The following is a 64,992-nucleotide window of genomic DNA, read 5'->3' as shown; positions in this document are numbered from 1 at the left end:
GTGAAGTTGCAAAACAATGCTGTGTAGGGTTCTGGAGAGCAGAATTTTCTTGAACATTAGCAGACAGGCATATTTGAGGCTTATTCTGGGGGAGGGGCATCAATTTCATCTCACTTTCTTTTGTGGCAATCGGACACAAATCATCACATTTCTCCCTAAAAGACAAATTTCAAATCGGATTAATGGGGGGGGGCAGTTCCAAGATTGGAGGGGTGCCCTCCTCATGCCCCCAGATTTGCGCCAGTGAGCATTTGCTATATTGTGCGAGGCTATATGCCGAGCAAATTGGGGGTCTCAGGGCAAAGCCCCACCTGGGCGAAGGCTAGTATAATATAATTTTATTGTTGTAGGGATAGCTATTATTATACTATGTTTCGTGGACTCCACAAATATACAAATAGATGAATTTTGTATCATTATTGATGCATGTATACTTTTGTTATCTACTTTTGCGTAGATCGAGCCTGTCTCTTTTTCCAACTGTTGTCCCGCAATTGTTATTCAAAATATAAAGTATTAGAGCAAATTGTACACTCTTTCGTTAAAATGAAGGCCATCGTCAATACAGTATTTTCTTTTATGCAAGTGCTCTGCGAGACAGTGCATCTGATATATTGCAGTGACTATGTGTGAAGTAATTCATGTCACCGCCTCGCTTCCAAAACGGAAGTGCGTACTTAATTTAAATTTACAGAAAGCATATACTTTCATATAAAAAACAATACAAGTTCGGGTCCCAATATGGAATCTGGGAATCAGGTTTACACCCCCTCCAGCCCCGGATTCATATGCGTCCCTTTCTTGCAAATTAGAATTTTGGTCATCTTGAGGCTAAGTTCATCTTCCAGGAAGCGAACCGCCCCTCCCAAACGATCCTTCTGGATCCGCTAGTGGTACTGAGTGTCTCTCTTGTCTCTAATGATACACCAGGAATAGTCTGCCAGTATGGTGGGCATCCACTTCCCTTCATAGCGTTTTTCAATGGTGGATATATCTTTATGAAATCTTTCTCAGTGTTCATCGGAAATGTCACAGCGATTATTTGGGAAGTAATCCAAATGTGAGTCCATGATATGCACCTTCAAAGACATTTTGCACCCTAAATCCTGATAAGCTGCAAGCATTTCATCCACCATCTCCTTGTATGTAGGGTCCCGTCTTCTCCCAAGGACGTTTTGGGTTACTTTCGTAAAACTCATCCATGCGCTCTTCTCTTTCTCTGAGACATGCCTGAAAACCTCTATCTTTCTGCAGTTCTCGTATCTGCGGACCTACAAACACGCCTTCTCTTATTTTTGCAGCTGACAGTCGAGGAAATTTGTCAGCAAGATATTCAAAAGCTGGTCCATTGGGATCCATTGCCTTCACAAGCTGTTTAATAAGTCCAAGTTTTATATGTAGGGGTGGAACAAGAACATTTCTAGGATCTACAAGACTGTCCCATTGCACATTCTTTTCACCAACTGTCCAATTGCGTTTAGGCCACTCCTTTTTCACATAGTGGGAAGTTCTTTCCCGACTATCCCATTCACACAAAAAGCGTGCATACTTCCTGTAACCTTATGCATCCCTAATAATCATGCTATTACCTTGAAGTCACAACACAACTTCCACTTATGTTCACTGTACTTAATTAAGGTCAATATCTTTCTGAAAATTTCATAACTCTCTTTGGTAAAAGTGGCATATGCAACTGGGATTGAAGGCAGTTTATGCCCGATATGCAGCAATTTACCATTTAAGCTATTCTTCGAAGCACCCAAAAATAATCTCCATTCACCAGGTTCGTATGTTATGTGCAAGTGTAAATACGCTCTTTTCCCGGAAGGAGAAAATCTTGAAAATAAATCAAAATTCCTGAATTGGACTACCACTTCGTTAAAGATTCTTAAAATCCAATAAAACAGAGTGATGAGTATTTCTAAATATTATACACTATGAAAATTTATAAATTTTCAATAGGTAATAAAGAAAGAAAAAACTAAGTTCTGTAATACTGGTTTGTTCCAACGAAATAACGCACAACTGACTCGGTTCTAGAACATGACATTTAGGTTCTTGCTTAAGCAGTAAACCAGCAGTAAGATTCCGTATTATTACAACCTCTATATGTATCACTGTTCACATTGCTATTTAATAAATTAGTTTATTCGAAATCATAAGCTCAGTTAGGATAACAATTTTATTATTTTAGGTCGGTTTATCATTACAAAACGGAGACAAGTTTGAAAAAAAATCCAGTTTGATTAATAACTTAAGACAATTGTATCTCATAACAGTTTCATAAAGTTGCATATCGATACTTCAATTGATATATTTAATAATCACAAGACAGTTTCAGCGAATCGGTACATTAGTTACAATATATCAGACAAGGATTGCTCTTGAATAGCCAACTACGGAACTTTACAATAATTGCTCTTCGACTAAATTCGTATCATGACTGGTTTTACAGACAAGAAAAGAAAAAAAAATCTAACAAATACTGATCCATCCCCTTTTTAATTATCTATGAAAAAAACTGAACGTTCCATTTCTGAAGACATAATTATCTAACTGTCACTCATATTCTACAATGTCCTCCAATCTGTGTTGCTACTGTATAACTCCAACTGAGTTCTAAAACTGTAGCATATATCAGATATGGCTTAAGCATTTAGCTCGCCCTCGGACAACACATTAAATATTTTATTTATGCACTACAAAGTAAAAAAAATAATGAACAGCGAATTATGTACATATGGTATGATTGATGATAAGAAACGTAACTACGTGACAGGATATTCTCAATACTAATATGGAACGTTTTATTTATTTACTTTTTTTTTTTTACAACATGCAAGAAAATTCATACTAATGTGGTGGATCAATTCATTAGTTTGTCAGTCATATAAATCTAAGAGCCACAAGGTGAAATCAACCTTCATAAAATATTCCGGAGCTAAGCTAATCATACTGTGAGTTTACAGTAAACTAAGAAAATGTACCGAATACGCAATAAGGGTAAATCCGCTTATATTTAAAAGCATTCCGACTTAAGATTCATTCTATCATGCAAAATTTTGAAGTGGTTGTAAAGATTAATAGTAACGTGGAGACATTTATGGCAGATAAGCGAGATGAGTAACGCAAATGAAATTTAGCTATCCATAGTACTTATATTGATCATTTTTCGCAAGATTACTTCCAAGAGTTATTAGTTTTTATAAAAATTTTCAAACTGTTGAATTTCACAATACACTTCTACGTCACCGACGCCATCTTGGAAGACGAACCTTTATCTCCATAAAGATGTTATTGTTCAAAATAAGAAAAATCAGGTTACCTGGAAGCCAGGTACAATTACTTACAGTCTTAAGGAGCCCGATAACAGCCCACTTTCCCTTCTCCAAAAGCCGGGAATCTCGGCCGTCACCCGTCTTCTTATACTGATTTTATATGCTTGCTTCCGTCATGGCGGTTTACAAACATTAATGACCAGCGGGGGTGGATCAGAAAAGGTTAAATAAAAATTTTGTGAGAACTCGGCAACCGAAAGAGATTATTAAGGTTATTCCCAGATCACTTTTTGTATATAGGTTAATGGCACAAATCCAATAATTTCGTAATATACTAAATTTTTGACATCGAGTTCTCTCACCCCCTTTTCCTGCTGGTGTGTTACTTTCTTCTTCTTCTTCTTCTATACCTAACTACTCGTGCACATCCTATTTTATGTATAATTATTAATTCACACTATTGTTAATTGCATTAATTTAGAAAAATCAGTATATCAACAACTATCATTAGAATTATGTTTGCTTTATCCCAATTTAGTGATTTTACTGTTTATAAATATAATCCTAATACGTCTAATATTATTAATCAGTTGAGTTTGGTAGTACCCAGCAGAAAACTTCACTAAAGATTCACTGAATTGTCATTATTATTAGGCCTAACACTAGGCCTAATGCTCTATTGATAATTAAGTATAAAAATACAAGAATTTTGGATTGAAAATCTTGGTGAGTAATAATAATACCATTTTCAAATTAATAAAGTGTGTAATACAAATCCCCCTTCTTCTATTCAACTATTTAATATGATTTTGAAGTGCATTGGTAATGTTTCGTTATTATTATCGTAATTATATTTGTATTACCGTAATGCAGTTCTTCCTCAGCACAATGCACATTGTGACACCGGTTAATTTATTTATACATAATTATATTCCGCCTAACAATATAGGTTTTACAAGTCAAACGTGTGCTCAGATATAGAATAATAGCCTAAATCTATATAATTACGAAATATCAGAGAAAGCAAAGGTTTGCCAAGGTGTGCCAAACCGACCTAACAACAACTAACCTATGTAATTAACACAAACACACGAACATAACAATAATAAAATAAAATTGGCACAGATACACAATACGGGAGCCATCAAACATGTAACGAGTAAACGAGTATCAACATGCATACCGGTATTAATATAATGTAATCGCTACCGGTAAACCGGTACGTTACATTTTTCCCAGTGGCCTGTAAAAAAAAAATTCAACAATTTTTTTTATAACTATTTATAATCTTTTAACAGCTCCTCCCGTTTTTCATTAGAACAATTGAAAAGTTTCACATTTTGTAAATTTTGTGTAGGTACTTCTCTCCCCTTTAAATCTTTTAACGAAACAGAGTTATGATGCACTTTTGTAGCAACATAAGGCCCGGTATAAACAGGCATGTACTTATGAGTAATTCTTTTGAACGCATCAGATAGAAAATGTGTTCGAACCATTACTAAATTTCCTTCTTTAATTTCTACCACGTTATTTTGTAATTTTCTTTTTCTTTTCGAAAACAATCTTGGTTCAACCTGAATATGACGTCTTGAATTCTCCATATTCTGCAATTCCGGAGGCCAAGGAAATTTTTCCCTAAATCTGTCAACAGCCGAAAAAGAAATAAATAATTCAGCAGGCGTACAATCAATGGCACTATTATATGAATAATTAAGTAAGTCTTGTGCAGTCTTCAACACCGTTTTCCATTTTGAATGATTATTGCTGCACAACAATCTTACTATTCGGTTCAATTCTCGATGCGAACGTTCCAGAATCCCGTTAGCCCACCGGTTGTATAGAGAAATCAAGATATGACGTATTTGATATTTTCCGAAACAGGAACGGAGTTGTTCATGAACGTAGAAATATTATTACTATTCATCGACTCGGCAGTAACAGAAGGATACGGCGGGTGTATTGCTGAAGTAACCGAAGTTACCACCGGCATGTTAGAAGAGAAAGGAGAACTAAATATAGGAACCGGAGGACATTGGCCATATGGTGGTTTCAAATTATACATTCCAGGTGCAGCATAAGGGACTGGTCCATTTCCATACACTAAAGGGTAAGGTTGGACTCCATTCATAGGTCTAAATTTGTTAACTCCATTCGTCCCCCAGCTTGATTTCAAATTCCGATTCCTCCTCCAATTTTGACGTTGTCGTCCATTATTGTTTCTAAAATTTTGACTAGTTAAAGTTCGAAAATGGTTTTCGTTTCCTGAAGTTTCGTTTTTCATCGGTTCTGTTTGAACAGCATTATCAATTCGAGTCGAGTTAGACTGCGAAATAAAAGTCTTCCTTATTTGTGGTTTCCTATTCTGAAATTTTACACCACTGAAATCTGAACAAGAATTGGGATTACATTCTAATTCCGCTATCCTTAGTATTAGATCCTGCACGGTAGTGACCGATCCTAACTTTAAAATTTTCGATTCTTCGCTTGGAAGACAATCTAATATTAGATCCTTTAATTCCTGATCAGAAGGCGATGTCACAATGGAGTTATACTTCTCTACAATATGCCGAACGAATCCCAACAAAGAAGAGTGTTTACTTTTGTCATACCGCAACGAATAGAGATGGCGCTTTTGTGCTCTCTCCATTCGCTCCGATATGTACTGTAATTTGAATAATCTGACAGAATCTTGAAATGTTTTAATTTGATTTACCACGCTTCTATACCAAATCTTAGCTGACTTTTCTAAACATCTTGCAATTATATATAGGCGGTCCCTATCGGTTAGTACATACATATTCATTGTCTGCATCAAATCATCTAAAAAAAATTCTGCCACTCCCTGAGTTAGCTGTCCGTCAAACCGTGGAAAGTGATGTAATTCGCGCAGGTAAGATCCCGCACCCATTTTGTATGAGGGACTGTTTTCTCATTGTTTACTTGTCTTATCTAGATCTGAAGTTTCCATTTCTACATTATCATTTACAACTATGTCTGCCCTTTTACATTGCATGACGCACGGTTCGCGACACGACGTCCTCTTTCTACCGGTTTTATTCCTAAGCCGTTTATTTTTATTTTTATATTTATTTCTCTCTTCATCCGAGTCAGATGATGAAGATAGATTTATGTGTACGACGTTTTCTTCTCGGTTAATTCGCGTCCCATCTAACTTGAATACCGGAGTCTCATTGTTTTCATTAGACATGTTATTCTCGGTTCTAACAGGCTTCGATGTTTTTCCAATTAAATTCTGGTCAATGGGGCTCGACTGATCTGAATTATTTTTATTTAGGTGATCATATACTAAGGTCTTTAAACTTTCAGTGTTTTGTTTGCATAAATCGCGCCCATGTCGATATGCATCAACTACGTCCCTTTCTAATACTTTCACCATGTTCGTTGTTCTCTCATTTAATTCATACAACTTCCGGGTTTCTTCAGCTTGTTGCTCTTTTACAAATTTTTAATTTTCAGGTTAGATAAAGCTACCATAAAAGATTTTTTTTTTAAATATAAGTTTCTAAACTCTCTTATTATCGCATATATATAATCCTTTACACTTTACAGTAACTATAGAACCACAAAACGTAACTTAATGAACTAGTAGAACCATAACAAGAACAAAACAAGCGAAAATCCACGTTTACAATTTCACATTGGGGGAGCTAATACAGGCGGTGAGATTCTAGCCTGTCTAATCCTATGAAGTGCTTCTAGCCACTTCCAGCAGTTGTTTTTAGTTATCATATGTCTTCGACCCTGGCTAGAGCAGTTTCCTATCAACCATATAAACACTTTCAATCTCTTTAAGTTGAAATCCCTACTCGTTATTCGGTTAGGTTTCTCTATTCCTTTTCTCTGGTTCCTAAATTCAATCATTCTTCTTTTATCACAAATACAGGAGAAAATCTCAAGATCATCATTTCTTATACGAAATTTTACAGTATCTATTCGACTAACATTCGCCACCTTATTATATAGATCTTTTTCATAATAAGCATACATTAAAGAGCTATACAAACTTTGGGGTTCTTTTAACAAATATTTATTAACACCTACCAACTTACATCTACTACTACAAACTAAATCTATCACTACTTCTACATCATTGTAATCAGCCTCATCCGTTAAATTATTATTATTAACAACATAGATATGAGACCTAAACTCAGGCGCTTCTAACGCAGCCATGTCATTTGTTTGTAAACTACTATTTGTTTCATCTAAGACACCACAGAAATTTTTGACTACCTGGATATCTGTGTGTCCAATACTATCAGTTAATTGTGACCCCATAGCTCTTATTTCTGTTCCGTTAGTAGCGAACTCAGTTACAACTTCATTCTTTAATTCGATTTTCATAGAAGAAAACGATTCTTTCAGAAATACAATGTCATTACTCATCCTTGACATTTCTGTTTTTAATTCACCTATATTAGTTGTCATTTCATTACTAATTTCCGTTCTGATAGATGACATTTCTGTTTTTAAGTCACTTATATTTGTCGCTATTTCTGCTCTAAATGAAGACATATCTAATCTCAACCCTGCAATAATCGTTGTTAACTTATCTAAAAGAGGACCACCCCCTATTTCGATTTCTGGGACAGATTTCTTTGGCTTTTCTTTTCTACCAGTAACAACAATGTCATCCTGACCTACAACAGCATTGATTTCAACCTGTACATTCATTTCAGTATTTACTTCTCTATTTCCTTGCACTTTACATGTAACACAATACCATTTGTCCTCCGATTGTCTTAGAATCTCTAATTCAGCTGATGACATATTCAAACATTTTATATGGAACCATTGGTCACAGCTTTCACATCGAATAGCTACATTGTCTTTAGCACTACTGCTATCACAACAACTGTACTTTTCTGGTTCATGTCGCCTCACTGATACTTCACTCATTTTTTTTTACATAGTAATTGAGTCACGCATCTCCAATATCTACCATAATTATCCCCACTGTAATTACAGAATCTCACACCAGTATTACATACTACAGCGAAGTTAATAATCATCCTGGCTTTGGGTCGCCACTTTGTAACATACGCTCTTTTCCCGGAAGGAGAAAATCTTGAAAATAAATCAAAATTCCTGAATTGGACTACCACTTCGTTAAAGATTCTTAAAATCCAATAAAACAGAGTGATGAGTATTTCTAAATATTATACACTATGAAAATTTATAAATTTTCAATAGGTAATAAAGAAAGAAAAAAACTAAGTTCTGTAATACTGGTTTGTTCCAACGAAATAACGCACAACTGACTCGGTTCTAGAACATGACATTTAGGTTCTTGCTTAAGCAGTAAACCAGCAGTAAGATTCCGTATTATTACAACCTCTATATGTATCACTGTTCACATTGCTATTTAATAAATTAGTTTATTCGAAATCATAAGCTCAGTTAGGATAACAATTTTATTATTTTAGGTCGGTTTATCATTACAAAACGGAGACAAGTTTGAAAAAAAAAAATCCAGTTTGATTAATAACTTAAGACAATTGTATCTCATAACAGTTTCATAAAGTTGCATATCGATACTTCAATTGATATATTTAATAATCACAAGACAGTTTCAGCGAATCGGTACATTAGTTACAATATATCAGACAAGGATTGCTCTTGAATAGCCAACTACGGAACTTTACAATAATTGCTCTTCGACTAAATTCGTATCATGACTGGTTTTACAGACAAGAAAAGAAAAAAAAAATCTAACAAATACTGATCCATCCCCTTTTTAATTATCTATGAAAAAAACTGAACGTTCCATTTCTGAAGACATAATTATCTAACTGTCACTCATATTCTACAATGTCCTCCAATCTGTGTTGCTACTGTATAACTCCAACTGAGTTCTAAAACTGTAGCATATATCAGATATGGCTTAAGCATTTAGCTCGCCCTCGGACAACACATTAAATATTTTATTTATGCACTACAAAGTAAAAAAAAATAATGAACAGCGAATTATGTACATATGGTATGATTGATGATAAGAAACGTAACTACGTGACAGGATATTCTCAATACTAATATGGAACGTTTTATTTATTTACTTTTTTTTTACAACATGCAAGAAAATTCATACTAATGTGGTGGATCAATTCATTAGTTTGTCAGTCATATAAATCTAAGAGCCACAAGGTGAAATCAACCTTCATAAAATATTCCGGAGCTAAGCTAATCATACTGTGAGTTTACAGTAAACTAAGAAAATGTACCGAATACGCAATAAGGGTAAATCCGCTTATATTTAAAAGCATTCCGACTTAAGATTCATTCTATCATGCAAAATTTTGAAGTGGTTGTAAAGATTAATAGTAACGTGGAGACATTTATGGCAGATAAGCGAGATGAGTAACGCAAATGAAATTTAGCTATCCATAGTACTTATATTGATCATTTTTCGCAAGATTACTTCCAAGAGTTATTAGTTTTTATAAAAATTTTCAAACTGTTGAATTTCACAATACACTTCTACGTCACCGACGCCATCTTGGAAGACGAACCTTTATCTCCATAAAGATGTTATTGTTCAAAATAAGAAAAATCAGGTTACCTGGAAGCCAGGTACAATTACTTACAGTCTTAAGGAGCCCGATAACAGCCCACTTTCCCTTCTCCAAAAGCCGGGAATCTCGGCCGTCACCCGTCTTCTTATACTGATTTTATATGCTTGCTTCCGTCATGGCGGTTTACAAACATTAATGACCAGCGGGGGTGGATCAGAAAAGGTTAAATAAAAATTTTGTGAGAACTCGGCAACCGAAAGAGATTATTAAGGTTATTCCCAGATCACTTTTTGTATATAGGTTAATGGCACAAATCCAATAATTTCGTAATATACTAAATTTTTGACATCGAGTTCTCTCACCCCCTTTTCCTGCTGGTGTGTTACTTTCTTCTTCTTCTTCTTCTATACCTAACTACTCGTGCATATCCTATTTTATGTATAATTATTAATTCACACTATTGTTAATTGCATTAATTTAGAAAAATCAGTATATCAACAACTATCATTAGAATTATGTTTGCTTTATCCCAATTTAGTGATTTTACTGTTTATAAATATAATCCTAATACGTCTAATATTATTAATCAGTTGAGTTTGGTAGTACCCAGCAGAAAACTTCACTAAAGATTCACTGAATTGTCATTATTATTAGGCCTAACACTAGGCCTAATGCTCTATTGATAATTAAGTATAAAAATACAAGAATTTTGGATTGAAAATCTTGGTGAGTAATAATAATACCATTTTCAAATTAATAAAGTGTGTAATACAAATCCCCCTTCTTCTATTCAACTATTTAATATGATTTTGAAGTGCATTGGTAATGTTTCGTTATTATTATCGTAATTATATTTGTATTACCGTAATGCAGTTCTTCCTCAGCACAATGCACATTGTGACACCGGTTAATTTATTTATACATAATTATATTCCGCCTAACAATATAGGTTTTACAAGTCAAACGTGTGCTCAGATATAGAATAATAGCCTAAATCTATATAATTACGAAATATCAGAGAAAGCAAAGGTTTGCCAAGGTGTGCCAAACCGACCTAACAACAACTAACCTATGTAATTAACACAAACACACGAACATAACAATAATAAAATAAAATTGGCACAGATACACAATACGGGAGCCATCAAACATGTAACGAGTAAACGAGTATCAACATGCATACCGGTATTAATATAATGTAATCGCTACCGGTAAACCGGTACGTTACATAAGGCTGTCATTAATCCATGAACATCATTGCATAATGTCACAAAACTATCACTGGCAAAATAAGACACAAAAGCACGTTCTCTGTTCCTGAAGGTTATGTTGGTAGTTTCGTGGAGGTTATATTCCTGTAACCTGGAGCCTTACAATTCTGCTTTCTGTTTACTGAGTCCTAAGTCTCGCACTAAATCATTTAAATCATCCTGCTGCAATACACGTGGCGTGGGCGTACTCGTGCCTTGATACAGGGGATCCCTTTTTTCTTCCGGTAGTGCTACTTTCTTCACTATCACTAATCTCTTCTATATCTGTGTGCCTTGAAGGAACTGGTAAAGCTTCAGAATGTGCATTGGTCGTCTTGCTGACGACAGATCCGGATAAACAATATGTTTCTTTGATTTGCTGTTCGTGAATCCCTGAATTTTGGTTAAGCAGAAATAACAGTCTGTCAAATGATCCCTTGGTTCCCTCCAAACCATTGGTACAACAAATAATGAAACATTTTTTCCTTTCCACCACTTAATTAGTTTACAATAACATGTAGCACAACACATATTAGGTGACCACTTCTTATCAAAATCACCAGCTCCGACGCCAAAGTACTGCTTATATGCTCTCTTGGTGATGGGTGTGATTTCCTTCCTGTTCCTCACGAAGACGAACTCGCCACAAACATAATAGAAGTTGTTAGCTGAGTACTTACAACTACGAGAGCGAAGTATTTTTTTTTTACTTCACTTAAAGACAAACAAATGAATCCACGGCATTCAGTTTACTAGGGATGCGCACGAGACGAGTCGAGACAGGATTTTCCTGACAAAATTCGAGTCGAGACACAGCTCTTCCAATAGTAAAATATATTTTTTTCGAGTCGAAACATCACTTTTACAGCACACTTTCGAGTCGAGACAGCCAGAAATCTTGTCTTGTGCGCATCCCTACAGTTTACATCCAGTAAGTAGTACTAACGCCCGATAAAACACCAGATTCACACGCTCAGTTTAACTCACAAACTACTCTACTCGCTTTTTCACAAACCTTTGCACTCTTCAAAAACAAACCGCGTAACTCAATTTGTATCACTCCGCGCACGAGTATTCAGCGATTGGTGCAGGAGAAAATGCTTCGTCTGTTTCCCGCAATATTTCTGCTTCTGCACGTGCATGTAATCCTTCACTGGTAACCTTCCTGCCTGCATGGCCATCATCAAATATAGCGCGCGCTCTGCGTATTTGTCAGTGGGTGTAGCTGTTTTCCTGTTAAATTTAAATTTTTGTGTAAGATGTCAATCCACATATAGAGATGTGCTTTTAATTGAAACTAAAATGTTCTTAGTGTGATTTAAAAATACAATAATTGCTACTTAGGTTGAACAAGTGGAATTTCTTGGGGACTATTTTCTTATGGAAGAATAATGGTCATTTGGCTCATTGCAAGTGTTGCTCACTTCTGATTATATTTCGTTTTTTTTTTTTTTTTTTCGTGAAGAATCGTAGTCAGACTGTTTAGTCAGTTTCAGAGAACTGGGATGCAAATGCTCATGTTACCCAGAAGAAAAACTGAGGCCTTGTACTAAATTTCTATTTAATATATTAAATGCATTATACTTCAGATAATTGGAGAGCCTTTCATTGGATATAAAAAGTTGTAGGCCTATTATTTTAAAGATAAGTAAGAAATAAAGATAAAACCAATTTCACCGATTCGAAGTAGCGTAACGTTTGATGTTAATTCTGTATGTTAGAATCAGGGGTAAAAGTGGATCTGAAAAGGTAGGGGTACGGTAGCAAGCGGCATAACGTCACGCCGTCCCCCCGCCTATCCTTGCCCATTATAATTTCTTAGGAACTGAGGGACGTAGCACATATTTTTCCGAGGTCGGGAATGGCGTTCTCCAGCGTTCCCCCACTTTTACCCCTGGTTATAATTCGCATATCGATTAAAAGAAACGATCGGGTTTAACTCTTAACATACCCAGCGGGTTCCTCTAGGAACCCCAGAGGGCGATATTTGGTGATACTCCTGCAACTATAATACTCAATTTATTCTGGATTTTTATGTGTGTCCTGCATCCGTTTGGGATATACCATCTATTACATAATTAGATCAACGATGCATTCGTTAAAAAAAAATACAAAAAATAAAAACACACTTGAAATTGTAAAAGCTCCATTGTTAAACTTGTATTTCAGATTTACGACCACAAAAGTATAAAATTTTACGAAAAACTGAATATTGCTCAAGTAAACATAATATTTGATGTCAACAATGCTCATTTAACTTAGGTATGCTTTTAGACATCCAAAAAATAATAATTTGAGCTGCAATACTATGTTGAGATATTAAAATAATACTTGGGGTTCCCAGAAGACCCCAGCTTAGTAAACAACGTTGACGAGTTAGGCTTGGTACATTAAGGGTTAAATGAACATTTAAGAGTCGTAAGAATGATTGTCCGTTCTCAGGAGTAACAAAATATCTGAAAAAATCTTCAAGAGATACTAAAATTGTAATCCATTCAATAAATAAACTCTTTCGCTTTTTTTTTTTTTATATATATATAATGAACAATTATCCACATGTTCTCTTGCATCTACTTGAGAGTCACGTAGTGATCCGAAACACAGTTTTGAAATGGATGGGGGTAAAAGAGCATATGTTTTAGTACATCTGCTAGTCAAGCTAATAAATATAGTAAGACAACAAAGACTAAAGAACATAGTAAGATCCAATAGCTCTGATTCTAATTTTCCATGTTATCCCTTGACGCTATGGGCAGGCTAAATAAAATTTAGTAGTGATAGATTGAATATTTTGAACCATTAATGCGAACTCCCTGATATACAGAGGACGAAGATTTATGGTCAACCACGATTAGCCATGATTTGCAGTTACAGGGAAAATTTAAGAGATTGTTCAGCCTGGCTTCCAGGCATGGACGTCCGCAGGACTTTTTCAAGGAGGTAAAATACTGATTCCACGAGGGGGGGGGGACAAAAGACCGACACACAAACTCAGTCGCAAATACACAATATTTTGATACACGAGGGCACATAATACATCAAGTAAAACAACAGTTATTTACGCGCGTATGCTTATTAATTACAGTAAATAATCTATAATACCAGATACTATATTATTTAATATGAATATATTAAGTGTTATAACATTTAAGTAAGCAAATTAGTATGTCTTGACATGCACTTCCAAAAACCTTTCAAAACCCAGGGTGGCAACATCCCCTTTTCCCCTTCCCCGCTGCGGGCAGCCATGCTTCCTAGTGTTCTGTGTCTATATTTATATGCTGCTTCAAAGATCCAGGAGAGAGAAAATGCATCTTGGTAATCTATCAGAAGTCCATGCCATTTCATTTTCAATCTCCCGCTCTTCGGTTTGTTTCTTAATTTGTTAGCTCGAGATTTTCTATAAACTTTTTAGTCTGTTAGTTGGCAACATTTACACACTGCCGTCTGCGTTGTTTACAAGAGCTGCAAAGCTTCGTGAAAAAACGAGTAACATCACATTGCAACAACAAAACACTGTCGGACAAGTTTTGCCAACCTCTGAAAAATGAAAGCTGTGAATGTTGCAAGGTCTTACTTTCCAAATTCCCTTTTGTCACCATATACTGTATTTGGCATGTATATGTATATATGTAGTACATGAATGCTTGAATTACTCGTAAACTATACCTGACGGATCAAATCGGATGTCTCATTTGAACTTCCATGTCACATTCCTTTCATAGTACAAAATTTCATTTCAGAAATACAACCCTTGTATAACAGTGTAATTGAATTTGGCGAAGTAAGTTAACTCACAGCCATGTCACTATAACCACAGAGAAAATAACAAGACTGAGATGTAACGTAAACAGCCAGACGTCTACGCGATTTAGCAAGGGATCACAGTAATCGAGCTCCAGATGGCTCTGGTAGACTCATTTACGACATTAAATACTACAGAAGTTTTTATATTTCAGCGCTCGATCGCAAAGCTTGCAGCTTTATTTCCTCATAAGGAAAACAATTAAACGAAAGTTAAGCTCCACAAAACTGAAATTCCTGAAATAATGAATCATTTCGAAAGACTGCCAGAGCCATCTGGTGCTCGATTAGCGCGATCCCCTGGTAAATGGTTTAGACGTTTGGCTGTTTACGTTACACCTCTGTCTTGTTATTTTCTCTGTGCTATAACTACACAGATACTTCAAACAAGTATACTAATAAAGGTGCATACCAAGTATGAAGTACAGTTGATGTGAAAAGTATCTATAAAAAATGTGATGAAAACACAAGACCTATTCACAGTGTCTTCACTTGAAAAAAACAGGGATTATTGGCTGATGCTGCTGACAATCCGATGATGTTTCATAACCAAAACAAAAGTCCATTGGAGTCTGGAATTTTACTGGATGCTCTTCAAAATATCCAGTCATGTAGAAGGCATGTGTTGTTGAAACTAGTGACCGGGGAGCACTAAACTGGAAGTAAGTAAAGGCTTGGAGAAGGATGAAGTTGTCACGATGCCATACATGAAACCCATCCATATGTTACGCAGCATCTGTGATAAACCTCATGTACTGTTTGTATGTGCAAAAGGATCAAACGTCGAGAGGTTGAATAGTCCAGGAATCAGGCCCGTAGCCAGTCCAGAAATGTAGGGGGTGGCGATCCTACCATATTATAGTTCATTTACAAGCTTACCATGAAACTTTTAGGGGGTCAGCAAAAATTTAGGTAAGACCCGGACCCGTGCCCCCTGTGGATACGGGCCTGGGGATATCAGTTTCTTGCGAAAGTCTATATTATCCGGAACAGTGGAATGTATCATCTTTGTTACGAGACAACGAATTAACCAGCAGCAAGATGCGATTCTCCTGTACATGTGGCCAAAACACTTCCCGAAGAAGTCACTTTTGCACATATTTGCTGATTTTCTAGCAAGTGCCTTGATATTCGAAGGGATGTCAGGCATCGTTGCAGCGAATTGACAATCTTTCCCTAAGGCCGTGTCCAAAAGTGCATAGTGCACACTTCGAATATGCACACTCGAAGCTTCGAATATGCACGCGAAATTAGCTTTTGATCCACACTTGCTTACAGCTCCACATCATGGTAGAATATGGAACTGTGGTAACAAAAGAAGGGAAAATTTCGCGTACTAGAAAAAAATAAACATGCTTTTTTTTTCAATGAATGACTTTTCACATAATAATAATAATAATAATAATAATAATAATAATAATAATAATAATAAAGAATTTTATTGTCGTTAAGCTATACATAGCAATAGACAACGTCAAAATGTGATACAATATTGATAGACTACGTAAGTATAAATAAATAATGATCTATAACTAAATTAATGATGAAATGACATTACAAAATAAATTACAATAACAATAAACATTTTAAATACAAGCTCAACACGAGATTACAAAATAAGTTACACTTCTATTGAACAATTAAAATACTCCTGTAAAGAATAAAAGGGCATTGCAACTAACCAATTGTATAACTTACTTTTAAATCTATCTATATGTTCATCTTTTAGTGATGCAGGCAACTTGTTATACAGTTTTATTCCAATTGTCTCATAACTATTTAATGATTTGGACAGTCGTTGATATGGGACATTTATGAATTTACGGCTTCTAGCATTATACGAGTGGATGTCTTCCCTGAGTTGTAAATTTTGGTGATTACTTTTTACATAGAGGAGTACTGTGTTATATTAAAGATAAGTATACAGTACAGATTGACAATATGAGGTAACCATGAAATGACTTCAGAGCTTGTTTCATGTATGCCAACAGCTTCAGCTTTGCTGTACCTGCAAATATTTGTCATTTCGGATCTTTTACGCGCAGATTAACAAGAGCGAAGCGTAGAGGCAATTGGCAAGAGGAATTTGTGAAATATTTGATAAATGTGGAGAAAAAAATTCTTGATCTGTATTTCACTTTTGGGCAGCTGTCAAAAAGAAAAATGTACTGTAGTTGCATATAACAGTCTCTCTCAAGTGCAAGGAAATATGGTAGCTTTGAAAGGAATTTGTTTAGAATAAAAACTAGAAAATTATGCCTATCTACCTATAGCTGTAGCTATAGAGAAATGAATAATCTAGTTATTCATTATTCTATGCTTGAGCTTATTATTTTAATTCATACGTCATTAAAATTTGTCATTTACGTGCAAATAGCTGCATTACCGATAGTCTAACTATCTCAATTAAGCTACATACATAAACCATGTAATATTTAAGCACAAATGTCTTTATAGTATTATTAAAGAAACAATTTGGTTGCTTTCCCTACATTATTTTAAATTCCATTGCATACTCAAAGAACATAACGTAAATACGTTTGTTATTTGCGTAACATTTTTATATTCCAGTTGTAAAATCACTAATTTGTATATTTATCAAGTAAATTATTTTTAGATCAGGCCACAAATATATTCACTTGAATAAAAATATTAAGATTATGTCTTTTAAAATTTTATTAGGTCATTTTACGGGAAACCGCCATGTTACGCACAAAGTATACTAATGTAGTATACATCCTCGCACACTACGCACTATGCACTCACAGACTTGTGAACTTGGACCTTTCGACGCACACTAGGTGACGTCAGCTTCGGAAAGAAGCGAACTTCGAATGTGCACTTGTAACTTTTGGACACGGCCTTACTCTCAACTATTCTGCATATTAACACTTTTCCTTTGATCTGTATGCAAACCAGAGTCTTACAAGCTCTAGATTTTGCGTCACACTAGTGAGACTCATAGAGTTTCTATGCGTGCTTTCTGCTAGTCACTTCTCAACTCACAATAGAGTTACTACAGAATGGCTAACACCAATGAACTCTTGGTAAAATTTCAGTGCTATTTGATATGCCACATTGCAAGTCACTTCTCAACTCACAATAGAGTTACTACAGAATGGCTAACACCAATGAACTCCTGGTAAAATTTCAGTGCTATTTGATATGCCACATAATCCATTTTCTCTTTTACATTGTGAATCCAAATTCAATATGGCGGTCATGATGTTCATATTTCCCAACATATAGCAGACCTTATCATGTATCTACTACTAAACATTTGACCTTCTTTTCTGTGGCCATTCAGAAGTTCCCCAGCTTTCTTTGTTGTTGATCCCTACGGTCGGCCATATTTCTTCCGGCTCTCATGCTTCTCCATGTTGCTCTCAGCCGCTTTAAATTTGCAAATGTACATAGTTTCACATCCACTTTCATATCTGATACATGTCGTTCGGCAACTCAAGTGTCCCATTCGGACCCTTCCCTGGTGAGTTCTCACAAACAGGCAAGGCAACAATGGTAATTGTCCCTTGATATCGTGTATGGCCACCTCAAACAGCCAATAGTGAATCGATCCTGTTCTAAACAATCCAATTCAAGAGCATTGAATAGTCAATCAGTACAATAAACATAAGAATAACAATAAAGCATAAATAACAATAATACAACAAACCTTTGACATCGTATTCACTCATTTGCACTCAACTATAGCTCTTGTAATGATTTGATGCTAGTAAAATTAAACTTCTAAACATAAAATACTGGTTTCCTACATTTACAGGCATGTTCCGACAGTAGAAATTATCTCAGACAGTCCTCTTTCATACGCACTCACTATTTTAAGAGTAAAATTACTATTTGTTTGATGGGCTATTCATAACCAGTACTAAATATGGAAAAGGTTTGTGAAGAAAGTCTGATGCAGATGGGCGGTAAGTAAAAGTAGCTGAAAAAAATATTATCATTGCTTCGTTTGGTTTCCTGTCTTTTGAGCCTTTTTAAAAAAGTCTCCGATGTCATAGCATAAACATCAAAACGAAATCATTGCCTATTGATACACCCAATTTTAGGAAGCAGTTCTATTTTTGTTTTATTTTTGAGTGTGATTCTGTTATCAGTACGCCATTTGAAGAAGCAGATTTTTCAAAAGCTTCGTAGAGGGAACGATATTATATCTAAGCAGCTCTTCCTCTTTTAACGTAAGCTAATCTAACCCGCATTTAATGTAAAAGGGACAAAATACTTAGTGAAAATTCGATGGGCTTACTGCGAAATCAATTGACCTGTGTTCTATATAATTTAATATAATCTATTAAATTCCAAATGCCTGCAGAAAGTTAAGAAAAAGATGGTAATATTATAGCTATTTATGCGCAGATCTGAACTGTATCAGTGCGTAGTTTCACTTTCATTTGTTTTCATAGTTTGGGACTGCCACCCTTCAACAAGTATATAAAACATGATTCAATACCTATATGATCGTGTAAAACTTGTTTTAAGTTCATTCAAGACTTTTGTAAAAGTGTCTTGAACAATGCTCCTTTGGACGTGTAAATTTGATGTATTGAATGGTCTTGTTCAAGCTTTCTTTGATCGTCCACAATAATCATTAAGAAAGTATTGGATCCGTCCTGTCAGTGACACAAAATTTGTATTTTGAAATCATCTGTCCTCCTTAATTTTTTCACAGATCTTTTGGCTTCCCCGGTATATTTTTTCTAATAATACCAATACCAAATAGATCAAAATTCTCAAAATTTGCGAATCACAACTCAATACAAAAAAAAAAAAAGTGCAGGTCCATGTTCCGTTAAGGGGATCCAAAACTACACTGGACTCTCTTAAGCTAAGCTAACCTAATCTAACCTGACCTGACCTAACGTAACCTAACCTAATCTAATATAACGTTATATTATGTATTCAAACGAAAATCAATAGAAAGAAGTGGTGTCAAAGACACTGGACCCCCTTGACGGAACATTGACCAAAGTGCAATTATAGCAGCTATGACGATTTATGTAAACTTAAACGTGTATCAAACCAATAATGAATATGTCTCCTTTGGGTTAAGTATTAGTTTGTCATAGAGAATAGGGGAATTTTAGGTACGATTTAGGTGAATCTTCTTTTCCGTGTTGGCTCACTGAGTAGAACAGAATTATTGGTGGAATGGAAAACACGAAAGTGTTAGAGGAAACGCTAAGGGAAGCATCGTGTATGGGAGATGTTGAAGCAGTAGAAACATTGATAGCAAAAGGAGTGAATTTAAATTCCAAAAATGATGTCAATGGCTGGTAAGTGTAATACCAAAAACTAATGAATATTACATACTGTAGAAATTGTTGATGGTAGGGACAAAGGAGACAAAAATTTTGTTGAATTTCTTCTTCCTGATATTGATTAACCACATACATGTCAAAAGATGCCAACTGAGTTTACATTTGACACACATATGACAGTTCCTAATGAAGCCCATGTATAATTGGCAGGAGGTAAATTAGGTAGAGTATGAGGCGTCGCTTGAGCACTTTCAACCCAAACACGTGTTCAATTTAGTGTAAAGCACTTGCGATTCACTTTTCAAGTATTGCAAACATTACTCGGAAGCTTTGTATTTGGGTCAAACCAATATAATGTGCTGACCACATTGAGAATATAAAAGTAAAGTAGTCCTTTGTGCCACAGAGTAGTTGCAGTATTTTCAGGCTGGAAGACGAAATTTTTGCCATGTAAGAAGAAATCTATTGCGTTTACCCTAGAAAGGTTTAAGAATTCCTCGGGGTACATTCACTTTAAAAGGACTTTACCGTTTTGAGTGTAAATACTGAGTCCGGACATATGGCATAAAGACTACAGTGTAAAAACAACCAACCTGTGTTAGAAAACCACGAATGCTGCCTAACCAAATCAGAGCAGAAGTGCAGCAGGGAGGCCCGAGCGGTTAAGGAGGTGGTACTTCTGAAGTTGCGTTATTGATGGTGAGCATGTGCGTAAACGAAGATGTCGATAGAAACACTAGGTTTATTTTTTTAATTTTTCTATATCAATAACTTCGTGTCCTCGAAAAAAAAAATACCTTTCACTTCTGACCTTTGGAGTGACATTTCACATCATGATGTTTATATTTGAAAATAGGGTAGGTTTTACTTTCTCTAATCTTGCAAATATAAGGTCTCCAGTGTTACTTACTTCACAAAATATAGCTGAGCGAGTGAAGGGTGTTAGAAGCCGCGCAGATCTCGTTTTCTACCTTTATCACAGACGAAAACAAGGTACTCGATTCTGGAGCCATGAAACAAGTTGGGGGAGATTCTAAATGCCATCCTGAAAATGTAACTGTTTCTTTATTTTCATTGTGTTCCTACATTTGCCATACTTCTACTCAGTTTCATTAATCTATGTAGCTCCTCAAAACGTAATAATTTTCTCTTCGCCAACACAGGTTGTTATAAAACTCACAATCGCAGTATCTTCTGACGTCACCATGCCTCCATTCAAAATAGTACGTGCCAAAAACGCACAGCTTCTAACACTTAAAACTATCACTTACACTTTTATTAGCACGAATTTCATGAAAAATAACCAAGTCATCTTCTCTTTTCTGTAAATTTTACGTCTTTCACATTTCTGGACGTACGTTCCGGTACTTAACCCTCCCCCCCTCCCCAAAAAGTAATAACTAACGAACTTAGAGATGCCAAAACAAACAACAGTTGCAATTATTTTTCATATTAGCGATGTGTCCAGACTTCTTATTAAAGTATTTTGAAGGTACAGATTAAAAATATAAGAATCACTGTTTGAAAATTTTATGGCTAAATTAGCAACTTTACTTGTCATTTGATTCAATGAATCGATTCCTAAGGAAGTGTTTTTTTTAAAAAAAAAAAAACATCAGGACAACACTGATAAACATAGGACGACAATGCCAACTCCCTGTCATAACAAAATTCTAAATTTATCAAAACTTGAAATATGCAGTCTATAAAATAATAATAGGTAAATCTATAGCGTTAAACACCACATTTCCCGACTGCTAAAAATAACACACGTTAAACAATGAAAAAACAGAAGCAAATTATCAAAACACGGAAGCCAAAGTAGAAAAATAAACAGAAAATAATGAATGAAAACTTGAAATAACGTTAAACTACACAAATGATAGCAGGGCAAGTGCACTAACCCTCCGAACAACAATTTTAAAAGAATACTAAAATTTTTTATACATATTTCTGTGCATTTTAAGCTCGTTGCGTGTGGGGTTCGGGGAACTCCGGGAAGGGGGATGAAGCGGCGTAGGGCCAGTATGTTAGTTATGATCCTGTCATTTCAGTGGCGTGAATGAAGAAAACTAAGGAGAAACCTCAGCCAGGATGGCTTGCCTGAGTAAGCTGTTATGTACATATTTTCGACCGAGTGTTCCCGCCAGGAATCGAACCCGGGACCGCTTGCTTCAAAGGCAATATTAAAATTAATGTGAAGTACGAATAACTTGTAAAATTATATACTTGAGGAGGAACAAACCGCCATATCTTAAAATCAAGCGAAAAACAACAAGAAATAAAGGGTTAATGTCGGAGAGTAGGTCCAGAAATACGTAAAATTTACAGGAAAGATTGTGAGTCGTGAAATCCATACAAATTCAGTAGTTTAATGTGTTATTTTGACATGATAAAAGCTGCGTATTGTTAGTACTATTTTAAGACATGCTGACGTCAGGCATTAAGAGTGTAATGAGGCAATTAGTTAAAAGATGGCAGTTGTACGTGACTGATGTGACATTTCGATTTTCAGTTTTCTAACAACGTATGTTGGTAAGTAACAGGAGTTATTATGTTTTGTGAAGAGGTATAAATTATTGAAATTGGGTGGAAAGCGCGATAAATGTAGGACAACCATAAAAAATAAAGAAATGGAGAAACATTTACATATTTAAATGTGAATATCGTAGTGATAATGTGAATGTAATTGCAGTTTGTTGTGATAATACATTGTGAAAGCAATCTATTGGCCAAGCGTTCCGTGTGTAACATTCTGACACTAGAAAGCTAAATATTTTAAAAATCAAGGATATATATATGTTATATGTATATATGATATATACGAGGGTCATTGCAAAAGTCATGGCAGCTATTTTTTTTCTCGAAAATTGTAAAAAAAAAAAAAAAAAAAAGTATTGAAATATGCAAATGGAAGGTTAGTTCATTTATAAACATTACATGTAGGGAAATGGATGAACACATACACACCACCATAAAGATACAGCATGAGAAAAGAGACGAAAGGAAATTGTCGTTTCAAACGTGTTTTACTGTCAGTTACAACATCACACAATAGTACAGGGCAGGAACACGTACCTGTGACATCTTAGAGCCCCTCGAAGTAGTCCCTCAAGGAATCCATCACACACTGCCAACGCTGTGGAAGGCGCCGAATACCCGTGGCCTCACCATGAACGAATCTTCGGATCTCACGCGAAGCGACAAAAATTTTTTCGTCTTTTTTCTCGTTCACTCATCTCCTTACATGTAATGTTTACATATAAACTAACCTTCAATTTCAAAATTTTATTATTCGTTACCATTCTCGAGGAAAAAAATAGTTTCCATGATTCTTGCAATGGCCCTCGTAAATATTTTTTCGAGAAAGCATGCGTACATTTTCCTATTTAAAAAATAGAAGGTTCCAGGTGTGATCTCTGAGAAGACCTTACAAGTTAACTCTATTTAATACAAACATACGAGTTTGAGCAAACAGTTTAAAAGGAGGTTTAAAAACCGCCTTCTTTTAATACCGAGTTAAAAATTACCTGGTACAGAAAACAACCCTTCAATAAACTGAAGCTACTTTTCAGTGAATTTGACTTACATATTATTTAAAAAATACATTTTAAATAGTAACTAATTAAGCACCTTAAATATAACTAGTTTATTCCTAGAAAATGACTAAATATTAAACCGGGAAGGGGGATGAAGCGGCGTAGGGCCAGTATGTTAGTTATGATCCTATACTAACTGTACTAACTGTACTGTTAAATCGTTGTCATACACGTATACTAGTATCACAAAAATGACAGTTTCTTTGTTAGTTTTGTAACACAATATTTTACACAGGAACCTCTGTAAAAGTATACACCACTTTGTGTAAGTCTTGAATTCCAATTTGCGGAGAAGAAATTATTTTTCTAATTTCATTTAAAGAAACCACCCACTCTTTATTACCAGTTGTGTTGGAGTCGAATGCGATGCTCCAAAAGGTGCAGGAAATATCACTTTCATCATTTTCGTTTTGGGGGCCGCGGTGGCTCAGTGGTAGAGCGTTCATCTCTGGTGCTTGGGGTCCCGGTTCGATCCCAGCTCCCGCCAAGTGAACTTTGTGGTGGACAAACACCGTGTGCGTGAGTTTTCTCGGGAGTCTCCCGTTTCCTCCCACTTTCTTCATTCCACCATTTCATTCATTACTCATCATCACCGTCTCCTTTAGCCTAACCGGCATACCGTGGGACGTAAAACTCAAAGATTTCATTTCATTTTCGTTTCAGACGCCCGACTAGCAAGTGCAAACGTATTTTTTCTTTGTGTTAGTTTTGTCACTAAACAATTCCACCATCACGAATTTCTCTGCCTGCAAATCCTCTTCACTTATTTCAGTACCTGAAGGAATGGAACAGGATTCAACTTCATCGCTTGATTCGTCGTTAGAATCTGAGTAGACATTGCGAGATCCAAAGACGAAACACTTTTGATGGAAGAACAAGAGGAAACGATAAGAGTTTTGGGTGGGGAACTAATAGTTCTTCCTACAGTAAGAGAGGTTTTGTCATTGCTGTAAAACAAGTGGAGCGACTTCAAACCTTCGCTTGGTGCAGATTCTTTCAGCGTTCTTTGAGTACCGGCTTGCAGGCTTGAACTTTTTCCTTCGCAACCAGCATGTAGCAAACATATCTCATTACTTCATTGGCATATGCCATAAAGGAATTTGCTTTATCAACATTGTACTTTTTTGAACGAACAGCATTCCAAACTGATATTTTAACAGTCCTGCCAACTCCGTCAACTGATCCTGTGCCGAGGGATGCTGCGAAGAAGGACCAAGTTGCTGTGATGTACAAGTTATAAGAAAAATTACTCTCAGTAAGCCTATCGTACAGAACTGACCCCGGCGTCTAACCTATTTCACGTTAATAATGCTCTGAAACTTATTAATAATTTAATTCCGAAGGAGACATGAAATGCTCACCCATCTCTAGCTAATCCGTATGACACTTATAATGAGTACCCTCAAAAACCGCGGTTGGGTTTACTTCTAATGTTCATGTCGTTCAGACTTAAAATTATTTTCCAATCTTATGAATTAACAAAGAGAAAACGCATAAAACAAAGATGTCACACCCGGAACCCTTATTTTACAATTAATAGTATCGTCAGAGAAAAAAAACAGACGTTGACGTAGGTTGACGTCATAAAACACATTCTCACGTATTATGCTGTTAAAGTAATTACTTGTTTTCGAATAAACAAAACTTCTAGCAAAATTTGGTTCCGGGTGTGACACGGACAGATAGATCACTAAAAGGCGTAAATTTTACAATAACTCGTCTCAATTTTCTAAAACTTCAAGGAGAAGCAACCATTAACACAAAGACTTGCCACCATACTGTTTTGAAGGGAAACAAATAAATATCTGTTCCACCCAGCGTTCCCGAATCAACCTTATTTTTCTTCGATAACGCTGACCTTCCACTATTGTCATACAAACATGATTAAATCTTGAGAAAATTATTCGAAGTTTTAAATTTTTAGGTTGGTTCTTCAAACGAGGGACATAAACCTTCTGTATTTTGCTGCTTAAATATTATTTGGACTAATTTGAATTTTTAGTGTGACAGGATTACTTTTTGCTGGATTGGTCGTTATCAGAGTACTTATTCACACAATGTTTAGGTAAATAATCTCAGTCAATATGTTAAGAAAGCAACTACCGTAACGTAACCTAGTGCTGTTAGTGACATCGTCGTTTACGCGCATACTCAGTATCGCTGACACGCCTGCTACCTACGGGCGCACCCCCTCGTTCCTGCTCGGGGGGCCTCCTACTGCGCTCCAGCCCTTACTCGGTCAGATAGCGTTCGTGCTTTTTAGTGGCTACCTAGCACACGTTACATTAGTTTTTATGTGGTATTTCCGACGCAGTATTTATACACAAAACGGTGGAGTCTTCTTAAGGTGAATATACATAAAGGAATTCTTGAGAAACACTTTCTAAGATAGCGACAGCGAATTTCCTGATTACAAAATTTTAAGAAATACTGGATCTACTCTGCGGCACAAAGACCGAAATGAAATGTAATTTGGTTAATCTGGTTCAGCAAGCATGAAACGCTGAAAGTGAACACTGATGAATAAAGTTTCCGAACATATATTAGAATAATTTTCCACCTGCAATCTAAGTTGATTAGTGAAGCTTCCATTCCTAACAAATAATTACCCTAAATATAGTAAACTTTTGCGATTATAAAAAACATGGTTCACTTTGATACAATCCGCCAACTATTTAACGAAAGATCGTATCTCAAAATCTCACTTTTTCAGACATAAAGAATAAATAATAATTACGTAGACAGGAAAGCCGTTGAATATGTAATAACTCGTCACCTATTTCATATAATACAGTAGTTCCCAATAAATTCTTTTTGAGGACCTGTTCATTCCTTCACCAACATGTCGCGAACCCCGTAAAATCCCAAATCGATTTCGTCATAAATTAAAATTCTAAGAAGCACTTACTGAGTTGAACATTGTTATTTACTTACCTAAACATGATCTTTTTTTATTTTTATTAATTTAGTCTGGTGTTTTGTAAGGTGATGGCCGATCACCAAATAAAACAGTCATTCAGTAAAAGCCGACATTACCAGTGATGATGTTTTATTATGCATACAATATTTAAAGTAGAATGCTAGGAATACATTTGGGAGGTACATACAGTAAAACCTGTCAACTTAGCCGTCTGGTTTGTTTTGAACCTGTATTTTCCGAAAATACATAAGTTACTTATTAGTCTGTAAGTTGGCCACCTGTCTATCTTGGAAGTTGGCCGCATTGAAGCAGTGTTTATTCTTTGATGATAATGGTAAATTTATCTTCGTATCTTGGCTACGCAAATTACCGTTTCGTTTTCTTGACTCTTTCGTATTCCAATATGAGAGGCGGATGTTCTGTATTTGTGACTGGAGACAAAGAAACATGTATTCTCATGATTTGTTCTTGGAGGTCAATGGCTAGAACACTACCCTGATAAAGGGGTAGTGAAGGAAAATGTGAGTAAGTAAAAGTACGTACAAGAATTCAGGAAATGGTTGTACATATTTGTTTACCTTGGTAAAACCATTAGCTATATCGGCTCCTTTAATTAGTGGGGAGCTTCAGTAATTCCGGAAAATTCTCAAGGTTCAAGTTATCCATCTCAATTGTGAACTATTAGCACCTGACGGCTTGTCGAAAGGTAGCGGAGGTTTAGAGACATGAATCCCCTTAAGATTTTCTCAAAACCTCTTTTGCTCCGAGGGAAACTTGTAACTCATTAACAAGAGGTAGTTAACTACAAAATTAGAATGTACATATATGCCAATAAGAATGAAAGAAATACGTCTAGAATGAACCACCATGTATAAATTTGTTATTAATAACTGATTCGCTATTTTTTGAAAGATACAGTATCTGCACGAAATATTTGTCACTGTTTAATCAGTTCAGATGAACGTTTCTTACTCTACAGTCAGCAAAAGAGCGATTTCCGATTTCGGTGTGTATGTGTTCAGTGGAATGAGACGTGTTGAGTTGATGAATTCATAATGGATTCAAAACGTAGAAAGTTGAACGAATTGTGCGTAAAGAAGAAAAGGAAGCGTTAGATTTGATACATAAAGATGTGAGTCAACGCTCAATATCTGTGCAATTGGGGTATCAAAATCTACGGTAGGGAACATTAATAAAAACGGGACTCAATTATTAAGACCTGGGAAGAAAACCGCGATAATAACGGGAAAAGAATTACGATTGCTTATTAAAATTTTACAATCAAATAATATTAGGAACTCTGTTCTAAAAATACACCAATCACACTTATTTTCTGTAAGTTGGTCACTTTTCAATGAAGCCGATAGTGGCAAACATAGACAAGTTTCATTGCATTTATTTTATGAAAAAGGCATGTTGAGTAGCTTTAATTCTTAGTGCGATAAATGGAGTCTGTCCTTAGAGTTCATTATTTCTGAAAAATTAGGTTCGATACTGACACTTTTACTGTAAAGCCGATTTCTTGTTTTTCATATAAAACAAGGTTGAGAAAGTTTGTTCACACCGATATGTGGTTTCTAAAGGAAGAAGATATTTTAGTTCCTTTCGCCAAGTTTTCTGAAGTCCTTACGAATAGTTAACCAAAAGTTGGCTAGTTATACATCGCTAAAAACACTTTTCATGTTACTACAGCACGATAAGACCACTAGTTGATCCTGTTCCTCTTTTGAGAGGCTACGGATTTTGTCTATTTCGACACAGTTAAATGGATTTCGAATCCACCAGTCATTGGGTATGGGATCGGGAAAATATTCCCTAAAAGTGGTTCCTAAACTATGAAGATGATTGACCATTTTTTCCTTTACCCGGTGAGGCAAAGTTGCACCAGAAGATTCCAAGAACTGTTTCAAAGTAGGAAAGATCGTAAAAGATCCTTTATCGATCGTTACTGACCAGATTTCACAATTTACCATAGCACTGACTTTGTCTTTAACTTAGAAAATGTGTATATCGTTTCCTTATAAACTAAAGTTCAAAAGATTCAATTGTTCAAATATATCAGCTAGGTAGGCGCTCATGTACAGCCAAGAAAAGTCATTGAGAAAATCAACGTAATTGCTGTCGAGAAGGAAGATTCGGACCTCGTCTCTAAGCTCAAAAAACCTTGTCAAGATTTTACCTCGAGAGAGCCAACGCACTTCAGTATGAATAAGAAGCTGCTCATGTTCACTATCCATCTCTTTGCGTGCTGGATTGAAGAGGTTGAGTTTTTATGTAGTTTATAATTTGTACAACCTCATTAGCGTCTTCTGCAACATTTCAAAAAACTTTTGGCTACTAAGGCTTCACGATGAATGCAACAGAGTGTCTATTTCATGTTAGGAGCTACTGCTTGGATATGTGCTCGAAGTTCTGTTTTCTTCCCAGACATGGATTTTCTACCATCTGTTGATAAATCCATTTTGTTCATGAAATATCGTGTTTATTAAAATAATCGGTTACCGCAGAGAAAATATCATTTGCTATTGTGTGAGGGACTTCACAAGGAAAGAAAGTTTTCAAATAACTGGTCTTTCTATACATAACGAACAAAAACTGACATTATTGCTGTTTTTGATGTCTTTGCTCTCATCCAATTGCAGAGCAAACATGTCATACATACTAAGCCTGATCACCAATGTTTCTTCATTATTATTTGATATTTCAGTTATTCCCCTTTGTACAGTATTGTTGGAGAGCGGGACTCTACTGACCAATTGAGCGGCTGCACCACACATTCTTTTGCACAATATTATAGCTGCCAGGAGAATTAGCTCTTCAGTAACAGTACGAGCTCTGCCACATTTTGCTGCAAGCTGAGAAACTTCATAAGAGGCAAGAGTTGTATTTTCATTCACATTTGCACCACTATGCACAGCCATCGCCTTTTCGAAATATTTTTAGTTCTAATTTTATTGTAAAAAAATCTAGTGACTTTGTACTCAGGGTACTTTGTCTCGAGATGTCTACGAAGCTTTGGAGGTTTCATGCATTCATTGGAGAGGACTTCAAAGCAAACAACACTGAGGTTTTGGGCTATCCTCTGTCCTAGCATAAGAGAAACCAATCTCCAAATAGTCTGAGTTGTACTTTCTAATTTTGATTGCAGGCCTAACGTTGCTTGTATAAGGGTTAGGTTCACACAAACTCACCTGAATTTTACTTGGACCAGCTGCTTCGTCCTTTTCCTCTTGGTCTGCAGGCGTAGACCTATCTCGTTTTAAGAAGACACTTTTTAATCAACGGTCCATTTTTTAGTACAGCCTTTAATTTTAATACGGTGTCCGACAAAATAAATCTTTATAAACTATTGTAAAACACACGGCACACATTTGAGAGAATTCCCAATGCCACGAACGAAATTGTGTTTTGTACATCAGACCAATTTTACACTACTTTGAACATGAAGCAAGATGTAAAGTAATTGGAGGCCTGGAGTAACTGCGATGGTACCTTTCTTGTGTCTACTACATGTGTGAGGATACCGCACTGCCCAGGAATACTAACAATTGATATTTTCTTGTCATAGATGTAATAATAATTACTAATATTATGTTGAATGTCATTAATAAATATTATTATTAATAATAATTAAATTGCGTTGAAACAAAAACACATTTAATAGTGGCGATAAACATCAGTATTAATAGCAGTAATAATAATAATAATAATAAGAATAAGAATAAATACCTATTTATATAATAAAAATCCGGGAATTCTAAATTTTAGTTGACTAAAGTGCATTAGCAGTATAATGTCACGCGTTAACTCTGTGCAGTGGCGGACTTGGGAAAATATTCTGGGGGAATATTTCTTAGGAATTCACTGGTATGAAGATTTTGAACATAGACATGAACATTACATATGATTGCATATTTTGTTTTAGAAATCCTGCTATTGTGGCGATTCCTTTAATTCGAAAGTTCTCCGTAAATCTGCTACTCAACTACTGACTGTGTCACTGACCTTGTGAAAATTATGCTAGCCTTAAATTTGCCATTCGTCCCGGAAAATCCGGGACCGTAACAGAATCGAGATCTGAGTCCCGGCGACCCGAAACTATTTCTCGGGACGCTTAAATGTCCCGGATTTCAGTGAAAAAGAAAAGGAATATTATAGTTGGCTTTTTCACAGGATTATATATATAAATATTCTCTTCAACTTCTGAATATGGCAGTTCAAAAGTTAAAAAAAAAAAAAAAAAAAAAATCATGCTGATGTAAGCATAGATGCGAGTTTTTGAGAAGCCGTTAGTTTGTTAAAAATAACAGAAATAAAGTAAAAATTCAACGAAAGAAGTTCTTTGAAGATAACAAAACGTATGAAAGGAAACATCATACATTGAATAAGCTAGAACAGACTCTGAAAGCCACGAAACGTGACAGATCCTGAGAAATAATAATAATAATAATAATAATAATAATAATAATAATAATAATAATAATTATTATTATTATTATTATTATTATTATTATTATTATTATTATTATTATTATTATTATTATTTTGCTTACCGGGGAGGGGGAAATTATCAGCTTACATTTGCTTTACTAGGGAGGAGAAGGTCTACTGAAACGACTAAAAATGTGATTACGTAATACTTGATCAACTCTTATCTAATGCAAGAAAGAAAATTAGTATATAACACTTCTTTTCATTTTAAGCATTTCAAAGATTCTAGTAATTTAGTAGCGTTCAGGATTTTCATTTTTGAAATATGGCAACCCTAATATATGTCAGTGGGCAAATGTAAACAGACACATAGAAACAAGTGAAACTGTTTTCGAAAACTGTACAAATAAGTTTTTCATTTGAAAAAGAGGAAGTATACAAGTTGATACCTGAGGAGGAGGAGTAGGCCCTACATCTACTGTTAAAAGGTACGTCTGGTGCCCTAAGAATTAATATCGATTTGATTAGTTTTACTAATACACTAATGTTTACTGAAGGCTAGCTTAAGATAAAAGCTAATTTCCCAACAATAAGTTGCGGACCACCTTTTGGGAACTACTGATATAATAATTATGTGGAATACATGATCAATTATTGCATATTTAACTTTTTCCACCTCTGTGGAATTATATTCCTTTCTTTGTCTGAAAAAGTGAGATTTTGAGATACGATCCTTTATCAAATAGTTGATGAATCATATCGTACTGTACATGATTGTTTATACACTTTTCCACATACATTGCAGCTTGTGTTGAGCTGTAATAAATTGATACTGAAAACAAAACGTATATAAAAATTTACTTCATTGACATGGACTTATGTTCGGAACCTATACAAATTCAAAAGTAAATCCAGCCTATTAGACATGTACCGCCAGGGAAATACACTAACGTACAGTAGAAACCATCAAGCGCGAAACGCACAAGTAGCAGCGACAAGCCAACCCGCGCAAACAGAGGAACAAAGCAGTGTGATAACCACGTGATTACACATCTGTAGCAATCACAGTAACGAACCTAGTAGAACTGATAGTTTCTCAAGACCGGAACTAAATCGCTGAATCGAATGAAATGAACAAATTAAAAACTTGCTGCCAAACTCTAGCAATTTACAGAGAAAGTAATTTAAAGATTTTTTTTTCAGGTGCTATAATTCTAAGTAATAACGTAATAATAACAAGATTAATGTATGCGTCATTATCATTTAATCGATCGCAAGAAGAAGCAATTACATAATATAAACCATCTTTAATATCATACCCAAGGTAATGTAGAACTGTACTGTTGCGGTGTTTCCGTACACCTTCCTCAGCAGATCAGGCAGCTCACTGACATTCCATCTCATTTTCCAGTAAATGGAAGAGTTTGTTTACAAATTATCTCCGCATCATTAATTTAATTCTCTTGTCTTTCTTTTCACAACACGTGGTTGTATTTTGTCAATTCTCATTCTCTTTTTCCAAGCGTAGCTGCCATGTAATGCAAGTGCCTCCTTTTGCACTATTTTGTTAATATGATAATGTAAATTCATTGCACTAGAATCTTTCTTCGAAATTATTAATTACTGTGAAAAACTTCTGCAAGAGTTCGATGAAGTCTTACGTAATTTTGCTCACTTGTGTCAGACTCTTTGTAAAGATGCTGTTATAATCCGAAATCTGTGTTAAACGTTAACTACTGTATAAATTGAATTTCGATTAGTCTCTTGTAAACGGCGTGGCACAAGTGATAGTCATTAACAGTTTGATCTCAGGCCATGTAAGTATGTCGTGGACAGCAATCGTGTTCGTGGGTATTCTCTGGATTCTCCCGATTCTTACTTTCTCGTTCTTCCAATTCTTCCATAATAACTCGTCTGCTTTGCTGTATAGAGTATAAACGTGAAACATAGAACTGCAGATTTCATTTTTCAGTAATATCGAATTCTTCCTGTATCGCTTAAGTTCGTTACTTCACCTATTTTACTATTTACCTTTTAATTGGCAATATGATCAATACATATACTGGCTCAATAAAAATTCACTGACTATATTTTGTTTACTAGGGTGATTGACTTGAAAGTAATCTTTTTATTTCTTCAATATTTGTCTTCTAGGACTGCATTGCATTGGGCGGCGAAACGCAACAAGAAAGAAATAGTGAAAGTGCTCTTAGCGAATGGTGCTGACAAAGACGCCAAAACAAATAAAGGTGAAGTTCCAGGTTCTCTTTGTACGGACATAGAAATTAGCAAACTTCTTGGAGTAGAGAGTAACGCATCGACGCCAGCTGACAGTCCTCCCCTGCCAATAATTCCAAATTATTTAGCTCACCCACCTTTAACAGTTGATTTGAACCAGAAAGTTACTTCATCTTCCTCATACAATACTGCAGCCACAGTTGGGAAAACAATCATGCAGCACAATAATATGAACCATAATGATGGTAAGTAAGAACTTGATGTAAGTAAAGATGTTTTTTTTTAAAGTACAGGAATACCTTGATTAATTTGCTTCAAGGAACTTCCACGTTATGCAAAAACACGTTGTTCGAAGCCAATTTACAATGGATTTGAATTGAATTAAAAAGAAAAACCAATTCTACCTTTGTGCCCGGTGCTTCTTTTACTTTATGGGTTTATTTTCCTCTGTAGGGTCAGTGAGGGTAATTGAGCCACTGCCTATGGAGGGTATTATGCGACACCTCACTGATCTTCAGTCACTGTAGGTAAATACAAATTAAGAGCACAGGCATTTAGTAACATCCTTCACAATGCTCTGTCTACATTAAGTTTCAGTTTACAAAAGTTCGGATGTACGAACTTCTTTTTAACAAACTCATTCAAAAAAAAAATCCTATCATTAACTTTTATATTTACTCGTGCAGTAATATCACTGTTGTAAAATCAATGGGTGTTGGTGGAAGTATGGTAGGTCAGCAGTTATAGGTTAAGTTGAATTTGTCCCTTTTGCTTTCGTTTCAGTTACTTTTTTTTTTTTTTTTTTTTTTTGTATCTCACTTTACTTATATGGGGGGTAATTATGAGACGCATCTTAGATTAATGTATTTGATAAATAACTGCAGACCTACCTTATTTTGTTGAAGATAGCCTAGGCTGCATATCATATCAATATACTAAAACGTAAAGAAGTAGAAGTAGCTTAAGTTGTTTTTAGTGAACAGCCTAGAACGTAGTCTAAATTTTTGTAACCCGAAACTATCTAATATAGGCTATTGGCCTATAGACCTATTATAGTCAACTCACAAAAATGTTAGAATAACATCAGTAACTATTTCCACTTCCTTTCTTAGTTATTTTCTTGTAACTCAGCCAAATATTTGTATATCTTTATATAATAAACAGAAAATAATGAAGACCTCTTTGTCTCACAATTAGACTCCTTCATATCCCAATATCACAAAGCTGGGGACAACTAGTGTCTCATAATTACCCTTTTGGAGGGAAATTGAGACAGAACAAATTTGACATTTACTCATGAAGTTTTGAGATAACGGGAAATTTCTTGGCAGCAAATTGTTAAACTGCTGCCTAGGTCAACTGCTTTCAAAATTAAAGTAAGCTGAATAACGTGGAAAAGTTGTGAAATCAGTCTCATAATTACCCTCACTGACCCTGTTTCAACGCACTCGGGGAACTTGGATACGGACTTCTTTTCTGCTAGCGGGGAAGTACTAATTTGGCACTTGTACTGTTTATTGCCCTGTAAAAATTGAAATGGCGCCAGTATTGCAAACAAATACTTTATATGGGACAGTTTTATTTTTTACAGGACAAAAAAACACTATAGGATGCCAAGTTAGTATTTCCCAACGAGCGTCCAATACTCTCGAGATGGTTTAAATGTAAAGGAAAATGAATTCACAAAAGAAAAGTAGTACCGCGTACAAAAGATAGATTTAGTTTTTCTTGTATTAAAATGTACCCTACAGCATCTATTAGTAATTAAATTGAATTTGTTCATCACAAAGGTTTAGGATAAGAAATAAGTTTTAAAAAAATAATAAATAAAATAAATTATGAACTAAACAATAAATATTTTCAAATGTGTAGAACTTGTTTTAAAGAAGTAGTGTTTCTTCGATCGTAAGTGAAAACTTTCGGTTGTACAGTCAGCGACAAAAGGTCTTTCCGTTTGATGAAATTATTTTCGTAAATAACTTCAGAATGGAAGGATAATTTGAGTACAGTTTTCAGTAAATTAAAAAGAGTATCATTTTCTGTACGTTCCAGCCATACCATCGTTATTCCCAAAATAAATTTTACCAAACGGAAAGAACTTTTGTCGGTATCTGTACATCTCAGAAAAACAAAATCTCTAATTTATTTTAGATTAAAGCTAATGGACCATGAATTTTTAACCATTTCGTATTGTACAGAGGACTTGAGAAGAAGGCTTCAACCCATTCAACATTCAAAACTCATAATTTTTAGTTCAAAATTTTATATATCGTTGTAATACGTATCATAGCTTTTTTACCGTAAATTGAAACTTCTACTATATATAACGGGCTGAACAGTTTGAAATGAATTTTAGAGCATAGTTAGCACCTATCTTAAGCTGGATTTTTATCTTACCACTTTTTTAAAAATGCGTAACCTAAGCAGGTTGGGGGGGGGGGGTAAAACTTATGTCAAAAATAGACGGTCTCAGGAGCTGCTCAGATAAGATGAAATTCAGTATACAGGTTCAACATTACAAATATTTGACACTGTGTCCCATCCCTTTCGAAAATTCCGCTTGTAAGGGATGAAGGGGGAAAAGTTCTCTATATTATTTTTCTTTCAAATTGAAATCGACATTGTCTTGTCGTCACGAGAAAACGGCTGAATCATTTGAAATGATTTTTTGAACTAAGCACTTGAGTCGGGGTTTTAACATGTCAGTTTCATAAATGCACATCCTAAGTAGGGAGGGGTGGTTAAAAGATGTGTCAACAGTAGAACCCCTAATATTCGGAAGATGAAACTTCATATATAAACTGTTTATGAGAAATAAGTGGACACGTACCCCAGTGGTTTAGAAAATTCCCGCTTTTCTTTCGTATGTGTGTGTGTGTGATTGGGGGGAAGAAGGGGTTCTACTTTAAATAATATTACAATTTTAAGATGAAAGTAACTGTTATTCATTACGAGAAAGTTACGACAAAAGGAGAAAAAATGTATTCAATTAACTTCTTTAAAAAGATAAATACTCGCTATGTAGCTCAATACAAACTTTTTGCAGTTAGCAAACCAGTAATATACTCAACACGTGCATATTTTTATTTAGGTTTGCAGAAACATAACATAAGCAAAAGTGATTTAAATTTAAAAAAATCGACTAAATTATTTTTTAACCATATTTTTTTCAACTCTTCAGGTGAGTCTATTTTTGCAAGTATGTTCCATACACTCAATAAGTAAACAAAATACCTCGTTTTTTTAGATTTAAATTTGATTTAATCACTTCATATTGTACAGGGGACTTGACGAAAAAGCTTGAATCCATTTAACGTTTACTACGATCAGTTTACTAGTTTATACTAATACTTAACACAGCCTTTTGACTGTAACTGGAGCGTCTATAGATAACAGGCTAAAGCGTTTGAAATGTATTTTTTAACATACTACCTATCTCAGACTGGAAAGTCTTCATTAAAATTATTTGAACACGTATCAAAATTGACGTTGTCTGTCTTATCACCGGAAAACTACTAAAGCGCTTAAATGAATTCCTTGGCTGGACCCCCCCCCCTTTTTTTTTTTTTTTATAGAAAACTTCTTATAGAAAATAACACCTGTCCCAGCGTTTTCGAAAATCCCACCTCTAAAGAAGAAGCATTTCTGTAATATTTTACTTTCCTGTTTTGTATTCATAAAATGATAAAAATGAGAATGGTTGAACCTTCAAAATTGATTTTTCAACAGAATTAGCACTTGAAATAACCTGTGACCTGGATATTTATCATTAGTCTTGAACTGATTAAAACGTAAGCAATATACCCTAACGGAAAGAAGAGGGTCTAGCCATAAAACTGGGACACCTTATAAAAATTTACAGTATATTCAGTTACGCATATGTTTTTTTGTTAAAATATCCCAATTAATTAATAAGTCAACACCGACCCAAAGTTCCTACCAATTGAATATTGATAACTAAAGGGGGATTTTTGTTGGTATTATTACACAAATGATATTAATTAATGTTTTGGAGGGAAACCGGAATATTCAGCGTTCCGAACAATTCTTTTGGGATAGGGGGACAGATTATGTAAATCTGGGACGCCTGGGAACCCTAGACGTAAGACTATTTAATATTTTTTCTTTGTTTTAGAATTGGTATTGAAAGTGCGAGTGGCGAACTCAGGTGATCCTGATTTTATAGAGGTGGAGTTGCCAAGACAGGAACTGACATATTCTCGGTTGCTTCGAACGTGCTGTGAAGAGTTAGGAGTCAATGTTCAACATGTGGTGCGAGTGAGGAAGTTGCCTGATACCATCGTGCGCAAAGACAAAGATGTGCAGCGATTTCAGAATTTTCAAGAAGTAGAACTAGTGGTAGCTAGTACTGTGTCAAAACCAAATGGTCTCTTAACTATGATGGGCAGTAAACTGGCTGGACAAACAAGCAATGTCAATGGTTATCAGCCAATTTCGTTGTATAAAAACCAAACTATACTCTATTGATTGTGACCAATGTTTGTTACTTAGAGATCCGAATAGTTAGTTATATATAAGACTCAATTTTCCCATCTACGAGGTGTGAAAAGTAATATTTGTTAAATCGGACTCCTGTAGAGAGTCCATGTAAGGAATACTTAATTTAGATTTGTTAAGAAAACACTAAAGACTTACGTTTCTATTCTTACAATATCTGTTTTCAACCTAGAGGGTAAGAACAGTTGTGAATGTATGTAGTGAATGCATATGTGAGAAGGTACCAGTAAACTTGAAAAATGTGTATTAATTTGGAAATTGAAAAAAAAAAAAAAAAAAAAAAAAAAAAGTAAAAGAGTGAAGGCTACGTCTACAAAAGTAACTGTAACAATTAAGTGGTATGGGCAGCGTAAATTTGCCTCTTTTTCTTCTTAACGCTCGCGAAGAAATAAATGCTGAAGTAGATTTCGCTAAGAGCAGTTTTCTTGAAAACTCGTTTGTTTAACTCAAGGCTATTTTCAAATAACGTAACACCCTCTTCTGTGTAGAAGGGGAAAGTTTAACGTTCTTGTATCTTCATCTAGGGGTACGGTGGCTCAGTGGTAGAGCGCTTACCTCTGGTGCAATGGAATCCCTGGTTTTATCTCCAGCCAAGTAAGTTTGTGGTGGACAACATCGTGTCTGTGAATTTTCTCGGGATACTCCCATTTCCTCCCATTCTAATTCCGCCAATTCTTCCATCATCATCATTCACTTGCCGTAATCATTCGTCTCCCTTAGCCTAAAGGATATAATCGTAGGACGTTAAACAAAGCTTTCATTTCGTTTCATTTGCATCTTCATCTGTTGCTGCAGAATCGTTTAGAGAATAGCGAATATTTGTAAGGTTAAAAGAATGAAGTAGAACTTTCGTTAAAATGTTACGTTCGTTCATGATACTCCAATATTATGACCAAGGTGGCGTAAGTGTGAGTGTGTTAGATTTTGTCAATATCTTGAATTGATTGGTAACTCTACCGGGCGTACAACTCTGCCGTTTGACATTATTTGCGTACTTTCAGGAAAGACAAAGCTTCAAAGCAGATGGAATATGTTAGTTAATGTGAGGGGAAACTTGTAGTCGTTTGGGAAGATACTCTGGTACACGAAACTCGGAGTGAAAATCGTAGTTCTTAAATAACTTACTACTTCAATAATGAGATGCATTCGGTGGAATCTGGACCATTGTCAGCTCGAAAAAGAATAAGTGAATGTATTACAAGGATTAGTAATCATGTAGGTATCCAATCATGTTTTCGCTGTACGTACTGAATATGTAGAAATTCGTCCTTATGCTCATCCACTGTCTTTCGAATTAAATCCTTGAAAACTTAGGCAAATCATAAATTATCTTCTCCCCATCTTGGTTGAGGTTATCGTCGTCCAAATTTAAAGATGTTTATTGTGTGAAATTATTCAAAGGTATATCTGTTTATTTATTATTATTATTATTATTATTATTATTATTATTATTATTATTATTATTATTATGTGTGTGTAGCGACCGAATGCATCTTTTGTGTTTAAGTCGCAGTAAGTGAAGTGGTAAGTATAACAGTGTATTTGGTCGAATAAAGTAATAAACTCGAATAATAACCCATGCTACAAAGGTTCGTCTAATGGACGTCCTTGTGTTCTGTGGATGTGAAACGCGAACCAGCAAGACTGTAAGGAAAAGGATCTATTGTTAAAAAAAAAAAAAAAAAAAAAATGATGGCGTAGAAATGCTACGTGTATCATGGGACGGCCAGTCAAACAAAGGATTCTACTCGAGGAGCTGAAAATACCTGAATGCCTCTCTTCTTACATACAGAAGAGAATATTACTGTTTTTTGGACACATTGTAAAGCGACCTGAAAAAAAATCTAGAAAAGACCATCGTCGAGAAGAATATTGAAGACAACAGACTTCGAAAGAGGACCATAGCCCGTTGGATTGGGCAAGTGAAGATAAATCATTGGTATACCATTGCAGAATGCTCTGAAAATCATTGGTATACCATTGCAGAATGCTCTGAGGATAGGCAAGGACCGTACAGGATGGAGGCGCCTCATTGTAACTAAAACTTAAGACTTGTAATGAGGTCACAGCGTTCAGTCATGAGTAACTATTGATGATGATGGTAACTTTAACAAAACGTGCAATCATACGTACGTAGTTTTCTTAGATACTGCAATCAAGTAAGTAATAAACTATACTGTTAATCATTTCTGCCTCAGCAAATCATGTATGCAGAATGTTACGCATTATGTTGAATCGTTGTTAATGTTATACTTCGAACGAGATAGGACTTTTTAGAGAAATATATTAAGTACATATGTTTTCATCATTTAGTGAATTATGATAACCGCATTATTCTACAGCATCTGTATACGTGTTCTTAGTGTTAAAATCAAACTATCCGTCCGTTTAGTGAGTCGTTCTTCTTGCCCAGTTCTATTCTGCCCGCGCAGAATTGGTCCCCATATCGATTTTAGAAGCTACCTTTTCGTTCTTACATTAATTGCTGAGAGCAGCTATTGAGGTAGCACAGTGAGTGTTGTTAATGCTGCATTCTGATAATTTCAAATAGAGCTTGCTATCTCTAGATTTTTTTTTTCGGTACGAGAAGCTTACGCCCATCACATCTCATGCATTGGCCACTTTCACCAAGGCATTTCATCACGACAGAAAATTTTTGTCAAGATGATTTGAATCTGAGACTTCACAATATAACGTGAACATGTTACCACTTGAAACTATCAAGAGTAATTAGTACCATACGTAGCCCACAGTATATCTAGTAATAATAAATGTTACCATTTCCGATCTGTGTATACAAATATTTTAATTCAACGTTTGAGCTTAAATTGATCGAGTTTGTGTAAGAAAACAGTTGAGAGGTTCCAAAACTATTTCCGAAATGTACTTTTAAGATTTGCAGTTGCTTTTGTGGTGAATTGTACAGTCGACAACAAAAATTCCTCCTCGCCAATCATATTAAGAACTCTTTTTATCTTCTTAATAAACTAAATACTCTTTGCTGCTTTATCTGTAAAATATACTTACTTATAAGTAGACAGAATTCTTGTATCGATTGTACAAATTATGGTGCACGTCGTTTAAAAGAATGCAGAAGGTTGAATTATAGTCCTTCCATTTAATTGTGATACACGTTTTTTTCTTTTTTTAAAAGAATGTAAAATATAATGTCAGCACAGCGAGGACAATTATGTTAAATTTATTGCAAATTATTTTGTATTATGCACGTAAAACAATACATGTAACAATTTTGATACCAAAGAATATGTGTAGCTGTAAATGTGCTCAGATATTTATACTTTTTGGTTGAACTGAATGGGCAATTTGTAAATATTTGGTAATGCTTGAAAAATGGCATATTAATTGCAAGTTCATTATTAATATTCTTAGAAGACAATAAGTGCAATTTCTTTTTTAAAAAAGAACAATTTGATACATTTTCTTGTAATGTTGTTTTTTTTAGCAGCGTTTTCCGACAAAGTTAACACGTTTTTAAACTTTGAGTTGTACATATATGTTATATTAAAAGTATAAATTTTATAAGCGTATATACCCTCTCTGAATTGATGAGAATAGAAATTTTTAAGTTGGACATAACGAGAAGTAAATATAATCAGTGCCAAAAGTCATGGGATGGTGAAAAGAACTAATTGACGTCATAGAATTTTCCAGAAAACTGGCCTCCACGAACGGCACGAAGCAGTTTCAGTGCTATCACTTGGATCTCTGCGAATGCAGTGGAACTTGGTGTAACGTGGTGATAGCAGTCTGACGGGAAGTGGGTTTTGAGCGTGAGATGATAGTTGATGCTAGATGAATGTGGCATTCAATTTCAAAAGTCGTCCGAACACGAGTAAACTAATAGCACGAACAAGGCAGGACGTTCCAGCAATGTTTCTCAAAGATTAGTGCAGCGCAATTTGGTCTGCATGGAGTATCGTAACAGCAACTTGTCGCACCCCTGCCACTCGAAATCTTTCAGTATATGTTTCGCCGTTATGCCGTGAAGGCTAAGGAAACAGTGGTGATGAGAATGAGTGAAATAGTGTAGTAAAGAAAGTGGGAGGAAACGGGAAAACCTCGAGAAAGTGGCAGGATAACGGTGTTTGTTCATCAAAAAGTTCACTCTGCCACGTCGACCTGATGTCCCACATGTTGTTAGCTAGATATCCCATGACTTTTGTTACTGAAGTGTAATATAATTTACTATGAGACTAATCGTAACTAGAATATTTTCTCTATAATTTCCTGCTTGCTTTTAATTTGGAACATTACGTTTACTTCGATCAAATATATACATCTCAAACTGCATTTTTATTTCGTAGTGCAGTAGCTGTGGCAAAATATCTTTTTGACAGTCATTTAATATTTGGAAATGAGAAACCATACAAAATGGCATAGGGAACAATTATTATTTTTGCATTAATTGCTGGAATTCTACCTGTGATACTAGTGAACATCATTTTGTCTATGAGTTGGCTCGAGAATCTGAAAGTTCTTCATTCTATCATTGTTTACTTTGCAATTACCATGCTTGTCTTCTGCCCTAAGGGACATCACAGTAGGATGTTGAACAATTTTATTTCATTATTGCATTATATGTGGTGGTCTCAGGTTCAGATCTGCGGCCTACATCCATACTTGCCTAGAATATTTTAAAGATGGAATCGAACCACTGTATTGCATACGAGGATTCGGTGCACCAAAGATAGCCACTGGACCAGCGACGAGGGGTTTACGAAAGCTTTCCTCACGATATCAGAAATCCTTACAGGCAAAAATAAACAAGGTATTATTGTAGGTGTATGGTATCCTTCTAGTCACAGAAACCTAGACTGCCATCCAGAGAGTAAGTTCAAAACAAGTGAGTTTCGTTTCACAGTACGGGAGCTCATGTGGTTCGGATTCCACGTTAAACTGTAGGTCCCGTCTCATATAGCCTCGTTGCTGAAAGGGACGCTAAACTAAAACAATCAATCAATCGTTTCACAATATGAAACTACTATAAACTTCCAAACTATGAGAATTCAATACCCCAACTTGAAGTAGTGCATCTATAACTACTGGTTCCAATAGATTAATAAGATCAAAGATAGAGCCTGTTCCCGGACGCTGAATCCACAGTCAGAAAGCCATTACTCGCTATGCTTTACTGTTTTTGTTTTATGGCGATAAAGATGGGAATCGAAAATCGTCGATTTGAACAACTTATGATTTGAATAGATTGTTAACGGAGCAGATAGAACGTACTCTTGGAAACAGTTGATTGCAAAATACTGTATCTAAATATATTTTACTGTTTTTATCCTATGGAAATCAGTATTGAAACTGGTAGTTGTAGTAAATTTCAATCACTTCCGGTTTGGGAGTATTGCGGGTTGTGATGGTATGTTCCCTTGACACCCTGAATCAACTGCAGAAAATCACTTGTTATATATTACCATTTTTGTTCTATAACGATAAAAGATGAAACCGGATATGGTTAATTTTAACCACTTCTAGTTTAGTTTAAATAGAAGGTCAATGGAGAAGGTGGAACCTATTCTTGGGAAGCTGAATCGATTGCAGAAGACCGTATTTCGATATCTCTTACCATTCTTGCTCTGTGGAAAACAATATTGAAACCAGAATTAATATTAAATTTGAACCACTTTGTTTGAAAAAATGCTCGCTATTACTGTTTTCACTTTATGGCGATAAACGTTAACCGGAAATGACTGATTTGAACCAGTACCGGTTTGAATAGTGTTACCAGATGAGATGGTATTTGTCCTTGGGAAACCAATATCTCTTACCGCTTTTACTGTGATACCTGTCTACAGATAGATGGACGGACAAAGACGTTCTACTTATGCATAGCATAGTTTGGAAGTCGGAAAATGAATTTAGATCCTTACATCCCTAGGGTCTATGATTACAGGATAATCTGTTTTTGTTCCATTTTGCCACAGAGTAACATGTCCAAATGTCGAATAAAGTCTACAAGAGAGAGGGAAAGAGACTATCCTCACTATCTAATTTTCGTATAGAAAACAGCCATACATGATGACAGTAAAAGATGATCAAAAACTGGCATATTGGATAATATATTATTGAAGCCTATGGTGCGCACAGGATCTCATGATACAGAGGCTGATGTCTAGCCTTTGTGCTCCTGTGGTTAAGGTCACGTTCGAATTCTGTCTATGGATAATTAATTTTTACTTAGAAACTGCTTTTTATCGCAAATAACATGCATATATGGGTAAGAAAATTATATATTTTATATATTTTACAACTATATAATACAGTACATCACATATATTATACCATACCAATTCGGCGCAAGTCTCCCTTTAGTACAGTGATAACTGATAATCGTTCTACTTATGTGCAGCATGTTCGATTTGTGATTCCGGTGTTACGATGTTCTTTCAAATAATTGATCACGCACGCACACACACACACACAAAAAGATTGCAGCCATATATATATATATATATATATATATATATATATATATATATATATATATATATATATATATATATATAAAACTATTTAATACTACACAAGATTTCAGTAAATTAATTATATGCTTTGCTCTTAATCTTTTTTTATTATTATTATTTTTCTCCTTAGCATGTGCTTCAAAATTCCCATGTGCGGGGGTGAATAGAAAGTATTAAGAAAAAAGTAATGTTTATTTACGAGGCGCATGTAAAAAAATATTTTTAAGAAACAAGAAACTAATAGACGAATTCATTGTGATTGATGTATGATAAAGTACATACTTTAGCTATTTCTCGACGTAGTTACTATGAATCTCTCGACATTTCTGGTACCATGTTACTAGCTTCCATACACTCTGTGTAAAAATCAAGTGAAGGAAAAGGAAGACATCGCTGGGGGCAAGATTGGGGCTGTAAGGAGGAGGATTAAATAGTTCCCACCGAAATATTTGAATTGTCTTAATAGTACAAGCAGCTGAGTGGGCGGGAGTTTGTCATGGATCAGGAGAATTCCAGAGCGCAGCATTTCTCCGATGGTTTTGGGTGGCACATCGCAGATCTTTCAGTGTTTGCAGTTCATATCTCCTGTAATTGTTTTTGGCTTGGGAGATCCGCGTTCGATTCTCATGTGATTCGGATCTCACATTAAGTTGTACGTTCACGTCTCATACAGCATCGCTACTAAAAGGAACGCTAAAATCAAATCAAATTCAGTCCTGTAAGTTTTCGTCCTGGTTACAAGAATCACACACCCTTTTAATCCAAAAACTTAGTTGCCATGATTTTGTGAACTAATGTTTGTTTGAATTTGTTCGCTTTGGAAAAACCAGAGAGCTACCAGTACATTTAGTGCTGTTTCGACTTCCCAGTGGCTTTCGATATCCAAATTTCATCCCCTGTCACTATGTGCGAAAAGAGGTCATCTTCTCAACAAAAGAAAGAAAAAAAAAAGTCATACTTTGCATGTTGTGAGCGTCTGTTAGCTTTTTGGTATCCACCTCGCACACAGTTTGTGATAACCCAGCCTGTCAGTTACAAGTCGATGCACTGTTTTTGGCAGATATTTCCTGAAACTCTTTAGCGATTTCAATTACTGTGAGCGGGAGATTGGATCGGACTTTCTCGTTAACACTTTCTACCAGATCGTCTGTCTGAACATAAGGCTTTTCGCTACGCCCTCGTTATGAACATTTGAACACCCTTCCCGAAAACATTCTACACCATTGCCTAACATTCCTTTCATTCATTAATATCTGTTCGTATACGGAACCCAATTCCCAGTGGATGTCAGAGGTATAAATATTCGGAACATTTAGAAGAATGTGCTTAATACTCAGCCGCACGATACAGTTTTCACATGCACTGAATACGAATGTATGAAATGAGAAGTCTCCGATACGAAAGCACATCAATATAACTTCCATCTCGACGGCTTGTTCTTGTACCCAATAGACGGCAACTGATCCTCTTACTTCAGTTGGTGGGATCTCACAAGAATGTCTTGCATGAAAATGTAGACATTCAATAAAGAGATTCTGCAGACTTTTAATAAAGCTGAAGTATATGATCAAGGGCAAGTTTAACTGCTGTTCTTTCAGCAGTGAATCCTACACATAGACAATGTATTAAGAAGAAGCACCGACGACCACGATTGTCAGTTTGGATAGAGTCCTACAGGAGATGTATGCTTTCCGATGAACCCAGGTGGTTCAAATTAATTTTAAAACTGAAACAGATAGGCTGCCGAAAAGACCTAAGCACGAGAAGTGCACAACGAAAAATCGATAAGTAGAGGAGGAATAAAAGATTGCATCCCAACTGCTTAAAATCTCTAAATACATGAAGCATGAGAGCCATTGAGTACAGCAATGGCTTTGTGTCAAACACCGCAACCATCGGTGTGTTTATCACATTTGTAAATCGTGTATCGAGAAGAAATATATACAGTCCGTCTGCTCCCCCGCCCCCAAAGAAATAGTACTACTCAGAACAACTGCAAGGTTTCATTATATTTGTTATTTAAATAAGCCATTTCGTGACATACTAGTATCTACTTCGTGTTTCCAATAATCTTTAAGATTGGGGAGGAGGAAAGCAGTATTTTGTGTTAGAGTAGTTCAGCTGTTCTCCGTTTGGTGTCTGTAAATAAGTAAGTTCAATAATAAATAAATAAGTTCAATATAAGTGTGGCTAAGACTTAAAATGCTTTTACTTTTCTGGAGCAGTATAAAGTGCAATCTATATATATAACATTGAAAATCAGTATGTTTGTGACTCTAAATCTCCTGAACCGCCCGACCGATCTCGATATAATTTGTAACATTGATGAGGTTCGAGGCTGGTCTGGTTTTAGGCTATTCACTTTGATGGTAGAATTGAGGGGCGGGAGAGGAGGGGGTATAAAAATAAAACTGAATAACTCCTAAAACCACTAGACCGATCTTGATCAAATTTTCAACATAGATGAGATTCAAGCCTGGGATCATTTTTATGATTTAAATTTGACGGAGTAACGTAGGAGAGGAGGAGGGGTATATATATATATAAACTAGGGATGGCCAATTCCGGAATTTTTACTTTCCGGAATCCGGAAAGTAAAATCGGAAAATTCCGGAATTCGGAAAAATTCCGGATTTCGGAAAAATTCCGGAATTCGGAAAAAATCCGGAATTCAGAAAAATTCCGGAATTCGGAAAAATTCCGGATTTCGGAAAAAATCCGGAATTCAGAAAAATTCCGGAATTCGGGAAAATTCCGGATTTCGGAAAAATTCCGGAATTCGGAAAAATTCCGGATTTCGGAAAAAATCCGGAATTCGGAAAAATTCCGGAATTCGGGAAAATTCCGGATTTCGGAAAAAATCTGGAATTCGGAATAAATCAGGATTTCGGAAAAATTCCGGAAAATTAAAAAAAATCCGGAATTCAGAAAAATTCCGGAATTCGGAAAAAATCCGAAATTCGGAAAAATTCCGTATTTCGGAAAAATTCCGGAATTCGGAAAAATTATTTTTTCTTTTTGTAATCCTAAGAATTTTGTTCAAATGCAAACGAACAAATTTCCTTTTTGTAATCCTAAGAATGTATGATGCAAGTTAAGCTGAAACTTACATCCTAAAGTATACACTACTCAATCTTCCCATGGTTAATGAGATGTAGTCCAAAAGTACGATGTACTCCTAATATTTAATTTTTGTTTTACTGTGATATTGTCCAGAGGTAAGACATATATCACACTGAGATAAACAACTTGACATAATGAAGATGTTATCATACGTAGTTTTCCAGAAAATCGTGAGAAACGATTTTTTATGAAGTTAAAATAAGCGTCGCTTGTTGGCAGTGTGATGCAATTGATAACTTTTATGCTGGAATAGTAGGGCCTATTATTATTATTATTATTATTATTATTATTATTATTATTATTATTATTATTATTATTATTATTATTATTATTATTATTATTAATCGTTTATGTACTGTAAAAGAAAAATATGAACCGTTAAGTAGTAGATTTTATCTGTTGTTTTTTGATATCTTCTAACAGTAATAACAAATTGCTTGTAAATACGCAATGATTATCAAGGACAATGGCATATTAATGTAAGGACTTCCTTGCAGACTAGCAATAAACAATAAACAATAACAGATAAACAATAGTCCCCCCCTCCAAAAAAAAGTAACTAACTTGGGCACGTTAGAATGTTCGCGAGAATATAGGGACGCATTGAGACTAGCAAGAAACGTGGTGTTATTATTACTCAAAGGGCCGTACGATGGAGGCTTTAACGTTAATGTTAATGGCACCAATGAGCACTTACTTGCTCTAACGGTTAACCTCATTTTTGAGATGATTCTTAGAAGTGGGCGTGTTGGCATGCAGTTGGAGTACTAACGATTTGCGTCACTATCGAACACTAACGTAGCACTAGCGACGTTTAAAGTCGAAATTGGAGTCTGACATAAGTGGCTTGTCAACTTCACGGACATTATATTTTCCTTGAATGCGAGAATTTTGCGCCCTACCACAAAAATAGGAAAAAATGCGCTCGCAATATATTTGCACTGGGATGTTTGCGCTCTACCCCAAAAAGAGTGGAAAATGCGCCGGCTATATATTTGCAGTGGGATGTTAGCGCCCTACAATTCAACTTATTATTGTATTGTGTAAAGTAACTTCCACTCGCACTTGAACTAGGCTTGCCTCTCATCGTCTCAGTGAGTTACTCCATCCGTTATAATATTCCGAACAAATGAAAAAAATACAATTTTAGTTCACTAAAGGGCAATCCATACAAATACAATTTTTCATTATACTACAAAATCTATATATATAAAAGAGAACCTACAATTTTTTGTCCGCTCATCACGCTAATACGGCTGAACCAATTTCTTTCATTTTTGGGGGGTTATTAGGATTTGGACCCTAGATGGTTTTTATCATATCACTTTAATTTTTAATTACCAGTGTCTTGAGATAATTGACCATTCAGGTGTCCATAACGTACAAATCCTTTGTTATTAGTTCATCATAGGTAAAAATAAACGTATTTATATGCAACCCGCATGACCGTGTCACTCGGCGGGTTAACATAAATGACAGGCGATATACAGCGGAAAATAGCTTGAATCTTCTGTTTAAAATTTTTTAATTGATTTGCTTATTTTTACAGACACTTTTACAATATGCCAGCACCGGGATGACCGCAGCGAAGCGGGGCGGGTTAACATAAATGACAGGCGATATAATGTTAAGATTTACTGCAATCTTCTATGGTTTTTATCATATCACTTGAAAGCGAAAAAGTAAAAATTATCTAAGTAACAAAGTTTATTGCGTTCCGGGGTGACCGCAGCGAAGCGGGGTGAACGCTGCTAGTTTACAATAAACGTATAAATGGCTGATATATAATTATTTATTAATATAATCAAAGAGTATAATTTAATCTACAAAAGGCTGTTTGGCTCTACCCAGATATCTCTGTTCACAATCCTTGCGAGTTGTTTGGCTTTTCAGGACACAAAATATAGAAAAGAAAATGTAAAGTGAATGTAAAATCAGTTCAGTAATATTATCAAGAAAACTATGTACAGTGTGTTTACTTGCTGGAATTACACTTCAAACACACAATTGCGTTCAGTCGTTCTTTCAGGAAAAATGTTCCGGGGGGCACATTTAGTATTCCGGAGGGGGGTCACTGCTGGTACTATTCTATTTATTATTATATTATAGACGTATTATTTTGGTCTCCTCCGAGGGGGCACTCTGAGAGCTCTGGGGAGGCCAGTGTTCCCCCAAAATCATCTCTGGAAGAAGCAGTGATTGCGTTCATCCGTTGTGTTCTTTTGGCTTATATTGAAGTTTATTCTCCCCTTATATAGCCACAATGAAAATAAATCACAAATGGCATGGTTGTGGGGGGAGGATTGTTTATGCTGTAATGTCAGCCTCTCCGAGGAAATGCGTAAGCTCCAATAGGTTCTTTTATTTCGCAGGGCTCAAATTTCCCGGTGGAGGTACTACTATGAGCAAAATAAATGACGCGTCTCTTTATTTTGAAGTTTTTTGAAAATATCTCCGTTTTCTTTATATGTTCGAAATTTCGGAAGGTTTCCCCAGCAGGACAGGTTAATAACAAACCCGTTTTTAATATTTGTGTTAGATATTAGCTTAAAATAAAGAAATTAGAAGCAAAAAACATTAAATCGACAGAAATCTCGAGAATTACCAACTCTGCTAAAGTGGGAAATTTTCAAGAACGCGAGGGAATTCTGCCGTTCAACACGAAGCAGCGACATCTATGTCATTGAGAGAAGCGTGGATTAGATCTACAAACGAAGATTTTAACGAAATATTTCTAGTATGTCTTATTATATGCATTATCAGCGAACTCCAAATATATGAATCTATGCTAAGTATTAACGTATAGATAGTGCAAATAGTGGAAATTACCTATGGAAAAAGACGAATTGTTAGCCCAATCGTAATGAAAAATCGTCTTTACTGTAGAACAGGTTCAGCTTACGTAAGAAAGCAAGTAGCTCAGTTAGAGGGTACTCGCGTGTTAGCTGCCCAAGAGGTAACACGTCTTTCGCTGGTCGTCCGTCCAGTGTCGTATCGTGCGAGAGGCATTGAATGCGCCCAGTGTACTTTGTGTTTGCTTGGAATTTACGCTGACTTGCTTACAATATATTTCAGTTTAGTGGTGACTAGTGAGTTTATTTAGAATTATAAAATGTCTATCAAACGTGTCAATACATTAAAATTAGGATTTCGTGCGATTCCTAACCGTCCGTCCACAATAAAAATCCATGAGTTTATTCAAACTACGTTTAAGTTAAAGGAAGAACAAATACTGAGTATTGAGTTGGATATTTATCGTAAATGTGTGTATATTAAGTTATTGTCTGACTTGTTGTGTGACAAATTATTAAGAGATCATGGTGATAGTGTTAAATTTCAAGATGATAGTGGAACATATCCCGTGACTTTAGAATTAGCTGATCGACCTTTAACCTATGTGCGAATACATGCTATTCCCACGGAATATAGTGATACTGATGTCACGCGTGCCTTGTCTATCTATGGAGAATGTAAAAGTATAAAAGACGAAATTTATGACGATACTCATATTTATAACGTTAGATCTGGACGAAAGATCGTGACTATGTATTTGTTTAAACCTATACCGTCCTTCCTGGATATTCGTAACCAGAAGTTCCTAGTAACTTATTTCGGTCAGGACCGTACTTGTTATTACTGCCAATCTAGAGATCATTTACAAGATCAATGTTTTCAGCGTCAAAAACGGGCCTTTGTTTCAACAACAACCCTGGAACATACTGAAAGTGATAAGGAACGCTCTCGGGTTTCGCCAACCCAAGAAATTAATGTGGTTAAACCTGCTAATTTGCCTACTTTAACGTCAGATGTTGACTTTCCAAAGTTAATGACTGAGCTTACTACCCCTGTGATACAGGGCCGTTCTCTAAACACTACTCCGATAGTGCCAAAAGACAGTGTTCCTAGCCGACCATGTTCCGGAGCAATTAAGGAAAACGTCTCTCCCAAGGATATTAGTGATAGTCAGGACAGGACCTCATCTGCAGCCCCTCCAGCTTTACATGGTACTTCTTCACTGGCTGAGTCAGATTTTCCACGGGAACATCAAGTTGTCACTGAACAAGATAGAAAGACGCTTTTGATAGACAGTGATTCCTCCTCCACTAGTGTTGTTGATGGTGATCAGAAGCTCGAGTGCATCTATAGTGTATCGGAAGTTTCCTCTGTAAGTCCCATTTGTCCAGTTCAGTCCCAGGAAAAAGATCGTCCTTTCCCCCCTGTGAGTTGTCCTAGTGGGAAAAAAGGATCTGATGCCCGGAATTCCCAGGAAGCCTCCCAAGACAAGAAACGGAAGAAAGCAGGAACGGCTATAGCTCAAGTAAAACAACCTAAGAAGACGGATCAAGGACCCTTAGAAGTATCACCTAGGATCACCCGGTCGTCTGTAGCTAAATTAGTGAGTACGGAATATCTACCTGATACTGCAGTTCCTTCTTCAGGTGAGTCACCAACAGTTTCTACTCCTACCTAAACATTCAGAAACACAGTGCTTGCAGCCAAATAGTGGTGTGGTATTATGAAGTGTGTTGCTAACATTAGACAACTTCCTATAACAATATTTATGTGTACTATCTTAAAACTAGCAACTATAAATATCAACGGAATACAATCGCCAGTCAAACTTGAAGCTCTCAATGACTTTCTACTTAAATCTGAAATAGATGTAGCTTTTCTCCAAGAAGTTGGTCCAAAGATTGTAAACGTACATCCATCATATAATGTATATAATAATTGTACATATAATAGCCTTGGTACTGCAATTTTGGTTAAAGAAGGCCTCCCGCTTACAAATGTAGAATTACATCCTAATGGTCGAATTATCAAAGGTCAGGTTAATGATATAACTCTAATCAATGTTTATGCGCCCAGTGGAAGCCATAATAGAAAAGAACGGAATAATTTTTATGCAAATGAAGTAGCGCCGTTTTTTAGTGGCCCAAATAATGTTATCTTTGGCGGAGATCATAATTCAAGTATAACTCACACAACAGAACCAACTTACCATTATTGCCCTACCTTAAATGAATTGGTAAAGAATTTGTCTTTGGTAGATGTGTAGGACTTCAAACACCCAGATTTAAGGGGCGACACATTTATTACAAAAACTTCGAGCTCAAGGATAGACAGGATTTATGTAAATGATAACTTCAAATCCCAGGTTGTTTCTGTATACCGATATCCCACGTGTTTTACTGATCATCTCTGTTTAATAATGGAAATTAAAATTAATGACCAGAAGATTGCTCGGGGACGGGGATATTATCACATGAATGAAAGTCTGCTCAATGATGAGTCATTTTGTCAGCTCTTTTCTAAAAAGTGGGCTTATTGGCTTAAACAAAAGAAGTGGTTTAAAACATATATTGAGTGGTGGAATCAATACTGTAAGGACAAAATCCGAAGCTTTTGTAGGTGGTATTTCCTCTGAAATTTATGCTGATAAGCGAAAACTTTATAATTTCTATTATAAATGTCTATTAGAGGCACAAACTGAAGCGATGACAAATCGCTCGGCCCTTATCTCTGTACGTAAATACAAAGCCAAATTATTACAATTCCATAAACAGAAAATGGAAGGGATTAGGTTACGTAGTAAAGTTCCAGGGTTTCCGGAAGAAGAACAATGCTCTCTTACACATTAACAGAAGCCAAACGTGGACGGAGGAAACTTATCACGTCACTCACAGATGCTCAAGGCTCCATTCAAACTACTCAGGACAATATTCGTAACACCCTGTATGATTATTACTACCAGTTATTTGGGGTCGCTGCTGCTACCGGCTGCGAAAATAAATTACTTGACAGTGTGCCTGCAGTGCTAAATGATGAAGACAATCAAATTTTATGTGCTCCGTTTACTAAAAATGAAGTACAAAGAGCTGTAAATGCTGCAAAAAAAGGAAAATCTCCTGGGCCCGACTCTATCTCTGGCCGTTTATATGTTAAATTTTGGGATATAATGGGCGATACACTAACATTGATTGTAAATGAATGGTTCTTTGCTTCAGAGACTATCAAGCGCCCTAATCCAGCCGTCACGGTCTTTATCCCTAAAACTGTTCAACCATCTAATGTTAGCCATTATAGACCTATATCCCTTCTTAATACAGATATCAAAATTTTTAGTAGATGTATTAAAAACAGACTACAGGAATACATGGATAAGTTATTACAAAATTTGCAATATGTGGCTGTTAAACAGAAAACTATCTATCACCTTTTATTAACTATTAGAGATAGTATTACTATTTGTAATGATTGCGCTCTTAAAGCGGCTCTGATAAATTTAGATTTTAAAAACGCCTTTGATAATATTGAACACTCGTACTTATGGTCTGTTTTCAGAAAATTCGGTTTTAATGAACAATTTGTTACATGGATGAAATATTTTTATAAAGATGCTCATACGAAGTTAAATGTTAACGGTCACCTATCCAACAACATTCCCATCAAACGTTCAATAAGACAAGGTGATCCCCTTTCAATGTTGAGTTTTGCTATTAGCCTTGCTCCCCTGTTATATGCTATGAATGACCGCCTAACTGGTCTAAATATTATTACCCCTGCTATAAAAGTGGCTAGTTATGCAGATGATGTAACAGTTTTTGTCTCTTCTAAACTAGATTATTCTCTCATGATGGAATGTGTTCGTGAATATGAGGTAGCATCTGGGGCTAGATTAAATGTTTGTAAATCGCATATGTTAAACATAAACAATAGTATTGATTTTAATGATATAGATACCGTCCCTCAGGCAGACAGTATCAAAATTTTAGGAATTACTTTTTATTCAAACATAATGCACACTATTGATCATAACTATACGAATATTGTAAACACACTGCGTCATTCAGGTTATGTAAATCAATCCAGAAATCTATGTTTATATTCTAGAGCTAAATTTATAAATGTTTATCTCTTAAGCAAAATCTGGTATTTGGCAAATGTATTACCTCTGCCTCAACTCATAGGAAAACAAATTCAAAGTTTATGTGGTTGGTTTCTATGGAAACATCAGGTCTTTCGTGTTAAATATGATGTAATGTGCTGTTTACATTCACAAGGTGGCATCGGTCTGTTCAATGTGCAAGAAAAAGCTGCAAGTTTGTATGTTACTCGCTCAATGACCTTGTACACAGACGAAGCGAATAGTGTAACACAACAACTGCTCACTTACGTATTAGCACGAACGGAGAGGAGTCTACCCCTGTATATGGCTGACCTCTCTCAAAGCTGTAAGTACTTGGAAACTGTTTTGTGTGATTATATATATCTGTCTCAGCTTTTTGATTTTAAAACTTTAAGTAGTAAACAGCTGTATGTTTTTAAAATGACTAGATTATATGTCCCACCTAAAATTGTGTTAGATGAGTACTTGTGTAATTGGTCCAATATTTGGGCCAATATCAATGACTTGACCTTGTGTGTTGCCAGCAAATCTATCTGGTTTATGATTGTCCATAATGTTATTGATACTAAAGAAAAGAGAAACAAATATGGTTTTAGTCCTGATGCTCTTTGCAATAGATGTAACAATATAGATACGTTGATTCATAGAATCACGACATGTCTGGAATTCACAAAAATCTGGTCTCAGTTACGTCACTTTTTAGCCATTCTTACTCGTAGTTCGGAACGCAATATAAATATTAGCATAGTTTTAAGACCTGATTATCGTTTTTATCCCGTTAGTAAACAACATAGTGTCAATTGGTATATAGGAACGACCGTCAAATATATTTTTAATTCCAACTTAGAAGCAGGGGGAGCCTTCTATGTACAGTATTTACAAAAAGAATACTCCAAATTAGCAAAGGATGTACGTAATAAGCTATTTGCAAATTTTATAGCCAACTCATTGTTCTAGTAACTTCCTTTCTTTGTGCCAAAAGCCTAACCAATTCAATGTAATTGATTCTTGAGTTACAATAAATTTTCTTAAAAAAAAAAGTTAGATAAAGCAACGAGTTTGTATACCGAAGGTAGACGGTTCGAATCCCGTGGAAGTACTGTTGTCATTTTTATCACTAAGGTTATTTTATTTATTTTTTATTTGGGAAAGAATCAAAATGTAACATATGTGTAAAACTCATGACGATACCAAAAAAAAAAAAAGTTTGGATATTTTGATAACAGATTTCCCTATTAAATGTTTAATTTTCTCTATAAATATTTGTCTTAAATTGAAATTGTTTTGAATTTACTACATAAGCAAAGTTGCCCGAAGGAGGAGAGCTCAAGTAATAGATATTCTACGTAAAAGCAACCTATTGTAGAATGATGATGCTTCTTACCTTCAGCACATAATCTTAACGTTAGAGAGTCAGAGAGAGAAAAATCCTGTTTTTCCTCCCCTATGACCACTCATCTTAAAGCTCTATCTATAATGATTCGTGTCACATAATTTCGGCTCTCCAAAGACATTCATATTTATTATTATTATTATTATTATTATTATTATTATTATTATTATTATTATTATTATTATTATTATTCCTGAATATGAGCCAGAGCCCACTCTGAAAAATTGCATCTGGCGTTCTGAGTGAAAGTTCTATGGGACTATTAGAAAAATATATTCCCGTTTCCACGCTGATGGTAGAATTTCTTAAACAGTTATTGAATTACGTTCGAAAGCTAGGCGTAAATAGCGCCCCCGCAACAATGTGGCGTGGGGACCGCACAAGCTGCAAGGCCAAAAAATATACAGAAAGTACGCCGGGGCGGAGCAGGCCAAATTTTCACACGGGCCAAGTGACTTTTTGGCGCCCTTCCCCTAGTAGTAGCCTATATTTTACATTTTATCATAGTGTTTTTAATAGTTTAAACCAGGAGCGTCATTTCAGATTTTGCTTTGGGGGGGAGGGCAAGACCTCTTGATATAAGTAAAATTTCGCGCTTTTCACTGATTTACTACTATTCTAATGATAAAATCTATATACATCTCAAACTCAGGGGGGGCAAATGCCCCTCCCTGCCCTCCCTAAATGACGCCCCTGTTTTAAACCCATTTTCAAAAAGAAATCCATTACCTAGGAAAACTTCACAAAGAATATGGCCCGCTATAAACAATACCAACTCCACCCCCTCTGGTCTAGTGGCTAGCACGCCTGCCCTCTGTGGTACCGGATCCAATTCCCGGTGGATTACTGTTGAACGATAAAAGTGGTTCGGATTCCACTATAATTAGTATCCACATCTCCCTTGCCCATTAAGGCATAACCGTGGAACGCTAAACTCAAGCAAACAAACAAACAATACTTAATTCCCGGCACTCTTTATTCTACATGCCATCTCTCAATTTTTCGATACAGCCCCCTTAGTACTATGAAACTCTCTTCTTCCATAGTGAAATGTAAAAAGATCATATAATTGCCACTACTTTACAAGAATATAAACCAAAAACGTCAGTAGAAAGCACATTGTAAAATTTACTTTTTGAGGCTCGTTTTGGTGCCCCTCTTTCTCTGGCACCCCGGGCAGTCGCCCGGCCCTTAGTCCGCCCTTGAAAGTACGGACGCATAACTAAGGACTGCGGAGGAGAGGTTAACCTTCATGTTATGCCACTGGTTTGACGTGTTTGAAATGTTCAGTAAGTGATCGGTTAGTGAAATAATTTCGACGGTTACTGATGTTTAAAGTTTAGGTAAGACAAAGCTACCTAATCAAATACATTTGATATCGCGATGTCACAATTTGATTTTTCCTCACATAAAAAAGATAAAAACAATAGTAATAAAAACCCTTACTCGTACTGGGCTCCTAACTAACTAACAACCTAATTCTTACAGACTAGTTGCTCTGACCAACTGAGTTTCGATTTCTTACGCGAAAGAAGTCTGTTATATTAAGAGGCATGCTTTTCATTATCAAAACTGTTCGAAGTAATACGAACATGGCTTAAGAACAGAGACGGAACTGAATTACCACTCGATTGACCTTGAGGGCAAATCACCAAAGCGTAGCTATAAACGTAAGTTCCAGCATGCATTTCTCTGGAGTTGTGTTCAGTATTCCTATCTGCCAGTCATGCTTGTTCGTAGGAGTAATATGTTACAAACCTAACCTTTCGATAGAGCACAATGACAGAGAATCAGAGGAAAGAAACTCTTGCCATTGTGAACGTGGGATACCACACTGTGCAATAAAACTGACGCGTCTCCTTGAAGTGATATTTCATCGAAAATAACTCGTTTTCCTTTATATAGTCTATCCGAAGTTTTTGAGGGTTTCAAAATGAGGAAATGTTACTGACAAACAAGAACGCATTTAGGGGTGGGTCTAGGGGGTCCGGACCCCCTCTGAAACCCCAACTTTTCTGTAAATTTAGCCTAATTTTGGGGATTATCTTTTAAAATTTTATTATAATTTATCCTAATATTGAAGTCGGACCCCTCCCGAAATAAATTACTGCATACGTGTCTCTGACAATTTTCAATATATTCGTTAAATAATAAAGTAAAATAACTAAATTAGGAGCAAAAAGCTTTAACACGGGCTAACTTTTGTCTACTGCCAATATTGCTAGAAGGGATAATAATAGCAAAAACTGCTAGTCAATGCTAAACCTTGGAACGTCATCCCGAACAAGTATATTATTAAGAACTACATATGAAACATGTTATTAAAACTTATCCAGCTTTTATCTGGCATGAAATTATTATATACACCAAAATTCACTCTCCTAAAATGTGTATCTAAACAATGTACGAAGCAATGAAAATTTTTTATCGAAATATTTGGGCAGGAAACTCTAACAGCCAGCCATTTTATTTAAATCATAATAAACCCTGTAACCGTACGTTAACGTGAGGACAAAGCTTGGTCCATTGGTAAATTGTTTGAAGAATAAAAACTCAATGTTCGTAGGTTCGAATCTATCCAGTCACCACAACATTTTATTCTTATGTGTAACGATGAAATAAGAAAAAATGTATAACCGTTAAGTCAAAACTTCAACCAAGTCTGAAGAGAACAATACTAAAATAGTAACACAATGACGTCAACCAAAAATTATTTCATGTAGCGTTTGGACGAAATTACAGCTGTTAACAATTGCAGAAATAAAAACAGACTGATAGCTGTAATGCAATCTAGACTTCTGAATGCATTTACTTCCTGAAAACTTCCGTCTCGTCATTGGTATGCCGTTAATCATTGTAAAACCTTTCAATTGGAAGTGAAATGACACAAACTAAAACAGTTTTAAATCAATAAATAATGTCTATGTGTAAAAGTAGGTGTCTTTTATCTGTAGTTCTGAGTTCCTTTTACTTTGAAGTGACAAATGAGAGAAGAAAGTATGGTGTTCGAAAAAAAAATCAAATTTGAGATTTCAACGAATTTACACGTATTATAGCCCCTAACACCGAAAAAGTTATTTTTCGATACATGTCTATCTGTTCGTCCGTCCGTTCGCTACACTTTTCTGTGCACTCGCCTAGAGGCCATACCGTTCAACTTATCTGCACCAAATTTTAGTTTAAGATTTTCATAGTATTTCCTATAGTTTTTTTTATTTCCCTCTTACTCCCAAAACAAGGGTAGTTTCCTGTACGATGAAAATAGAAAAAAGATATTTTCTCATAACTGGCTCTAACGATCTTGTTTTCCTTCTTTTTTTATAAATCAATATTTAATTAGCAACCCTATTTTGTGGTATAAGGCATTTATCTGAGAAAAATCTACAAGGGGTATTTTATACTAAGGGGGTGAGTTTTTTCTCAGTGATTTTCTCAAAATGGACTCAAATGTTTTCGTTCATATTTCATAAATAAAGATTTCATTAATAACTTATCAATATGGCATAACTCGTTTGTCCTAAAAAAATGCGAGGGGTAGTTTATTCTTGGTGGAGTGTTGTCTGGGCGATTTTCTCAAAAACGACTCAAAAGAGTTTATTCATATTTCAAAAATAAATATTTCGTTAATAACCGAACAATATGGCAAAACTCATTTGTCCTGAAAAAATATGCGAGGGGTAGTTTACTCTTGAGGGTGTTTTTCCTCCACGGTTTTCTCAAAAATGAGTCAAGCAATTTTGTTCGTACTCAGAAATAAATATTTCATTAAAAACCTAGTAATATGGAATAACTCGCTTACCCTGAAAGAATCCTCAAGAGATAGTTTATTCGGGGAGTTATTTTTCCCTCACGATTTTCTCAAAAATTACTCGGACAATTTTATTTATAATTCATAAATAAGTATTTCATTAATAACCCTATATTTTAGTATAAGTCATTTCTATGAAAAACAATTACAACGGATAGTTTATTTTTGGGGTCAAGGTTATTTCCCCGACAATTTTCTCGAACGACAGGCTAGTTTGTTCAAATTTCGCAAATAAATATTTCATTAATAACCAAAAGTATATCTTAACTCATTGTTCGAAACAATTCACAAGAGGTAGGTTACTCTTGACGTGTTCTTTTTGAACGACTTTCCCAAAGTGACTCATTTGATTTTTTTCATATTTCATAAACAATGATTGCATTAATTGGTCTATTATATGTCTAAAGAAAATGTGCTCAAAGTGTGAGTTAGTTTTGTAGTGTGGATTTTCTTCAATCGAAGTTTTTTATTCGATAATCTGACATTCGATGTATTTGAATAATACGATAACTTTATTCGTATTATCCAAATACACACTTCAGTAACAACTGCGGCCTAACACAGTTAAGAAATTGAATTGAAAAAGTTTAGTGCGGTGGCCCTGTAATTGAATATTTTTTGAGAAACTCCCTAGCTTTTTGTGGTAAACTTAGGCTTTTCTTTTTCGAGCGACAAAAGAGAGAAGAAAATATAGTGATTGTGAAAATAATATCAAATTCAGATTTCAACGGATTTACATGTTTCATGGCGTCTACATACCGAAAATGTGACTTTTCGACACCCGTCCTTCCGGTCCGTCCGTTCGGCACACTTTTATATGCACTCGCCTAGAGGCCATACCGTTCAACTTATCTACACCAAATTTTAAACTTAGGGTTTACTTAGTATTCTTACTGAAGCTTTTCCATTTTTTCCTACCACCTAAAATAAGTGTGGTTTACAAACAGCCGAAAATCGAAAAACGCTATTTTCTCAAAAATGGTTTTAACAATTTTGTTTATTTTTCATTAATCAATATTTAATTAACAACCCTATATTGAAGTATCAGATATTTCTCTTAGAAAAATTTACAAGGGGTAGTTTATTCTTGGAAGTGACTTTTTCTCGACGATTTTCTCAGAAAAGACACTGGCAAATTTTGTACACACTTCATAAATAAATATTTGACCTTACAACATGGTATAAGTCAATTGACCTGAAAAATATATGAGTAGTAGTTTATTCTTGGACTTGAATTTATTCTCAGTGAGTTTCTCAAACACGACCAGTTGGCAACCCTGTATCTCGACAACGAAGCTGAATTCGAAAACTGCAAGAGGACCATTTGTCTCCTTTTGATGTCACGAATCACCTCCCGAAGTTTGTGGACATCTTTCAGGTTCACCCTTAATGAAGCTTCTTTTCGAAAAGTTAACTATTAACTTTAGGCATTGTTTATCTTTTTTTAAATCACAAATGTCGTTATTAATTTTAAGGCAGAGAACTACTTCTGAGAGAATAGATCTTGAAAGATAATATTAAAACTTAGACTTTTGTTTTCGAGACATTCCAGACAAGACGAGACATTTTACAAGCTATCTCGTGTCCAAAACATTTGCCTCGTATTATCTTGGATGTCACAAAGCGCGTCTTGTCTCTTTCTCGAGACATGTCTTATCTCGTGCGCATTCGTTAACACTTGGAAAGGATTATCTTTCTACTCAAAGCATTATTTTTATAATGGTTGCATATTTATGATAATTGCTGTCCACATAAATTACAGTCCTTTCAGTTGAATTAATTTTTATTATTATTATAATTGAAATTGCAATATCTAGTTTAACGTTGGTCGATTGTGCACCTACGCTAAGGGAGAATGATGATGAATGAAATGGTGAAATGAAGAAAGTGGGAGGAAAATGGAAAATCTCAAGAAAACACATACCCATGCACACGGTATTTGTCCACCTCAAATTTCACTTGGCGCGAAGTGGAATCGAGCCACGGACCCCATGCACCAAAGGTGAATGCTCTATTATTATTATTATTATTATTATTATTATTATTATTATTATTATTATTATTATTATTATTATTATTATTAATAATAATAATAATAATAATAATAATAATAATAATAATAATAATAATAATAATAATTGTAGCGAGCTCAACGGGTTTCAACCGTTCGACTTAACCAACGTTTGGATGCCTATTCGTTCGTCGGCTCCATGAGAACTTCTCATAAAAGACATTTCATTTTAATGAAACTAGTAAGTGCCTTGTTTTAGCTCTGCGAAGTAACTATTGCTTGGAATATGAATCTGCAAAACATAAGAGGTAAAATTAACCAAATGGTGCAAGTTTCCACTTATATATACAAAACAATTTTGCAATATCAACTACGTGAATCTTGTCCCATAAAGAAGCCGAAACCCCTACACCGAAGAGCCCTCCGAGATTTGATCATTGTCCACACGGACTGAAATTGTCATTTGAAGCCAAGGCTTTAATATGAAGCCAATAATTTCTTTAAAATAGACGCAAAATTCGGAAGTTATAAGCATTTTCATATTTTTGCCTTTTCTTATAAGGGAGCCGTAGCCCCCTATACTGAAGAGCCCCCCCCCCCCGGAGATTTGATCATTGTCCACTCGGACTGAATTTGTCATTTGGAACCAACACTTTAATACGAAGCAAAATATTTCTTTAAAATAGACGAAAAATTCGAAAGTTATAAACATGTTAATAATTTTGCCTTTTCTCATAAGGGGGCCGTATTAGCCTACACTGAAGAGCCCCACGAGATTTGATGATTGACCACTTGGACTGAAATTCTCATTTGAAACCACAACTTTTAATATGAAGCCAAAAATTAAACTTTTACATCAATTTAAACTGACTGGGTTCCGGTTCCCCCCACTATTGTTTAGTTTAGTTAAGTGGTAATTTGTGACAGCTTCACATCATCAAAAGAATGTTTCACTTCCCCTCCCCTCCCCCAGGAGTTCGTGCTGGATCCACCACTGGAATCAATAGACACTCTTCCTATTCTTTTTGTCACCCTTGATTGTGTAGGGGCTCCCTCGTACAAATAAAGAAGCGGTAATATTACAATCAAGGGGCGCTATATGTTAGGTATTTTTTTAGTTACCTACCCCTAACCGCACAGGGCCATCTTTCGTAGAATAAAAAATATTACGTGATATTCCAATCATGAAAGGGGAGAGGATACTGTAAATATATTTCTCATTCATTTTGTCTGTCCTGCTTATCAAAAATTACTTTCTGTTGGAAGGGTACTGAAATGAGAGGGGTAAAATAAAAAGTCGTACCCCCTCCTACATGGTTGCTTAAATAAGTACTAAAGAAAGCATTTTAAACTAAGATATTTAAGATTTAAACTAGGAAACTAAGATATCCTTACATTATGTAAGGATGGCATATTCAGGATTACTATTATTATTATTATTATTATTATTATTATTATTATTATTATTATTATTATTATTATTATTATTATTATTATTATTATTATTATTATTTGAATGTTTTTGGAGCACCGAAATTTTGTGAGACGAACAATGATATGTAGAGGTTTAAGATGGGTGGTCATAGAGGAGGAAAAACCAGGATTTTTCTCTGTCTGACTCTCGAACGTAAAGATTATGTGCTGAAGCTAAGAAGCATCATCATTCTACAATAGGTTGCTTTTACGTAGAATATCAATTACTTGAGTTCTCCTCCTTCGGTCTACTTACCTTATGTAGTAAATTCAAAACAATTTCAATTCAATACAAATACATTGTAAAACTTTTCGTAATTAAACATCTATTGAAAATTAAACATTTAATAGGGACATCTGTTATCAAAATATCCAAACACGTAGATAGAAGAGTATCTAGTGAGAAATATTGTAAAACTTTATAAAGTTCTCCAAATTAGAATTAACATTTACTGGGAAACATTCGTTATGCGCCAGCGAGCATATGGTGAACAGTGAGCACAGGGGAAATAATTACGAAACTGTTTGCAAACAAAATTAGGGACGCTAATGCAAGTGCGACAACGGCATTTTTTCTTTTTTTGGTATCGTCATGAGTTTTACACATACGTTACAATTTAATTCTTTCCCACATAAAAAAATAAATAAAATAACCGTAGTGTACAGATAAAAATGACAACGGCACTTCCATGGGATCGAACCCGCTACCTTCAGCATACAGACTCATTGCTTTAACTAACTGAGCTATTTGTTTTTTTACGTGAACTGAGCCTGTTCCGGTAAAGACGATATTTCATTACGATCGTCCTACCAATTCGTCCTTTTCCATAGATAATTTCCACTATTTGCTCTATCTTTATGTTAATACTTAGCATATATTCATATATTTGGAGTTTGCAGATAATGCATATAATAAGACATACTAGAAATATTCGTTAAAAGTTTAGTTTGTAGATTTAATCCACATTTCTCTCAATGACATAGATGTCGCTGCTTCGTGTTGAAATGCAGAATTCCCTCGTGTTCTTGAAAATTTCCCACTTTAGAAGAGTTGGTAATTCTCGAGATTTCTGTCGATTTAATGTTTTTTGCTTCTAATTTCTTTATTTTAAGCTAATATCTAACACAAATACTAAAAACGGGTTTGTTATTAACCTGTCCTGCTGGGGAAACCTTCCGAAACTTCGAACATATAAAGAAAACGGAGATATTTTCAAAAAACTTCAAAATAAAGAGACGCGTCATTTATTTTGCTCATGGTAGTACATCGCAGGCGCAATTTTCCCTGTTCTTGAGGTAGGGCGCAAATTTCCCAGACGCAAAATTCTCGACACCGTTCGAATGACCTCGGAAGACGATATCTTTTTCAATACTTTTTTTATATTCTTTTACTCGAGATTTCTTCATAGCTTCTTATTAAAATACTTACTAATATATCCTCATTTTATTGTCCTAACCAATCAATATGGGTATGTTGTCAGTAAAATATTTAGATTGATCGAGCCTCTGGTGTGTAACCACAGTATTTCATATCATGCCCCCATTAGAAATCTTGGCTAAACGAACCAATATATGTTGCCAATAAAACAGTTTAGAATGATTGAGCCCCTGGTAAATAACCACAGTATTTCGTGACAGATCCCCCCCCCCTTCCCATTACCATATTCTAGCTACGTGCCTGACTCAGCTAATTCTCTACATTCTTTACCAAGCACACATTTTCTAAAGCGGAAAATGCTCTCTAAATACCTAAGCTCATTATTTTCAGCAGATACACAAACTGGGTAACATTCTATCTACATGAATGTTATATATGTCGATTACTGGAAACCGCTTCTCGCTATCTATTACTATATAATGATTAACGTTAAAACCGGAAATGGTTGATTTGTACCGCTTCCGATTTGAATATTACATTCATCAGGGAACTCGA

General features: G+C 35.4%; 1 protein-coding gene across 1 annotated transcript; it reads left to right on the top strand.

Annotated features, from left to right (window-relative positions):
* The first annotated feature begins 20,001 nt into the window (after positions 1–20,001).
* LOC145664701 (ankyrin repeat domain-containing protein 40-like) lies at positions 20,002–39,149 on the top strand. Its single transcript, XM_081731562.1, has 3 exons — positions 20,002–20,159; positions 33,249–33,577; positions 37,468–39,149. The coding sequence occupies exons 1-3, from the start codon at positions 20,035–20,037 to the stop codon at positions 37,818–37,820; spliced, it is 807 nt and encodes a 268-aa protein (XP_081587688.1). The 5' UTR covers positions 20,002–20,034; the 3' UTR covers positions 37,821–39,149.
* The last annotated feature ends 25,843 nt before the right edge of the window (positions 39,150–64,992 follow it).

The sequence above is a fragment of the Thermobia domestica genome, chromosome 11, assembly GCF_964235325.1.
Source record: "Thermobia domestica chromosome 11, izTheDome1.hap1.1, whole genome shotgun sequence".
Lineage (NCBI taxonomy): Eukaryota > Metazoa > Arthropoda > Insecta > Zygentoma > Lepismatidae > Thermobia > Thermobia domestica.
Note: the sequence above shows the minus strand (reverse complement) of the source record. Positions and strands in the feature narration are given on the sequence as shown.

Coding starts and splice junctions, on each gene's coding strand:
- LOC145664701 (XM_081731562.1), top strand. CDS start 20,035: ATGGAAAACACGAAAGTGTTAGAGGAAACGCTAAGGGAAGCATCGTGT. Junction 20,160..33,248: donor AAAAATGATGTCAATGGCTG/GTAAGTGTAATA, acceptor TTTGTCTTCTAG/GACTGCATTGCATTGGGCGG. Junction 33,578..37,467: donor TAATATGAACCATAATGATG/GTAAGTAAGAAC, acceptor TCTTTGTTTTAG/AATTGGTATTGAAAGTGCGA.